Source organism: Cupressus sempervirens, chromosome 3 (assembly GCF_028749045.1).
Source record: "Cupressus sempervirens isolate cs-2001-9-10 chromosome 3, ASM2874904v1, whole genome shotgun sequence".
NCBI classification, from domain to species: domain Eukaryota; kingdom Viridiplantae; phylum Streptophyta; class Pinopsida; order Cupressales; family Cupressaceae; genus Cupressus; species Cupressus sempervirens.
This window is the reverse complement of record NC_143120.1, coordinates 762157880-762229968: the sequence shown is the minus strand read 5'-3', so window position 1 is coordinate 762229968 and position 72089 is coordinate 762157880. Positions and strand designations below refer to the sequence as shown.

The following is a 72089-nucleotide window of genomic DNA, read 5'->3' as shown; positions in this document are numbered from 1 at the left end:
CCCAAATTTGGTTAAAATGTTCAAAGAGGACCCTTGCATGGAGTTCTAAATTCATTGTTTGAAGAGGACATGGAGGTTTTAGATTTAGTTGAGGATGAGTTTAATGGTGACACATTGTCATATTGCTGTAACAAATCAAATTGTTGTTCTTCTATATGTGACAGTAAATATTCTAATGATGTTGCATTTTGTAATCTTGATGATGAGGTGTTTGATGGAGTTGTCTTTGAAAATAAGCCAACACTTCATAGTAAGTTTAATAATGATTCATATGAGGTAAGAACTAGTTAGCATTTCAATTATGATTATGAGGGCGAGGTGTTAGATGAAGTGGTTATTGAAAATTTGCCTGCACCTTGCATGGAATTTTATGATGAATTCTTTAATATAACTAACCCATTTACTAATTGTGAAGAATCAATGAAGAGCCCTAGATTGGTTTCAGACATGGACAAGGATAGTATTGGTGAGTATAAATCTATATACTCATTTGAATGTCAACCGACTATACATAAAGATACACAATTTCAAAATCTATCTAATCTTTTCCCAAATTTAATAGCATGCATAATTCATCTGTTGAAGATAGTTATTAGTTTGATCTTGGTATAATTAAGCATGCTGACCCTTGTTTTCATAGTGAGCATTATGTTCAGGATGTCCCTAGTATGCACTATGGAAGCCAGGAAAGCTATTTTGTTTTACTAGCTGAGCTAATTGAAAAATTTTATGTGTTTGGTGAAAATGATGGAAAAAAAATTTCCAGCTTACCTCAGGGAGACATAAGTAAGAATCAAGTGTTTGATAGAGGTAAGAAGTTTTCAGAAGTTTGGGTAGCCCAAGGTCACCATCTTGTACAATTAGAATAGTTTCCTTGTTTTCAATTTTGTTTAGAGAAAGTTTTTGAAGTAGTCTACTTATTTTAGAGATCTGATTTCTTGCCATGCCCACAAGGGGCATGCATCCCTAGACAGAGCCACTATTGGCACTCAAAATTGCATTCCCATTTTGAGTGTCCATTCCAAGTTTTGAGTCCCTATTGGTGCATTTTCATGCTTGAGCACCTGGTTGTTGTATTAATGTCAAAGTGGTGTTTTATGTTTCTAACACCCTTCATTTAGCCTTTGCATGTGTTTTGTAATGATAAACTGATGTTCTGAACCATTCTGCAAAGTCCCATTTTGAGTAGTCTTTAGTTCTACATTTTCTACCTAAGTGTCAAATAGTGACAAAGGGCCCAGTTTTCCTTTGAATATCTTTTACCTGGTTATGTTTCATGACTCACCACTTTGATGATCTTTAATATGCATAACAAAGAACCTATGTTCCAAGTTTTAAGTCATTTTGACATATTTTGACTAGGTTTTGAATGTCTCAAAGCTGGTCGGTTGCCTTTGTTGTAAATTTGCATATTGTTCATAATCTTGGGTAGCCCTGTTTGACCTACCATAACTTTTGACCAGTTGACCCAAATAAGAAAATTCCTTTTTTATCATATTCTAGGGGTTAGAGAATTGCTATGTTCCTGATTTCAGCTTTTGAAAAATCTATTTGATCAGTTTTCAAATGTGATTCCATTTGCAATTTATAGAGTTTCACTAGTAATCAGAAATGCAAATTGATCGGGAACCCTTTTCGGGATGTTATATCTTTGAGTATGTGATTGGTAGAACCAAATGGATTGTACCACTATGTTCTATACTAAAAATACTACTAGTGTGCCAATTTTCAAGTCTTAACGAATCCCTTTGCATACTTTCCCAGGTCCTTTCGATTTAGAAAAATCATTATCCTGTCAGTGTCCCTAGTCATGCAAATCTAGATAGCTAACTTCAGACACTCGCAAAATTTTTCCAGTAATATATTATGAGCCCAAATTGGAGGTTTATACTCTCTATATTAGTGTCTACCAATGCCCCAGTTTTCAGAACCTCAAGTGCCCATTTGCCCAGTTTTCAAAGTCAATTTCAAATCCACTTTGTAGTTTTTTGACATGTTTATCTATAGGCAATTTTAAGTATGCATGTTCAGAGGTTGATATCTTTTGACCTTGATTTTTTCATGCGATACGATTTGGGAGGCCTTTTGAATGTGTTAGAGAGATGAGATATCTAGTGTTTCAGGGCCCAACTTGGTGTTTATGTCAGTTTTTAAAGCTGATTATTAGGCCTTCCTATCAGCGAATCACAGTTTAAATAATAGTGATAAAATGAGTTTTAAGTGATGATTCTGTGATTAAATTAGATTCCAGTAAATTCAAAAAAGTCGATGGATCAGTTTACTTATCAGTTTTTTGGAAAGGAAAAAAATTTAGTTAGACCCACTTTGGGGCCCAATTGATTCCATCAGGTTGATAAGTTGATAGGGAGTAGTTATTACTTTAAAGTTTTGAAGAGGATCATCCACATTCTTAATGATAAAATAAAGACTAAATGTCAATGATTATGTTTCAAATTTTGTTTTTAACAGTGACCATAGCTCCAACATACATCATCAAGACGGGTGGTTTCTAGGTGGAGTAAGCCTTGGCATGTTGCTAATCTATGCATTTAGATGGTGATCACTCAATTGAAATATTGAGATTGAGTTGATGAATTAAAGGTTTTGAACATGTGAGTGAAGTTCTATACTTAGAGTTACTAACCCTATAGCATGCCAAGCTCCACTTAGACATAGCAGGGGAGGTAGAGTGCACACCAAGCAAAAAAAAAATAGCAAGAGTAGGCTATTGCATGAGGGGGAAGGCCCACATTTACAATGATTAGAGAAACATGTCTTTAAAAAGACAAAAGTCACAGCTTGTGGATAAAATCCCCAGGAAGGAAGAATGACCATCTACATTTGGCAATAGGAGATGCCAAAAGGAGTTGGAACAACCCCACATATGTAAGAGGGTGACTTTATTTTCAATTTCAATGCTAGTAATAAAAAAATATCACATTGAAGCTGCCCATGCATAAAGGACACAACTTGTAGGGAGGAACATCCATGTCCAATGAGAAAATGCCCAAGTGAGAAAATCCACAAGTATCTATGCCAAAGGGAGAGAAGGTATACAAAATTGTGAAGCACAATCAATCATTACAATAGGTTCAAAGTCCACATGAGATGGCATAATGGTCACGACAGGGGAGGCTGACACATATTTGAAGAGGAGGCTCCACATTTAGCTAGGGATGACTTCAACATTAAACTGTAGCAAGCAATGAATTTCCCAGGAAAAATAACAGAACAGTCCATGTATGGGAGTGATCTCCCATTACATTGGAGGAAATAACTAAAGCAATCCATGCTTATGGATGATGTCAAGGCTTTAAGATGGTGGACCTGCAAACCATTATTTTGATCGAACTCCTTAGCAAGTTAAAAGCTGCTAGGTGGCACAACTTGAGAGGCAGTCATGTGATCAAGAATCAAATTTCAATGTGCTCTAATGTTATGAAATTGTCCAAGCTATGAGGTTGAAAATGAAACATTTAAGGTGTGCGATGTTACGGTGATTGAAATTGTTGAAGGATCAAAGATGCAAGTGTAGAGAGGTGCAATGCTATGATGTGTCGTAGGATCAGAGATATGGTTTGGAGATGAGTTTAAAAGGTTCTAGTATGTAACCCTTGGGTGAGGAATTTGGGAAAGTTAATTATGCCATAAGTGTTTGTAGATGTGGACTTGGTGATCAAATGCTACAATCTTGTTAATAAGTCATTCCATAGAAGGGATAGAAGCATACTGCCAATTGAGATAGAGAAGTTGAATGAAAATTTTAAGAATCATAAGAGTTTCTACATGGGTGGGAATATGACCAGGCACATTCCTTTGATAAAGAATAATGTGGGAGGTATTCCAAAAAAGAAAGATACTGAAAATATTATGCCCTTAGAATTATTCCAAAGATACGTTCAAGATACTATTTTTGGGATCGACAAATCCCTAGGTTTAGAGGAAACCATGAATGCTTCAGGAGCACATTATGTCATGGCTTTGAATATCTAAGACCCAAATCATAATATTGGGTATGATTTTGTGGAATATATTATTGATAGTATCCATAAGGAGGTCACTAGTACCCAAAAAGGAGAATTCAATGACTTTAAATTCTATCGTTATTCCCTAATCGTGCATCTAATCCTGTTTAAGAATGTTGATACATTTGATCAGAGCTTCTTCAAGTCTTTGATCTTGTTCAAGAATGGGGAGATAGGCTACTAGTACAAAGATGGAAAAGGGTATGGAAAATGTTCTACCTATATTCTAATGTCATTTCTTTTTATAATTATTTTGTTCATCTAGTTTTTAAAATGATATCATCGTTAATTCAAGGAATCCCTAGGAGTGTCAAAAAGGTTGTTAAACCTAAATGTGTTTTGATGTTGGAAAGCAATTGACACATGATTGGGGAAGTTTTTTCTTGTTCAAAGAGTATACTATTATAAGAATCTTTGGATGCCCTTAACCACCCCATATCCTACCCAAGTATATCCCTGAGAGGTTAGGGTTTATAGAAGTGTTTTGGCAACTGATTTCTTTAAATAGAGAATACTTGGGCAAAGTTGTCAAGAAAGGAACCTTTTTGTATAGATGCACTAAGGTGGGAGATTTTTAAATAGATAAAAATTCCATTAAGAAAACCAATGCATTTCTGAGAAATTTTAAGCTGCAAACTGGGCCAACTAGAACCTATGATCCATTCAATTTAGTCAGGCATGCCCTTAAGAACATGAGAGGGTACAATTTTCCTTCCACAAAACCTATGTGGGAAGAATATGTTATTGTTGATAGGTTGAATGAGGGTATATGTAGTTGTAAGTTTTGAATATGAAATGAAAAAAGCAAATCCATCATTTAAAGGCTTTTATCCTGATGAAGACTACTGGTCCAAATTGGATAAATCTGTGGACAATTTTGATGAGTTAGTGTCTCAAGTCCCTGAGTTAATCAAGAAAAAGATCAGTCTAAAGAGGATATTCCTAAGAGTTTTGAGTGGATAGAACAAAGAATGGTAGAATTGTTATAATTCTTTAGTATAACTACGAGGCGGGGGGGGGGGGGGGGGTGTGGGTGAATCAGTTATCCAAGGTCCAAATTCCCTAATAATACTTTTCTTACAAATCCTTAATGGCGCATAACTAAAATTATCATGCATGTAATTGAACATTAAACAATCATGAAAAGTAAACATGCATCACATCATAAAAATGAGAATTTGATAACCCAGAAACCCTCCAGGAATAAGAAGGTAAAATTGGAGCGGGGATTATACCCACAAAATAACTACGCAATTGATTTCAACCACTTCTGATGGTCTGCCCTGTTAAAGACCTGCCCTGTTAAAGGCTACAACACATTGGTAAATGTGACCTTGTTAGAGGATTTCACCATACTGTTAGGAATGGGCCTGGTTAAAGGACTTTGGAACATTCACTTGGAATGTCACCTTGTTAAAGGATTTACAACATGGCTATTAAACCAACCTAAGTCCATAGGATTTATTTTAACTGTTACAATTGCTAGAGAGTAACAATAATGGCTTTTGATCTGATACAACTTACAACATATCTTGCAGATTACAGATCACACTTCAGTTCAATCCTTTGCTTGTCTTTAATCATTGTAGCTTTGTAAGCTTGTCATCTCAAGCTTTGTCACCTTGAGTCTTCTTACTCATCATACCAATGCAATCATATCTATGGTCACCTATCGAAGCAGAGTATCTGTGCTCTCTTCCACCTTAGCACCTTCTTCAGCACTTCATGCTCATGCTTGACCATCTTCTCCTTTGCTTCATGACCTTATGACTCCTTAAATAGAAATCTAAATTACCTTTCCTATTCGATTCTCCCTCTCCAACTTTAGGGTATCAAATAGAATAGGTAGGTACAATGTATCTATCCCATATCTTGCTCTTATCTAGAAACTTCATCTAGAATCCAATTGAATTTGCCAAAAATGTTTTACATAGTGATCTGTGCCACCGGTTCATCATTCTTATCTTCTATCTGATTCACAGAATTCTAGATAACTACCATGTCAGCTCAGATCTAGTGAATCTTCGATTTTCAAAATAATGCAGCAACTCAACATTATTGATTTACTGATGCTCGGCTTCTTTGAAGTTACTTGGCACTTGTATCTTGCTCGGCACCAATTTCTTGCTCGGCACTTGATCTTTACTCGGCACTTGATCTTCACTCGGCACTAACTAGGATTTAGTTAATCCTTGCATCTTTGATATGTCTTGGTGTGTCCATCCTCTGTGTCTTAGAGTATGTCATCAATACACTATTTCATCAATGGCTTAGCTGATCCTTATACTTCATTACAACATCATAACTTCAACCTTTCTCTAGGTACTCTAGTTACATCTTTTTGATTGCCACCTCCTTGTCAATCAACCAATTGATAGTATTTGGATTACTAAAGCAATTGCCATTCCTGCAAGTAGAAAGTTTGACATCAATGACAAAACAATGATTGAAAACATTCTTTACCAATTCCATTACTCTTCATTCATGAGCTTTTCAATCATTTCCAACAAGAATTGCCAGAAAAAGCTTAGCAAAAGGCCCTACAGATTCTTCCAAGGGGTGGTAAATACTTTGATGACATTAGAAGGAGTTTCTTGATTTCTCAAGCATCAAAAGGTGAGCAAAGAATGAAGAAACTATAGCTAGAGGCTCAAATGGTTGATGATAGCATTATTGAAGCTCATGAGTTTATGAGTGATGATAATTTCATCAAATTTGATGAATTAAAATAATTCTTGTTTAAAATAAAGTAGAATGAACTAGCTCTACAAATGAAGCTTGGAGATTTTGATGAAGTAGTTGTTGGATTAGTGCAAAAATTGTAGGAATATGATCTTGGCAGTGAAACACTCACTATTGAAGAGGCAAGAGATTTGGTGACAAGAAGTGGTATGATTGTATTCCTAGGATGGGATATTAGCTCATCTTTTCTACTAGATCAAATGAGGAGACGTGAGAGATTAATTTCATTTGAAGATGAAAATCAATATGGAGAGATGAGAGGGTTAGGATATGACATAGATGCTCAAATGATGGCAATATGGAGTTTAGCTCTAGAGCATGATAAGCCCATCCTTATGGAATCAAAGAATCCCCTACGGGGAATGTCATTTTCTAGCATGCAAAATCTACCTCTAGTGATGAAATATATGGGATGCATACTTTAGTAGCATTAATGGGCAAGAATAAGATGAATACTCTTCAAACCCAGCTAGAAAGAAGATATGAAAGATTTATCAAGACAAGAAGAAGCTACAAAGAGGAAATGAAGAAAACATATGTCTTGCAACAAAAGACTATTAAACTAGAAATGGAAGTAACACCATTAAAGAAAACTATTAGAACTACTACAAAACTCCATGAAAAAGGAGTGCAGAGAGAAGGTCAAGCACCTAAAATAGGGGAGACATCAAGCCATGCAATGGAAGTTGATGAAAGAGAGTTAGAAGCAAGCAAGGATATAGAAATCAAAACAATGAAAAGCTTGTTGATTCATAAGATAAATGTGCTAAAGGCAATATCTCAAAATGTGCATAGCAGTTACCTTGCATTAGAGGGAGTAGAATATAGATGTTCAGAGGATATTGACCTATTATCTCAATTTTTTAGTACATGGGGCCCTTACATGAATTTTTTTGATAGTTTAGTACCTTTTCTACCTTAGAAGAAAGACTTGCCAAAAGTAACCATTGTAAACACCAAGAAGATGATCCATAAAATAAAAGATTTAAATGGTTTATTTGGTAGCAAGATGTAGCTGATCCAAAATAAGATGAAGTCAATATTTGTAGGTACACCTAATTTTGTACCCACAATTTTGGATAGTGAGGGTAAATGAAAGACTGGGTAGAATGGTCATCTTCTCTATATGAAATTCTTGATCAGCCTAGGTTTTTGTCTCATTGTAATAATGAAGCAAGTACTACAATAGTATATGATATGATTGATATACTTTACAAGATAAAAATAGAGATGTCTAAAGTAATTGTTGAAGTTAAAGCAATAAAAGATGCCAAGTGGACCAAATGCTTAGATGAATTGGAGGCAATCAGAGATGCCACTTTGCTAGATGTGGATATAGATATTACTATCTGGGAACTTATTGCAGACATCAAAGCCCTACCATGTAGTGATAGTGACTAGTGTAGCAAAAAGGTGTAGTTAGGATGCAATTAAAGGCATAAGGGACAAAGAGAAGGCATGAATGGTGACATGAGCTAAAGACATATTGAATTTGTTAAAGAGATATCTACTATCAAATGCCACCTACCATTTTTTGCAACTGCATCCAAAGTTTTGATCCAAGTACAAAGAATATTTTGTATTGTAATAGAATAGAAATATCTTTTTATTTATTTTTTAATAGTTTTTTCACAAGTTTCCTCTCATCTGAAGCTTGTTGCAAACCTTTCTATAAAAGGGTTCCCAAGATGTGGAGTTGAGGTCTGAAATCTATGTAATTTTAGTGTTATGCTAGTCTTGCATTTGATCTAGTTAGTCTTTAGTATTGATTTTTTGATGTATTCATCTACAAATTTGAGAATACAAGAACATATTGAATTAGGAGTTGTCATACCTTGAAGTATTTCTAAGTTTACATTAGTGTTGTATAATTTTCAAGGAGAATTAATACATAGGGAATGTTATACCATATTTTTTTCTCTAAATTTTGTCTCTATTTTATGTCCTAGTTATGTTGAGATTGTATGACCAAGGTTTATACAATTTAATGCAACTAGGATATGTTGTATATCAATTTGTTGTTGCTTTTAATCAAGGAATTAAGTAAATGCTTCAATAAAGTGATAGGATTTCTAGTCATATAAGAAGGATATTCATAGGAATGGGTTTAACTAATATAATTGATTGTAAGGCAATTAATTAGGTCAAAATTTTCTAAAGTAGACTCTAAATACTAATGGATAGGGAACTGATCATATATTCAGTCACATATTGAAAAGATCATAAGGTTGTAATGATTTATAAAATTCTAAATCAAATCAATTTCACTTTATTGTATGAAGAATTTAATTGTTGGTGAACACTTGTTTGCAATTAATCTCTTTGTGTTATAGTTAGTTGTTGTAACCAAGAATTATCTGGAAAACCAAGAAGAATTATGATTGTTATCTATTGTAAGGGATAAATATGAAAAAAGAATATCATTAAATGAGTGAAATATGAAGAAAATATCAAGTATCAAGCCTTTTTATCCCTAATGTACACCCTCCTAAGCCCTCCAAAGCTTGAAGAGTAGAGAATTCTTGAGATTTTGTTGAAGTTGGTCCATATCTAAAGAATTTTATTCTGAAAATAGGAGGTAGCTAACCCTTAGCCTTGTTTTTATATTTGGAAACCTAGTATCAAGCATTTGGTTGCCTAGTAGTTTTAAAACATCAACACACTGAATTTGAAATTAATGATGAAGAAGTTGTCTATGTTTCTATCAAAGAAGATTATAACGAAGATGAGAAAACTGCTTTAATTTCATAAGGGAACAAAAGTGACAAATGGATAATTAATAGTAGCTTCTCTAATCATATAACTAGTGATAGAAATAAATTTGAGGACATTGGACCATACAAAGGTGGGTGTGTTAAATTTGGTAATGATATTCCATGTGTTGTGAAAGGTAAAGGTACAATTCAATTGACTGAAAAAATGAAGTGTGACAATGTTTACTAGGTGGAAGGACTTAACTATAATCTATTGAGTGTTTCAAAATTAAAAAAATTTGGGTATAGAGTTGAATTCCATCACAGAAAGACCACGATATATGATGTTGATGCCAAGCTGATTAGAAGTTGTGATCTGACACTAGGTAACTTATTCTATCTAGATTTATCGAAAGAGACATGTTTGTTTGTAAAACAAGAAGATGTTTGGTTATGGCACAAAAGGTTATGTCATGCAAATCTTGACAATTTGGTGAACATTAGTAGAATGAAGAAATTAAAAGGATTGCTAAAACTAAAGAAGTCTGACAATACTGTGTGTAAACAATGTCAATTGGGGAAAATGATAAAGTCTAGTTTTAAGAGAAAAATGTACACATCTAGTTATATTTTGGAATTGGTTCATACTGATCTATGTGCACCTATTGATGTTCAAATTTGTTCTGGAGATAAGGTCTTTTTATTATTATTATTGATTATTACTGTAGGATGATGACTATGATGTTTATCAAAGCTAAATATGATGCCTTTCATTTATTTAAGTGGTATTTATCCTAAGTTGAAAAAGAAATAGGGGAGATTATAAGTGTCTGAGATCTGATAGAGGTGGTGAATTCATTTCCAATGAGTTCAACATATTCTATAATGATAGAGGAATTAAAAGACATATGTCAGCACTAAGGACCCCTCCTTAGAGTGGGACAGTTGAAAGGAGAAATAGATCAATAATGGATTGTGCTAGACCATTGATGATTGAGAAGAATGTATCACATAAATATTGGAGATAAGCTATCAGTACTATTGTATATACCTTAAATAGAGTACAAGTCAGAAAAGACACAAATGCTACACCTTTGGAACTATGGTATGGTTATGCTCATAATGTGAAATTTTAAAAAATCTTTGGAGGGAAATGCTACATATTTAAAGATAATAGAAATCGAAAACTTGATCCCAAGAGTGATGAAGGTATATTCTTAGGATATTACACTAAGAGTAAAGCTTACAAGTGTTTAAAATCTAACACTAACAAAGTAGTGGAAAGTGCAAATGTGAAAGTTGATGAATTTGCAAAAAGAAATGATGTTGAATGTAAGAAAGAACTTGAAGATTACAATATATTCATAGATGTCGATGATGGCATTCCCACCACTCCTACTAAACAAGAAAATAAAGTTACAATTTTTGAGTAGACAAGGAATGTCGAAGTGCAACAACAAGTTGTCGAGTAGCAGATAGTAGGTGTCGAGCAACAAGCAGATGATGCTGAGTCATAGAAAAATAATTTCGACCATCACAAGACAATGTCAAGCATGTAGAACTAGAACCAAAACTTGAACAAGAAAGAGATAATGAGCCTAAGATTATTTTTCACATTGAACCTATTGAAGAAAAGAGAAGGAGACCACTTGTGCTAGCTAAGTATGCAAGAAGACATCATAAACTTGAAAAAATAATTGGAGATGTGGAATCTAGTATTATGACAAGGAAGAGACTCATAAATGATACACACTTACTTTGTGAATTTAAGCCCAAACCAATGAAGGATGCTCCAGACAATGAAGATTGGATCTAGGAAATGAATGAAGAAATTAAACAGATTGAGAAGAACAAAACTTAAACCCTAGAGCCTAGACCAAAGGACAAAGATGTTATTGGAACAAAGTGGGTTTTTAGAAATAAGCTAAATGAAAAAGGTGAAGTTACAAGGAACCGGGCAAGATTGTGTTGAAAATAATTGATTAATTGTGTATTGTCTTTGATGTTACACAAAATTTCATATCATTACCAATTAGTGCATGTCAAGCTCACTTGGGTAATGAAGATAGTTTCCTATGAATTTCAACCATTCTAGAGTTTTCTAAGTTCAGATGATAGTGTCTATTGAGTTAACTCAGTCATCAAAAGAAAGGTTACAAAAGTTGAGTGTTAACCGAGCTCACTCTACTAATGAAGGAAATGTTGGATGGTACCAGTATTAACTGAGCTCACTTGGTTACTAAAGAAACTTTGTGAATATGCAGTGTTAATCAAGTTCACTTGGTTAACATAGGGAAAATCATTTTTGAGCTAGTGTAGACCAAGTAGGGTCAACTAATGAAGGGTTTTCTTGTTTTGGCATATTGAGTTTAATTGATTTAGTTGTTGGTTTTAGCTAATTAAAAAGATGATTATTAAGTATTCTAAGTTGTATTCAATTCTCAACTTGACCTTATATATATATATATATATATATATATATATATATCTTACACATTGTCAAGTCATCTTGAATACAAATTAGAATACTTAATAGTCATCTTTTCAGTTAGTTAGAATCAAAAACTAAATCAATTGAAATCAATATGCCAAGACAAGAAAATCCTTCCTTAGCCAACTCTTTTTGGTAGACACTAACTCAGAAATGATTTTAGTATGTTAACTAAGTGAAGTCAGTTGAGACTGTATATTCACAAAGTTCCTTTGGTAACCAAGTGATATTGATTAACACAGGTTCCATCCAACATTTCCTTTATTAATCAAGTGAGCTTGGTTAACACTCATCTTTTGTAAACTTTCCTTTGACGACCAAGTTAACTCAATAGACATTGTCTTCTGAACTTGGCAAACTCTGGAATGCTTGATAGAGATAGGAAATTGTCTTCATTTCTTGAGTGAGCTTGACATACACTAGCTGGAAATGATATGAAATTTTGTGTAATATCAAAGATAATACACAATTAATCAAATGTTTTCAACAATCTCCCTCTTTGGAATTGATTGCAACACAACATGTCATAATAAAATGAAAATTTTAGAGCAAGAATAAAGTAAGGAACATATCCTTAGTTTCATTCTAATTCTCATCCATGAGAACTCATTTTTCCTACAATTTCTCCCTCTATCAGCAAAACTATGACTTCAACATCTTCTTCTAATAGCAAACTTTTCTTCTTTGATATCAGAACAAGTTACTTCTCTTATATTTTCAACAATTGGTATCAGAGCTTTGATTTGTATTGAAATCTAAGGGATTTGGGATTTATTTTATAGTAATTGATTCACCCCTCCCCTCTTAGTTACTCCTCTTATATTTTCAACAATTGGTATCAGTTACTCCTCTTATGATAAAGGAGATAAAATGACACTTATCTCTCATGTTTTCAAAAATGATACATGGATTATTGATAGTGGTTGCTCACATGATCTGACTAGTGATAAAATAAAACTTGAACACATGGAACATTATGATGGTGGTAGTGTGAGATTTGGAAATAATGAACCTTGTTTCATAAAGGGAAAAGGTTGTATCTTACTAACCATTGAACTTAGATGTGACAATGCTTATTGGGTAGGAAGTGTTGATGATAGAAAAAAACACAATTGGTGGAGCATTTTTTCTTGGTAAAATACTAGTATCTTGGAAAAGCAAGAAGCATAATTGTATTTCTTAGCCCACAATGGAAGTAGAATATGTGGCAATATTAGTTAATTGTTCCAATGTTGTTTGGTTCAAGCAACTATTGGCAAGTATGAAGATAGTGATCAAGGATCTAGTGGTTATCTTCTGTGATAACACTAGTGCAATTAATATATTAAAGAATCCTATGATGCATACCAAAACAAAGCACATTTCTATAAAATATCATTTTCTGAGAGAATTGGTACAAGATAAAGAGGTAAGATTGGAATATGTGAATATTAAAGAAAAAATTGCAGATATATTCACTAAGCCATTACCTAAGGATGCATTTTTGTATCTAAGAGGTAAGTTAGGGGTTATTCCCCTATTTGAAGCTCAATAAATTTAGTTTAGTGATGCATCAACCAAAGCATGTTGAAGATCACATAGTTGATGCAATATTGACAAGGCACATTGCAAATGAACCAGTACATCAGGTACATTGGTATTCACTAAATATTGTCTTTGGCATGAGATGTCAAAGAGGGAGAAGTTTTCTATCATATCTCATAGAAATTTTATTACTTCTAGTGATGTCAAAGAAGAAGAACTTGGTTTGATATCTAAGAAGAAAAGTTTTCTATCAAAAGAAGATGTTGAAGTCAGAGTTTTGCTGATAGAGGGAGAAATTGAAGGAAGAGGGAGTTCACACTAATAGAGGGAGTTCTCATGGATGAGAATCAAAATGAAACTAAGGATATGTTCCTTACTTTATACTTTCTCTAAAAATTTCATTGTATTATGACATGTTGTGTTGCCATCAATCCCAAAGAGGGAGATTGTTGAAAATAATTGATTAATGACTAAAATTGTTTAGTACTATATTCAGTAGTGTTATAAATGACTGGATATTAACTAATATTAGTCACTTGACTAATTTAAATCACTGTTTTAAATCATTGATCTAGTCACACATTTAGTCACATAATTTGTAGTATATTTAATCACATATTTAGTCATAAATTTGAAAGTTGATTTGGTCATATATTTAGTTTTATATGTAGTGATCTATTTGGTCACATAATTAGTATATATAGTAGCATATTTAGTAGTATATCTAGTTGTACTAGGACATGATGGAATCAAACGACCATCCTCCTACTTTAAAAGCAAGTGCTCTTCCATTGAGCTAATACCATTTGAAGAATAATCATACAATGTGTGTAGCATTATATGAGTACATTTAGTAGCATATTTAGTAGTATATTTAGTTATAATAGGTTATGCATAGAATTAGGAGTTCCAGAGCTAGGTGGCTTGAAGTTTTTTTCAATCCTATCTTTCATTATATCAAGTATTACAAGGAGTACATTAGAATTTGTGCCTTTCTCAAATTGTTTAGTTTACAATATATACATAGTCAAGTGCTTGCATTTAGGTACAAGCATTGCTCTTCCACTTATGAGTTTAAGTATTTTCTTAAATTTTGATGTAACATCACCAAGGTCATGCATCAAACATGTAGTTGTAGCTTCTGATTCTACATCCACCCTTTGACCATGCAATTACACAAAATAAATACTTGTTTTTTAAGGCAAGAACATATGAAAAAATTTGATTATAAAGTATTTTTCATTTCAAAATAAAATGGTGACTACTAAGCGCACATGACATTGTGCACAAATAAGGCACAAAAGAGTTTATTTTTAGGAGTAATAGTAGCCAAAAGGAAGTAAGTGAAAATGTATCAAGAACACTAAAAAGATAATTACTTATATAGAAAAATTCAAAAATTTCCTTGAAGCCACATCAAAAAGCACAAATAAGCATGCAAAGTGTTCCATACACATGAAGTATATTTCTATTGTTAAAAAAAAAATCTTTAAAAGATGGATAACTAATTTCACCCACATTGTTTGGAGCTAACAACTTGTAAGATTCCATGTTAGAGAGGCTAAAGGGGTTTTATACGTTATTGAAAACTTGGTTTCTCTATTTTGTCAGTTAACACAAAGGTCCAAGTAAAAATTCATATCAAAGTTTTAAGTACCAAATTACTGTTATATTTTAGTATTCTGGTCCACATGGGACATCATATAAAAGGAAACTCATAGTTGATAATTAAAGTTGAACAAGTTACTGAGGTTTTTGTAGTTGAGGTTGATGTTGTTGTAGGGTTTGCTAAAGTTGTGATTGTTGTTATGCATTGGACTGCTGTATTTGAGGCTATTTTTGTTGTTGTTAGGGTTTAGGGTTGTAGCATTTGAATCTTTTGTTGTTGATGAGGTTGTTGTAGTTCTGGCCAATGATGTAGTGGTTTCTTTTGTTGCTCAATTTTTTTTAGCATGACTACTAGTTGCAAGATAACATAAATTGGCAACCATAAGAAACTGCATTGTATTTTTTTTTCAAATGATAGCATTTTTACTGAAAAGAGTGGCCTCTACTGATAAAGTTACATAATTTTAATGTCTGACATTAATCACAAAGTTTCAAGTGAAGCCAACAAGATTGAATAAAAAAATGTTACTTAAAACCTTGTTTTCACCTATCACACTATTATAATAATACTTGTATTCCTCTAGAAAAGTATGCCCTATCCAGACTCAAGTCAACAATGTAGAACTAGGGGCACTAACTGGTGTAAAAAGTGCATTAGTCTTGGTTTCAAAAGACACAAAAAGTGCACTGGCAGAGCTAGTTATTGCAATTCCTTACAACTATGTTAAGAATGTCCATGGATTTATCAACAACATATAACAATGTTAATATTATACCACAATAACAATCCTAAATAAATCAACAACTAAGTCATAGATGCATTACTAGCTTGTTGCAATCTAGCTTATTGTGTTGGAGCCACTTGATAATAACCCTGAAAAATGAAAATCATGAATAAGTATTCTTAAGATATTTCATATTCACTCAACTAGATTGAGTCATTACATTTATTAACAATGTTAATCTTGCACTTGCTTTTGTTGAGGGCACATCAAGAGTGGTTGTTGTTGGAATTGAGTTGAGGCCTATGTTAAAGGTGTTGGTACTAAAGGTGACTAGATCTACTATTGAAATAAAAGGTGTTGTTGGGGTTGAACATTATTCTATACAAAAAACACCTACTATTGTAATAGCTGACTAGAGGGTTGTTATTGTGATAGTTGTTGCATTGGTTGCTATTATAATAGCTAACTAGAGGGTTTCTATTGTGATAGTTGTTGCATTGGCTGCTATTATAATAGGTGAGTAAAGGGTTGCTATTGTGATAGTGTCTACACTAGCTACTATTGTGATAGTTGCTGATCTTGAGGAGGAATTTACTAAAGAGAGGAAGAAACATTTGCGTAGATTAGAGACTGAAAAACATGAAATTTCCCATATTTAGATGGTTGTTATGAAGCTGGTGCATGGCCAAATGGGGTTTGTTGAACATATTGTTGTGAAGATTTAAATTATTGACCATACTATTACAAAGACTGTTGGGCCTATAATTGTGAAGGAAATTGTGTGGGCTATTGGGCATGTGGTTGTGGGTGTTGTTGCACCTGTTGATAATATTTTTGTAAAGATGGTTGGGCCTAAATTTGTATTTGAGTTTGTGTTGGTTGTTGGCTATGTAGTTGAGAAGATTGCATATGTTGACCATATTATTGCAAATTCAATAATCGCCATGACTTTTACAATTGCGAATGAGATTGTGCGGATTGATGTTGATTTTGGAATGGTGGCTGCAATTGTTGTTGCATTTGGTGTGTTTGTTGTACTAGTGGTAACCAACCTTGAGCTTGAGTCTAATGCTACAAAGAAGATGAATTATAGCCCTGTCAAGGACAACATCCAACACATCACTAAATGTCATAAAAAAAATACTATCCAAACCATTTCTATAGGAAACCAAAAAATTAAATCCTTGTCAGAACTTATCAATTAAAATGTATCATATTAATTCTTTGATACAAAAAGCAAAACAAAAATCTAAAAGAGTACTTGCTATGGAGAAGGGGCGGTCACCTTTGTAGAGCCTCCTACTAGAGAAAACACATGAAGAGGCCCTTTAATAGGGCCATTTACTAAAATTTGGGGGCCACTAATACATCCAACCTATACATCACACTTGATGTCTATATTAAACAATGATACAACCCTCCTTAAAAAGATTACTGGAAACTCCCAAATGTTTATAATATATATAAATAATATAATCAACAAAGTAATACTCAAATGGCCTTACCAATGGTGAATGTCCTTCTACAAGTCCTGATCTTCCACTAGAGTTGATGGCCTACCATATGGATGTTATCCAACTTGTGGGGATAGTATTCTCATATTTCTTACACCAATGGGCCACCAATTTCTATGTGCACCTTGTCCTCCTATATGGCCTCCACCACTCATAGAAGGCCTACATGAGATACATAAATGATTCTACTAAATAAATTATTTGAAACCTCCAACTCAAACACATTAAATCAATGATGGCTTACCTAGATCCAATGGCCTCTGTTGTTCAATACCAAAGCCTAGTCCTCCAAACATAGAGCCATTTCTAGATAATATTAACACAAAAATTAACACTTGAAATAAGTCAGGAATACACTAGTCTTTCAAGATACATATTGATGTAAGATGTTTTAGGTGATAAGATAAAAAGAAGTTTGAACCTTGCATCTCCAACTTTGGGTCTTTTAGGCTCTACAAACTGTATAGTCAAAGGTTGATTGCATTCCTAAAACAATACATTTTCCTAAGGCTACAATGTAGTTTAAATTTGAGAATTATATCAAAAATAAGTACCCACTAAAGGAAATATTAGCAATTTAAAACACAATGTTTATCTTCATTGTGAAAGCTCCATGTAATCTATTAATAGCTATCACATCCATTTATCTAGTTAAAAAATGCACATCCTACACAGATAATTTAACAATTAACAAACCCTGCAATATTTTTATGAATCAAACTATTAAAAACAATAAATTTTACCCCACCTTTGTTATGTTTCCATTCATCTTTCATGATATCTATGTCATCAATAGGACTAAACTCAACAATGATCTATCTATCAAAAAAATAAAGGATTCTGTGAGCATTAACACTAAACTACCATGCCCAATATTTTAAAATTTCAATTACATTTCTTATTGACCAATGCATCTAGTACTTTTAAAAGACTTTATAAAGATTACCAATACCATATAGGGCTCAAGAATTAGAAAAGGAACCAGAATATTTCAACTGACCCACCCCATATATTTATTGATAGTAAAAGAGAAAGAAAACATTATGAATATGATATAAGACTTTAGGTTCCAAATAAAAGCTAATCATCTAAGATGAACCACTAATCACTTCTACTTATATAAAAGTACACATTTCACAAAATAATCAACTCCTCAATATCCTTTTCCAGTGCAAGTTTATTCAATGAGATAAAAAACTATTGACACTCAATTATCAACACCAATCTAGGTTACAACATTTTTCATACCAGATTAGTGAGGATCAAATTGGAAGAAACAAGGATCTAAAATCAGCAATAATAGAGTGTGAGTAATTAGGTCAAACATTCTACTATATTTTATAACAATTGTATTGGTAGAATGAAATCCTATGGAGATAGGTTGGTTTAATAACCATTGTATACATCCTTTACTAGGGTAGGATCTAACAATCCTTGTAAGCCTTTAATAGGGAAAACCTTTTACAAGGAAGATCATGAGAATGGTCAATATATGTAACCTTGTTGTAATATCTTATTGGAAAGAATTCTTTTGAGAGGAGGGGGGGGTTGTGAATCAAAAGTACTAGCTTTTGACCTATTTTAAATCCTTAATAACATATCTTTGAAATGAACATGCATGCATATAAACCTTAAGCAATCATGAGAAACAAATATGCATCACTACATAACACTTGAGATTTTGGTAACCCAGAAACCCTTCAGGAATAAGAAGGTAAAACTGGGGTGGGGATGATACCCAAAAATCACTGCAGTAATAATGTTTGACCACTTCTGATGATCTGCCCTGTTAAAGGCTTTACATTGTATCAATAGTGACCTGGTTAAAGGATTTACAAACACTTTACATGAAGTGATACCCTGTCAAAGGATTTAATCACCTATTTAAAAGATCTACAAAATAGCTGTTAAGCCAACCTATCATCATAGGATTTCCTTTCTAATACAATAGCTAAAGAGTATTAGGTATAATAAACCTGATAGCTTAAAATCCTTGATTGTTGAATACAAGCACTTGATCTACTTTCTTCTGACCTTGATCCTCTGAGATCTGATACTCATTTGTATCCCCTACTTTGTTCTGATTAACTGGATATTTTACTGCTGATCTCTTCCTTTAAGTCTTTTTATTCTTCACTCTAAACTCCACTAGAGTTTTCATTTTCTCCTTTATCCATCTACATGTTTCAATAATATTTCGTCTTCCTTATAAAGACATTTGAAGACTTAGTGTTAGACATGGATCTATGATCCATATTGAATCTATGATTCTCGCTCATTCCTTGCACTTTTATCATTGGTTGCATGCCTTCTCCATTTTTCTTATTGGCTGCATGTAGATTGCATAGGAAATATAAATGAATTGATTTTATCACTCAAATCCTTCGAGATTCATCATATGTCAGCCATGAAAATGGTTTACATATGAATTTGTGAAGTTACAAACTCATATGTTGATTTTGAGTTACTCGACACTTATTGCTTCCTGATGCTCGACACCTTCTGTAACTCGGCTCCTGTATTGGTCCTATCTTGCTCGACATTGTTTATGACTCAGCACCTGGATCATGCTCGACACTTTTAGTCACTCAAAATCTAAAGGCTACTTGGAACCTAAAGATCACTCGACACTTGATGGCTTTCCTGACTCGACACAACCTATGGCTTGGCATACATAGTGTACTCAGCTTTAATGTAGAAAGTGGTTAAGTGTGTTGGCACTCAAGTGTCAAAACCATACTTAGACTAACAATCTCCCCCTTTGACATGAGTTTCAAAAACACTTAACTAAGGATTATTTATCTTATCTTATGAGTATGTTCATTGATCTGCTTGGTATATATATAGAGGTTTAAAAAAATTTGATCAAAATGTTGTAACTTACAATATATAACTCAAAATTATTATAGCTCCCCCTAAGTTGATCATGCCTTGTCATGTCATTAATTCTGATGTCTTGTGCCATTATGCCTAATTTTCTCTTTAATATATCTTCACAATATTCACAATATTATCTCCCCCTTTAGAATATTATCTCCCCCTTTTAGATACGGATGTCAAAAGGTCCTAAATAGCAATGCCATGCTTGGCCAAAAATGTCTTATTTACCTCAAGGAGTATTTGGAGAGGTACATCCCAGTTATTTAAGGCAATATCCAATTACTTTTGTTGGATTGCAAGCTCTGCTGCTAGATCAACCAGTCCTTCATGTGTAGAAATATTTGGATCCTTCTTTAGAACTATTTGTGCACACATTTGCTCCTTGTGTAATACTTCCAAGTGAGGAGTGATGGAGGCTTGGATTTGCATTAGCTTTTCTTTGATAGTGGCCTCTTCTACTGATAATGCAGCTAATTCCCCTTGAGTGTGAAGTGTTTGAGCAAATTGCTTTTCACTCTATGTAGGATCTAAGGGTAGTTTCTTGCTGGAGAGCTTTAATTTACTCTCCAGGTTCAAAATTTTCAGATTTATTGCTTGTGTGAACCTGGAAAAATCACACAATTTTCTATAAAGGGAAAATATGTTCCCTAATACACTCTTTACATTTCCCAATTTCTTAGCTAGGTCAACCTATCCCAAAATTATGTTATTAGCTATTTTCTAGTTGACTTTACCTTCAAACTTCTTTTCTAACCATTCCATTAGTTTAACATTAGTATCATGGTCTTCATTATTCACTTGGTCAACTATATCAGATAGTTGTTCAAGTATTGGCCTGTTTGCATCTGGAGGTTGAAGGCTGAAAGCATCCATGAATATATCTTTTATCTCATTCATTGCCTACTTGTATTTTTAGTCTTGCCACAATGCCTCTTGCCTCCTTCTCTTATCCAATGCACTATATATTTCATTCATCTTTTCCTCATTTAGAGTGCTTAAATCATAATAGGGTATTTTAATTTCTTCATCAAGCTCAAGAATACCATAATGAATGGTCCTGGCTACCCTAGTAGAGCTTGAGCTTGGTGTACTAACATGTAAGGTCATCATTTTAATACTCAGCTTATGACTGGGTTTGGTGGGAGTTCCTATTTTTGGTAATTCAACCAAAGTTTGTATTGCAGAATCCTCTTTATCTTGTGTTTCTTCTTTGTCCTCTGCTTCTTGCTTGGCTTCTTCTTGTGTCACTGCTATTGGAGGTATACTTTTTGTTTGAACTGTTATCCTCATGACTACCTCTATTGTTGCACTTGGCTCCTGATGAGCTTGAATGGCTATTCTTGGTGGTGATGGAGGTGGTAGAATTGTAAGCCTAGTAGTTTGAATGATTTGAGGTGGTTCTCATGGTGACACATTGGCTTCTTTGAGTTTGTCTACTGACTTTTGGAGATTATCTACACTGACCAATATAGGACTTGTACACAATTGTGCTTGTAGAGTTGTTTGGTCAAGGATCTTAGTAAGATCCTCTGCAGTTAATGGATTGATGTTTTGACATGTGGTGTCAACAACATCCTTTATCTTTATGATCTCTGCAGGTGTGGTAGTAGAGTGAGGTAGGCTAGGAGATGAAAGTTGTCTGTCTTGCACACTTTTCTATTCATTAGTACCTTTGTCTTCATCTTTTCCTTCCTCCTCTCTTTCTTTCTTGTTTTCTTCTTCAACCTTTTTCTCTTCTCTCCTCTTCCTTCTTTCCTTAGGTTTAGTAGTAGCTTCCTCTTTGTATTCTTCTTCAAGGACATCTTCAGTTGTCTTGTACAAGTTTTTCCAAACTCTTGTAGTTCTCTGTAAAACTTCTTCAATTTTGTTTTGTAGGATGGAGAATGCCCTATATTTAGGTGTAAACCTTTTACTATGCTGTTTGACTGCTTGAGTTACCTATTCTTTTGTTAAATCAGACAGTAGGTTTGCTAGGGTTGATTCCCTCATCTCTTTCTCCATCATTAGACAGAAATGCCATCTATCTTCTATAGTTTTAGACAATTCCTTTGGCAATCGTCCATCTAGTTCAAGAGGTGTATACTTGAACTGTGCCATTAATGCATAGACTGATTCTTCTATGCTATTTTGTTCCTCTCTACTAAATTTATTGAAATCAATCTTTTTCATTTCACTTAAGTCTCCATTCCTAATCTTCTCACATAATATATCAACTGAAGATTTAGGAGGATGACTTACCCTTTCAGTCTGATCTTCTTCATCAGTATCAGGTTGGGCCACATATCTTTTCCTTTTCTTTGGCTCTTCCTATGCCTTTTTTACTATGTTCTTCTTCTTCTTGGCTTCCTCTTTGGCCTTTTGGGTGCAGGCCCTTGTTGTAGCTCTGGTTGTGGGCTTCTTAGGCATTTGCACAACAACTTTCTTTGGTGAAGGCTGAGAAGCAAGAGGTGTCTTTGTCTTCCTTTTGATGACTCTGCCTTTGATGGGTGCTTCCTTGGTTTTTTCTTCCTCGGCACTCTCATCTTTCTCTTCACCTTGGTCTTGTGATAACTCAAGTGGCCCTTATTCTGGCTTATCCTCATCTTTCTCTTCATCACCTTCTTCTTCTCCTTCACTAATCTTCTTTGCTTTGCCTTTTGCACTTGTTTCTTTGACACCAAATTTCTTCTTTATCTTCTTCAATAGCTTGTCCTTCTTCTTGACTACTATGGTTGTCTTGAGTTCTGTAACAACTCTTGATTTCATAGTGTCAAATATTCCAAATGTCTTGGAAAATTTGTCCATTTCCTCTGCAAGTAATGTTGTGATGGCTGCAGAAGCTTGGTCAACATCAAGCTCATATCCCAATGGTCTAAGCCATCTTGTTCTTGGAAGGACTGCTTGAATGTAAGTATAATCAATATCAACAAGAAAATATATGTCATTTACATGCTTTTCTACTAGTGAAACTGGTATTCTCATTCTTTTCTTCATTGCATTTTTTGAAATCATCAAAATAGATAGACATTTGATCATCAAAGCTATCTCCCATTTGTGCAATGAAATCATTAATTTGATCAACAATGGTTTTATTCTGACTCAAGTTAATTTTGCTAAATGAAGTGAATTCCTTCATTACATAGAAGAACATACAAACCAACACTAAACCAAATTTACACTATGCTCCCTTGGACTTTCTAATAGCTCCAATATTTTCATTGATCTGTTGCTACAAGAGCTCTGCAAGGTCATAGGTGTGGTCTTTCTTCACAAGCTTATATGCCACATCCACTGCTATGCAGGATACACTATTTAACCTACTGGATTGATAAAAATTATGTGATATGATCCTTATAACAAAGTCTAGAAGCAGATTAGTTATGGTGTCTATAGTCATGCCTCTATTGTTCCACTTTGCTCATGTGTTCTTCTCTATTGTTTCCTTCTTTTCACTTCTTAATGTCTCTGGCTTATCTAGGGTTGGAAAACCTGTAACCCTATGAACCATTTTTTTGGTAATCTTGATTGGTCCTTATTCTAACCAGAATGCTCCATCATGGATTCTGCTAAGTATTATGCGCACCCACTCATTTTTTAATATGATTGGAAAAACTAGGGCTTTGGTTAAACCCTTCTTTTCTATGACAGAAAACTCATCTTTCAGGATACCATTTTCATAGAGTTTATCATAGGCATTAAAGATTTCCAAATCTCCTATGGCTTCTATTTTACAATTATCTCACTTTCGCACATCCTGAACCATAACAACTTTTTCAGGGATGGCAGATAGGGCACCAGCGAGATCTCTTTTGTATGCAACTTCTGGTATCAGTCTAAACTCAGGTTGCTTAACCTCATTGCTGAAAAGTTGAATCTCATGGCTTACTATCCCCTGGGTCATCTTATAACTAGACACCATTTATAATTGAACTAGGGTTTAATGATTAAAGTGAACTTTACAAACTGTAAAACTCGGCACTAGAAAGAAATACCTGGATAAATGCTTAGATCACTTGAGTAGATGTTGAATCATTGGTTGAAAGCTTGAAAATTCCTCAGTTGTGCTCAAGGTAATTGTTCTTCATTTGAATGTCTCAAGAACGAATCAATTTTTACTTTTAAGCGACAAAAGAAACTTTGCATTTAATGCATTTTAGTACCTGCACCTGTCACTCGGCTTCCAAATGTTTTTCAAATCGACATCCACTTGGCAGCTATACTTACTCGGCATTTACTTATTTTGTTAATAACTTAGCATCCAAAGCAGTTTCACTTGACATCCAAAGACAACTCGGCATCATCTTTCAAGTTTAGTCTTAGCATCTTGTCTTATGCAAATTTATACTTTGTAGTGCTTCTTCATGGTTTAGAGCTGATGTGTGATACTTCCTTATCTATAAGCCCTATAGGCTTATCTTGTGATTAGTTAGATGAGAAATGATCACTTGACCTCATGGGTGAAGTGACCCTTTCATACAATGTACTTGATCCATCATTTTTCTGCCATGTCTTCTTCATGTTTGTTCTTATGTGTTCCACATCAATCTTTTCTTTGCCATTATTTACTTCAATCTTGGGTTCCTTGGCCTTTGTTGGACAATTTCTACTGAAATGTCCAGTTTTCAAGCAATTGAAGCATGTAGTCTAGTTCAACCATCTTTTATAGTTCCCCTTGAAATGTGTTATGCAATTCTGGGGTATATGTCCATACTCTTGACAATAGTGACAACTGTACCTGGTGTTATAATCCCAATGGTAGTGACCTTCATTCTCTTTTGTTGGTTGATTTGATGTCCTCATAGGCTTTGATCTACATTCAAATGCCCTATGTCCATATTTCTTGCAATTATGACAATGTCCATTAAATCTTTGTGTCCTTGGGACTTTGGATCTGCAATCTTGTGTCATATGTCCTTGCATGTTGCATTTGTGACAATAACTCTTGCTTTTGGATGTGTTTGCCTGATTGATCCTTCTACTCCTGCAAACATTAGCAATATGTCCCTTTTTATTACAATAATGACAAATGGGTTTAGAATCCTTACCTTTGTCACTTCTTTGCTCAACACTCTTTGATGATTCACCAACTTCAGTGTTGTTGTATCCAAGTCCTGATGTATCATGGGCGGATCTTGGGGATTTCAGCAACTGTTCAAAGTACTTTATGGCTTTGCTTGACTTGTTGAGATTCTTTGCTATCTCTTTTTCTTTGTTCAATTAATTTTGCAATTGTTCATTCTACATCCTCAAAGTAGAGATCTCAATATCTTTCATATTAAGTTCATGATGAAGGTTCATCATTTGAGCAAGTGTATCCATCTGCATATTTGAGATCCTTGTTAATTTAGTACATTTTTCTTCCAGTCTGTTTGCAAGATTTCTTTTTTCATCTTCCATCATGACTCTATGCTCAACTGCTCTTTTCTTTTGTTTAGTGATTTCACATAATATTATTTCCTGTGATTCATGTTCCATCTTGAGAGATCTTATCTCATTTGCTTGAGCTTTGTTTTTCTCCATTAGTTCTGCTATTGTTGCATCAAAATCTTTAGTGTCTCCATTGGAAAACACTTGTGTGGTATCAATCTTCTTGTAGTGTATATCATTTTCAGCTATGGCTATCTCCTTTCTTCTTTTCAAAGATTTTGTTAATTCCACTCTAGCTTCCTCTACTTTTTGTAGAGCGAGATGCACATCTATCACCTGGTGCTCAATGATCTTTCCAAGTTTGAAAACTTCCATCTTTAGATCTTTTCCTCCAAGTTGTTAGGCTCCTTCTTGAGAGAACAAGTGCTCTAATACCAATTTTTGTAATATCTTATTGGAAACAATGCTTCTAAGAGGGGGGGGGGGGGGGGGGGGGGGGGGTGCTGAATCAAAAGTACTAGCTTTTGACCTATTTTAAATCCTTAATAAGATATCTTTGAAATGAACATGCATGCATATAAACATTAAGAAATCATGAGAAACAAATATGCATCACCACATAACACTTTAGATTTTGGTAACCCAGAAACCCTCCACGAATAAGAAGGTAAAACTGGGGTGGGGATGATACTCACAAAATTACTGCAGTAATAATGTTTGACCACTTCTGATGATATGCCTTGTTAAAGGCCTGCCCTGTTAAAGGCTTTACACTGTATCAATAGTGACTTGGTTAAAGGATTTACAAACACTTTACTTGAAGTGTTACCCTGTCAAAAGATTTAATTACCTATTTAAAGGTTCTACAAAATAGCTGTTAAGCCAACCTATCATAATAGGATTTCCTTTCTAATACAATAGCTAAAGATTATTAGGTATAATAAACCTAATAGCTTACAATCCTTGATTGCTGAATATAGGCAATTGATTTGCTTTCTTTTGCCCTTGATCCTCTGAGATCTGATACTCGTTTGTATCCCCTACTTTGTTCTGATTAACTAGATATTTTACTGCTGATCTCTTCCTTTAAGTCTTTTTATTCTTCACTCTAAACTCCACTAGAGTTTTTTGTTTTCTCCTTATCCATCTACATGTTTCAATGAGATTTCATCTTCCTTATAAATAGATTCAAAGACTTAGGGTTAGACATGGATCTACGATCCATATTGAATCTATGATTCTCACTCATTCCTTGCACTTTTATCATTGGTTGCATGCCTTCTCCATTTTTCTTATTGGCTACATGTAGATTGCATAGGAAATATAAATGATTTGACCTTATCACTTAAATCCTTTGAGATTTGTCATATGTTGGCCATAAAAATGGTTTACATCTGAATTTGTGAAGTTACAAACTCATATGTTGATTTTGAGTTACTCAACACTTACTGCTTCCTGATGCTTGACACCTTCTGTAACTCGGCTCCTATATCGTTCCTATCTTGCTTGACATTGTTTATGACTTGGCACCTAGCTCATGCTTGACACCTATAGTCACTCAGCATATGAAGGTTGCTTGGCACCTGAAGATCACTCGACACCTGATGGCTTTCCTGACTCGGCACAACCTGTGGCTCCACATACATAGTGTACTCGGCTTTAATGTAGAAAGTGGTTAAGTGTGCTGGCACTCAAGTGTCAAAACCATTCTTAGACTAACAAATCTTAACAAAGGAACTTTATTGCTGCAGTTTTGAAGAGTTATGGGTGTCATCCCAACCCTAGTTTTACCTTCTCATTGGTGGGTTTTTGGGTAATCATATCTGCTGTTAAGTATGTATGTGAATGCATTTTCTTTACATGTTATTTCCATATTTTTATGCATGAAATGTTTTAAAGTTAAAATTTAGTACTTCTAATTCACCTCACGCGCCCCCCCCCCTCCCCCAGCCCTCTTAGAAGTATACTTCCCACTTGTAAATCCCAACAATTGGTATTAGAGCTAAGTTCTCATTAGGAGAAGCCTTACAACTTGGAGAAAAGATCTTGAGATGGAAGTCTACAAGTTGGGAAAGACCATTGAGAATCAAGAGATTGAGATACACCTCTTACTAAAACAATTGGATGAAGCCAAAAATGCTTTAACGAGTTCACTAAAGAGAAGGAAAGAGATTGCAGTAGCTACGAATGACACCCAATACAAGGAGATTGACACCACAAAGTTATTTGCAGATGGTAACTCATGTGAGTTTGAGGTAGTAATTGTAGATCTCATGGACAAGAATAGAGCACAAGTTGAAGATATTAGAAATCTCAAATTGGAGCAAGAATCATAAGCAATACTATTATGTGAAGTGATTGAAAAAAAAAGAAAGCTATAGAGGATAAGGCCATAATTGAAGAAGACAAAAGAATCTGGTCAAACAGATTGGAAGAGAAATTAGTAGAACTATGTAGGATCTCAAATATGCAACTAGACAACCTGAGCCAAATGATGAATGCCCATCATGAGTTGAATGTTAAGGACATTAAGATAACTACATTGAAGTTGCAAAATGAGCGACTATAGAATGACCTAAAAAGAGAGAAGGAATTTGTAGAAGGCTTCAACAAGCCAAATGCAACCACAAGAACTAAGCCTAGATTATCCAAATATGTCAAAAGGCACCATCCTACAGATCAAATCATTGGAGAAAAAGATGCAAGGCCAATGACAAGAAATAGATTGAGAGGTGAATCATGTTTGCTAAGCATGAAGGAACCTAAGATAGTGAGAGATGCATTGGAAGATGATGATTGGTACAAGGCTATGGAAGAAGAAATTCAACAAATAGAAAAGTACAAGACTTTGAGCCTAGTTCCTAGACCAGAGGAAAAGAATATGATTGGCACAAAATGGGTATTCAGGAACAAGTTAAATGAGAATGGTGAAGTAACAAGAAATAAAGTAAGACTAGTTTGCAAAGGATATGCACAAGAAGAAGGAATTGACTATGGTGAAACGTTTGCCCCTGTTGCAAGAATGGAAGGAGTAAGAATTTTCTTGCTTATGCTATATACAAAGGTTTCAAAGTTTACCAGATGGATGTCAAGTCTCCATTTTTGAATGGAGTATTAGAAGAGGAGGTCTACATAGAACAGCCAGAAGGATTTTTGGATTAAAACAATAAGAATATAGTACATAGACTACACAAAGCCCTATATGGATTGAAACAAGCACCAAGAGCATGGTATGAAAGACTTCATACTTATCTTGTTAAGATTGGATTTGAAAGAATAGATGATAACAACAATTTGTACATGAAAATAGACAAAGAATAAGGTATATTGTTGTCTAAAATATTTGTTGATGACATTATATTTGGAGGACAAGATGCTTTGTGCAAAGATTTTGCAAATCAAATGAAACAAGAGTTTGAAATGTCAATGTTTGATGAGATCAAATTCTTTGTGAGACTACAAGTATATCAAATGAAGTATGGTGTATATATTACTCAGTCAAAATATATTAAGGAGATATTGAAGACTTTTGGACTTGAGGACTCAAAACTAGTAAGTACACCTATGGTAATAGCACTCAAACTATCAAAGAATGATGAATCAATTGAGGTCAATCAAACATTATATGGATCCATGATTAAAAAATTGCAATATGTAGTACACAATAGACCTAATATTGCATTAGATATGGGGATAGTTGCTAGATTCTCTACTAATCCTAGAGAGAATCACTTGATGGTATTGAAAAGGATAATGAGATATTTGAAAGGAACATAAGAGTGTGGCTTATACTATAAGAAGAATGAAAAATTTGAGCTAAAAGCCTACACTAATGCTAATTGGGCTAGAAATATTGATGACAAGAAGAGCACCAGTAGAGGAACATTTTTCTTAGGTAGAAGACTTGTTACATGGACAAGCAAGAAGTAGAGTTGTACTTCTCAATCTATTACTGAAGTAGAGTATGTTGTTGTTGCTATCAATTGTACAAGCATTGTATGGATCAAACAACTGCTAAAAGAAATGAAGGAAGAACTCACTAAACCAGTGACACTTTATTGTGATAATACAAGTGCTATAAATATATCAAAGAATCATATAATGCATACAAATCAAAAGCACATTGCAATAAAGTATCATTATGTAAGGGAGTTGGTTCAAGACAAAGAGGTGAAGATGGAATATATCAACACAAAGGAGAAAATTGTTGATATCTTCAACAAAGCATTACCTAAGGATGTTTATGAGTATTTGAGAGGTAAATTAGTGGTGATACCCCTATGAAAGGAAATGTAAAAGACAGAGGGAGTACACTGCATCAAACAAGCTAACATTCATTTCATACAAATTGATGTAGTGGATCCTACTTTAGGAAGTTGCCTAAAGTAATCATAGAGCTGAAATTTCAAATTAGTCACAAGCAAGGTGATAGAGGGAGAAAATTGAAAAGCCTGAAAAAGTCTATGTTTTCATATTTTAAGATGTCAAGTATTGAAGTCCATGTCTTTGGCATTGTTGTCAAAGAGGGAGAAAGTACAGTGAATTGATCAAGTGCATATTGATCAAAGAGGGAGATGATCAAAGTAGAAAATCAAGTCAGAGGGAGAAAGTACATTATAAAAGAATAAAGTAAAAGTACATCATCAGAAGATCAGAAGACTCGAAGCAAGAAAGAGGGAGATATTATGATATTCTATTGATTAATGATAAAAGAGAATTAGATAAGTGAGACTTTGTAACCTAAGAAGGTTCTGCAAAAAGCAATAGATGACTTGACTAAGGATAAGATGGCAACACAAGAAACATCTTTTTTCATCCCTACAACTATAAGTGGACAACCTAAAGAGCAAGCTGCACAAGATACATTAGCTAAGGTTGACTCCACGGTTAAAATCACTACAACTACCAAGGAGCCAATAAAGGATCAAACAAAATAGATGGATACTTCTATTCCTACTACACAAGTACAAGGTGCACAACCATAGATAACTGTAATTGACCAAGAAGATCAGAGGAGGAGAAGGAGACCCCAAACAAAAAAGAGAAAGAAGAAATTCAAACTTTGGTTAATCTACCAACCATTGGGACTCCAACAAAAATGCCTCAAAAGCCAAGCATTGAAGTAATACCACTTCAAATTTCAGCACCAAGCTCGAGCTCCACAAAGGTTGCAAGGGTACTTCACTATGGAGATCCTACACTAGATGAAGAAATAGTTATTCCTAAGTATGACTATGCAACCATGAACATTGATTAGATAAATGAAGTGCAAGAGGCACTGGAGAGGAAGAAGAAGTAGAGATACTCATAAATGAGTATAAACAAAGGCAGACAGTAACTGAAATAAAGGACATCTTATTAGATGCATTTAGCTTGCAAACACCTGATGAAACAAAGCCTATTATGGAGAAACTTTCAAAAATAGTGGGCCAAGTGCAAAGTGAAGACCATGATACTAATGCAAAATTGATGGAATGGTTAGAAAAGAAGTTTTAGGAAAAGGTGAATGAAAGAATATCTAGTGAGATAGTACTTTCACAGGTAGAACTAGCTAAGAAAATAGATAAAGTGAAGGAAGTACTTGAGAATATTTTCTTATTATACTCAAAATTTTGTGATCCTTCCATCTTCACAAAGGAAACTAGCCAGAGAATAATGAGCTTGGAAAGCCACTTAAAGATATCAAGTATGCAACTGCCTAAAGATCCACATCAAAGTGAGAAGCACTTTATCACTATGCTTCACACATAGAAAGAACTAGTTGTACTAACAAGAGATGAGGCTAATACAAGAGCCAAATTAGTTCATATTCAATCCACCCTAAACCCTCACATGGAAATTTTACAAAAATAACTAGCCTATGCAAAAAATGTGATAAAGAAAGACCCAAATCTTTCTACATTAGATGGCTTAGTTCACCTTGTAGTAGAGATAGCTATACAAATCAAATCCCTAGAAGTTGCAATACAAAACTGGGATGCTGCTCTGAGAATTGTAATGGAAGTGAAAAAAACCTTCTTGGAAAAATATTCAGTCAGTGTATAGACCTTTTGACATAAGTGTCAACAAGGAGGAGAAATTAAAAGCAACGGGGGAGAAATTGAAAAGCTAGAAGGATACTTAATCTGCAAGGGGAGACATGTGAAAGGGGGAGCTAAAATGAAAGGGGGAATGATAAAATAAATAAAGAAAAGAAAGGAGAAGAGAACAACAAGAAATAGGGCATAAAAGGTTACAAAATAGGAAACAGGGCATAACAGGTTACATCAAATAAAGAGTATCATAATTTAGAATTTAGAATAAAGATAACAAGTATCATTAGAGGCAAATCAATCTACTCAGAGAGATTTTGGATACAAGTAAATGAAACATCAACTCAGGGGGAAATACAAAATTTTGAGGTATATAGTTCTTCACACAATTTTGAACAATTTTGAAGTTTTGTATATATGTGGAGTTATATTATACTCAAGGAGATTAGTTTCATCATGTATAGTTAAGTGTTTTTGACACTCATGTCAAAGGGAGAGATTGTTGATATCAGATTGGTTTTGACAATTGAGTGTAAACACACTTAAGAAATTTTCTAAGATGATGTCGAGTATGATATAGATGTCAAGTTACAATATGTGCTAAGTAAGAAATCAACAAGTGTCGAGTCATTCAGATGCCAAGTGAACAATAAATGTTGAGCAAGTTTCAAGTGTCGAGTGAACAATAGATGCCAAACAAGTTCAAGTGTTGAGCAAGATAGAATTTAGTATGTGTCGAGCATCAGTAATCAGCAAGTGCCAAGTCACACAGAATCAACATATGAGTTTCTACCTTCACAAACTCAGATGTAAATAATTTTTGAGCTAACATATGGATAGATCTCAAAGGATTAAAGATAAGATTGAATCTATTTGGATTCCCTATGCAATCAACATGCAACCAATTAGAAAAATGGAAAGATTTGAGCAAGAAAGATGAATCTCAATCGTAGATTCATACCTAACCCTAAGTCACAAAATCTTTTTAAGGAGATGAAGCCCCATACTTCACAGAGCATGTGAAAAGAGAATGCATGCGATGAGATATGCTGGCAAAGTTTGAAGGAAGTAAAAGGGGTGAATTGATCAAGTTAAAGGAGATTTAGAAGAAGGACAGAATTATAGAGTTAGTTAGTAGAGAAAAGGATAAAGGTTACAACATTTTTCATACTAGATCAGTGAGGATCAAATTGGATAGAACAAGGATCTAAAATAAGCAATAATAGAGTGCAAGTAATTAGGTCAAACATTTTACTATACTTTCTAACAATTATATTAGTAGAATGAAATCATGTCGAGATAGGTTGGTTTAACAACCATTGTATAAATCCTTTAACATGGTAGGATCTAACAATCCTTGTAAGCCTTTAACAGGGCAAGCCTTTCACAAGGCAGATCATGAGAATGGCCAAAATATGTAACCTTAACAAGTGAACTTTATTGCTGCAGTAGTGAAGAGTTGTGGGTGTCATCCCCACCCCAATTTTACCTTCTCATTGGTAGATTTTTGGGTAATTATATCTAGTGTTAAGTGTGTATGTGAATGCATTTTCTTTACATGTTATTTCCATATGTTTATACATAAAATGTTTTAAAGTTAACTATTGGTTAAATTTTAGTACTTCCAAATCACAACCACCCCCCCACTCTCAGAAGTATACTTCCCACTTATAAATCCCAACACAAACAATCTATGCTCCATTGTACTTCACAAAGACACATGCATTTCAAGTCAGTACAAGCAATGCTTATACCTTTCAAATATCTTAGACCACTACACCAAATTCAAGATGTGTATTTTGAGTAGAGAATTTATGGATGTCAATAGTGATTAAACTTTATTAACTATTCTAGATGATCTTCTTCCTTGCAATATTTTGTTTGAAATGTATAACTAAAGATTGATTAGCAGAGAAAAATAGACAACTTGCTCATTATTAGATCACAAAATCAAAATTTAGAGTATAATTAGAATTTGTGATGTCTTTTAGTCTTGATAATAAAATCTCCAAACAATGAGTACCCACAATATGTATAACCCCAAACAATCATGTAGAGATGTCTTTGGTATAAGTTACTATGTTCCTTTGGCTTTCATTACCTGTGAAGTTGGTTTTTCATCTTCCATTCCAAGGTTATTTTATTTTGACAATTCATTGGATGGGTCCACATGCTTGGTTGGTTTATGTTGTAGACTAGGATATGTATAACCATGTGTCATAGTGTTTTCGGCAACCTATGGTCCCAAACCCATGACTGTATTAAGCATTTATTTGCACTATTTCTAAACTCTTAATAGGAAGTCATCCAATCTGAAAAAATAATTCCTCCTATGATTGCCTAGTTTTGGATGTTACATTTCTTTTTCATTTCTTAGAATTATGTTCCAACCAATGCTTTTATGTCATGTCAAATTTTTGGTGTATAAAAACTCTTCTGAGCATTTTCCTTGTTGGGATCCACCAAGATTTCCTTTGATGATCAACTTTTTGATTCATAATCAAAAAGTTTCCTAATGGGATTGAGGTTGAAGGCATTAATATGAATTTCTTGAGAATTCTTTAAGGACTTTTGAAGGTTTTCTTTAATGAGAATATGGTTCAATGGATCACAAACTAGGGCATGCATTCACTTGGTCCACTTGCAGATTTATTGGTAGGAGTAGAGCTAGTATTGTTAACCATGGTAGTATTCACTCATTTTGTGCCTAAATAAATCTAAATTTTATGTGCATTATTCAAACTTGGTTGATGATATTAAATGCAGACATACCATCAAGTTGTTGTAGTTATAACTATTAAAATCGGTCTTGAGAAACTCCAAAACCTTAAAGAACTATTAGAAGATATTTTAATCCTGCTAACAATGAATATCAATATGCAACAAGCTAGAATCTAAATAATCCTTTGTCTAAATGATAAATCCACATAATCAAGGGCTTTTCAAGTTGAATTATTTAGTAAAAAGAGGATTTTGAGTTGAAAGTGAGATAATATTATACCTATGCACTATGGAGATGCATCTCTAGCCTTGAACTAGTGTCTTCATCTCTAGTAGTTTTTTTTGAGTGGTGGGATGGCAAAGGATGTCAGCTGACGATCCCCAATTTTGTCTAGAGCATAAGAATGTCCTCAAAATGGTAGAATAATCAAATGGAGCATGGAGAGAAATAATCAAAACTAAGTGTCTAAATTTAGTATGGAACATGGAGAGAAATAATCAAAACAAAGTGTCTAAATTTATCACATGGCATGGAGATTCTCTTGCAAAGAGACACAATACTAAAACTTCTTAAGAAATTGGGAAATCCAACATTCACCATATCATGCTCACTTAGTTAGAATGAATTATGTTGAAATAACATCTTGTTTGAAATAAAAGTTTAGTTATGGAATGCTTTGAAATAAATTTAATAGACATCAATCAAGCTTAATCACTAAATCATTTTTAACAAAATATCTCTTAGGAATTTATGCAAGGTGAGGAATCTAATGCTTTGAAATAAAGAACGAAAAAACTTAATATAAGGATAATATGAGAAACATCTTCCTAATATTGTTACATCTCCTTGAGGAGGATACATCCACTTAAAGGATGTTGCAAATGACTAGGCACCAAAAATAAAATTGGGTCTACTCAAGAAATGATCAATGAAGTTATAAATAATGAGAATTATTTTAGAGGCCCTCCCATGTCTGTGGTGATAAATAGTAGGGTTCTTGTGCCCCTCAACCTCCTCCACAATGGAGTCCACCACATCTACCTCCTATGTAGTAACTAGGGTATAGGTATCAATAATCAGCACCTTACTCTAGTCAACCTCAACAATTCATAGCTCATCCATATTATTGACCAATGCAATACCTTGGATGTTATGATTACTACGGATAACAAAGCCATTATAGTGTACATTTAGCTAAAAGAAATGATGGCTTTGGGTAGCCCTAGGTTGGTGGTTATGGGCAAGGAAGTACATATGACCAATAGGGGTATCTTAGACAAGGTTATGGGAACCAGGTCTATGGGAATCAGGTCACATCATAGTAGGGATATGGACAACTAGAATATGTACAACAAGGATATGATCAGTAAGCCTATAGTAATCAAGGTTATGACCTTCTAGAAATTGCACAACCTTCAGCTACTCAACAAGATGAATTTCCATTACAAGGATATGGACCACCCCAATTTTTTTCAAATTGAGGTACTACACACAAGGGAAGGGGCAACGAGTTACACCCTAGCAGGGTTATAGCCAACTAGCACCTACAATGTCTAGTTATCCTCAACAAGGAGCTTCATAGTTTGCATGTATTATGGAGTTAGCATATACTACTTCTAGAATGTAAGGAAGTAAGCAAGAAAAGATATGTCCAAGCAATGAACACATGTAGTGGTGAATCGGTCAAGAAAGGAAACAAAAGATAGACTATGGATAATATCATGGACTTTCAATAAGTAGTACATAACACAATTGCTTTGAAAAGAGGACTAAAGAGGACCAAGAAAAAATAAATAAAGAATTGTAAAAATAGTGGGAGCTTATATTAAAAATCTCTTGCAAACTCTCCAAACATAGCAAGGTTTTTAGATTTTCTAATACCCTTTTCAGAGTTACACAGTGGATGCATCTACACGTTGTTACATAGTGAAGAACAATAACTAATTATTGTTAAAAGAACAAATGATATTAAAAAAATTGAAAAGTCCCAATTGCATCTCAATAAAGCTACTAGACCATAATTTCACTCCTTTGACATGTCTTAGTTTCTAATTTGCAAATATCCAAAATTTTTGAGAAATAAGACAAACAACTACCAAGAAACTTAATTTCACTTGAACATAATAGAAAGAGAATATTGAGAAAAACTAGAACCAAGTGGTGAGAAATCCATAAATAAGCTTGGTTCTAGTTCTTCTGAATTATCTCTCTTCCTATTATGAACACCATCATCTTCATAAAATAAAGATAAGACTCATGCTCAAAAAATAATATAGATTCTTCTCTTTCATTTACTCCTAACAAATCTTATAATCAATCATAGTAGCAACATAGATGTTGATAACTAGAGATCCATTTCATAGCCCTCTGAAAACTTCTTGAATAGGGTTCTTTTGGGTTTGGTTATCATCTCCAATTGTCTCCTAAGTCCTCAACTAGAAATTGATGTATTAGCAGGGTCACTGGAGACAGTGGTGTGAATGACAACAAAGAGAACATTTATAGCAGTTTCAATAATAGATCTACAAAATTCACAAAGCAATGATTATGATGGGAAAATTTTCATCTAGACAAATGCAAAAAAATTAATATTTATCATTTGAATGGAGACATTTAATAGGTTGAATTTGTAATAAACTAATATGCCTTTGCTATGCTCTCTGGACTCCTCTACAAATTGGTGTCTCAAGCATCTTTGTTAAATTCAATGTATTTTAGAACATGTATTGGTATGGAATGATCAATAAGGATTTTAGATGATTTCATTGAAGCTTGATTTGAAAATTTTAACAAAACTTTTTATATATGAGAACTTGGTGCAAAAATAATTAAATAAACTATATAGGAAGTTCATAAAATTTCAATAACACCCTTGAAAGATATCTAACTAGAACATTCTTTTTAAAGCAATGGAAATGAGACTTTTCATAATGTTGTTACATCTTACAGAACATGCACACACACTAGACTAACAATATGATCATCGGGCTACATAAGAATGGTTATTACTGGCATATAAATGTTGGATTGCATAATAATGGTTATTACTAGTATAAAACCAATCACAACACTATTATTTCAGCAAAGATGGTGATTGAATGAATATCAAAGAATTTTCTCCAAGTAATGAAAATTTTTCCCCAAGTAATGCAGCGGCTGGAAAGGACAAAAACTTTGTCTACATCAAGAAAGAAAACAAAGAGGTCTCCACATATTTGAAAGCATATATTGCTAGAGAATGCATCCATATAGAAAAATATTACAACGCATTGCTCAATTATAAATTTTGAGGCTTATTGCAACTCAAATATTTGTTCATGAATCATATTTAAATGACAGATGGAAAAAAGAAATTGTTATAGTCTCTTGAAATGATCTTGCAAATATGATTTTAGAACTTAACAAGAAAATGGAGAACTTTGTTTACAATATTTCAGAAGATGGGCCATTCTAAGAATTGAACTCAAGAGCTTGCACCCTAAAATTTCCCCATAAATTTAATCAAAAACAATTATGGATAAAAAAACATTAAGATAGTAGACATTGACATATTACAATAATAGGTATATTACATCTAAAAATGATGCTTTTGTTTTAGGATGGGAGTTTTCACATTTGGAGGCTTAAGGTTTATGAATCGATAAGTTAAAGTTTAGAAACTGGAGGTCAATTTTGAAAACTAGAGATACCAGCACCTATTTGTCACTACAACCAATCGATGCTATGTGTCACCTATATTGACATTCCTCTAATGATATCTGACTAGGTGAGTTGGATTAGGGAGATGATTTCTAGCTGATCTCTATTGCCTAAAAACTTCCATTTTCAAACAGTAATAAGCTATCATTTAACCATGCTGTTGTTTTACTATTCTGAAGGGATACATGAAAAGTAAAGTGATTTTTTTCTAGCCTACATAACATAATTAAGTCTAGCTTCCTAGCATGGATGGCATTGTAGGAAAAACACAATTAAAGACTAATAGTGTCTCAGACAATAGAGATAAAAGTGGAAGTTTAATAACTTTCCAAATCTTAAATATTTGATTTTTAGCACTAGGCTCTATAAAAAAATGTTTCAAAGCTTAAAAGAAGGGACAACAATTGAATCCCATTGGATTTCCCAATAAGAAAAGATTGTTGTTTCTTATCCATATAAATATGGTTTAGTGATAAGCTAGAGAGAGCACTTACTATAATGATGATCTTGATAGTTGTCCCTATCATTATGGTTATCTATCTATTGATATGTCTTGAAGAAAATATCAAAGACATCCACATTGGATGAATCATAGACCCCAAATTAGTATCACAAATATGTCTTCTCTAATGACTATAAAAATGAGTCAATTTCATAAATGAGATAAAGTAGTATTATTATTTCATTTATATAAAGGTAAATGGAAAAATATTCCATAAGGGAGGTATCATACACCATATTGATGTTGCACATGGCTTGTACATGAAAAGAAACCATTGCCTTGCTTCATTTCTTACTAGTGATATTTTTCACATTTCACCATAATCTTGACACTAGAGATTGGCCACCAACCCAACTAGAAACATCTATTTGGGATTGAATTTCTAATTGCTTGAATTTTTCTTCCTTCTTGCAGCATATACTCTCTAAAACATTTTCCCAATCATCACACTCCCATAGCAAATAATAGTTATCTTTAGCTCTATTAGTTATCTGTAGTTCTATTATTTATCTTTAGTTCTACTCTCAATAAAAATGAGTCAATTTCATAAATGAGATAAAGTGGTATTATTATTTCATTTATATAAAGGTAAATGGAAAAATATTCCATAAGGGAGGTATCATACACCATATTGATGTTGTACATGGCTTGTACATGAAAATAAACCATTGCCTTGCTTCATTTCTCACTGGTGATATTTTTCACATTTCACCATAATCTTGACACTCGAGATTGGCCACCAACCCCACTAGAAACATCTATTTGGGATTGAATTTCTAATTGCTTGAATTTTTCTTCCTTCTTGCAGCATATACTCTCTAAAACATTTTCCCAATCATCACACTCCCATAGAAAATAATAGTTATCTTTAACTCTATTAGTTATCTATAGTTCTATTATTTATCTTTAGTTCTACTCTCAATCATATCATTATGAACAACTATAGACTATGGGAATATTGTACTGAAGCCTCAAGATACAATAATAATTTAAGCGTGTGTTTTCTTAGAAGTTAGAACACATTATTATAAGGATAATACTTAGGGAAAGCAACCAAATATGTACCTCTATAGATATTGAGCACACCAAATTGCATCATCAGTATAAAGTAATAAATATCATATTTTCAGCTAAATTCATCATATCTAAAACAAGTAGCAATAATATTGATCAAGTTTGGAAAATATCATCCATGCACTTATAATCATCTTGGATATCATTATAGTCCATCATTTTTAATAAGAATATTATGACTCAAGTTATCAAAAACTATTCATCCACAAGAGACATAATGTCAAGAGTCCCATAAGATAAGTAGTATTGATCAGATAAGAACACATAATTATATTGAGTAGTATCAATATTATTAGTATGAAATATTTTGTAGAAAGAAGTTCTCCCAATCAATTATTAGTGAATCACTAATCCCTAATTCATACCAAATTTTCTATTGGGGAGATTACAATATTAGAATCTCAAAGGTAAGATTTAAGTCATTTTGATTCAAGGAATAGCCTAGGTCAAATAGAGAAGTCACATTTAGCATTAGGAGTATTAGAACCTTTAGTGGTTACTAATTTATCAAAGCTTGCATAAAATGATTTGTCTTTGATGAGAAAAGAACCACTGTTAGGTTTGTCTAAGGATCATGACCAATTTTATTCAACACACCATGAGATTCTCATTTCAATACTGATATAGTAAGGTAGTACTAGGGAATGTCATCAACATAAAGATTTAGCACAGATTAGTCATGGATATCGATTCCTTGATCTTCAAATAGGCTAGTTGGAACTGCACAAGTTTCATCATCTCAACATGAGTCAATCTAGCCATAGATAAGCCTGTTGGAAAAGGAACCACCATCTAGGCATGTCTTAGGCCAACTTGAATATATATTTTTATCTCTCAAAAGGATTTGAAAGACATGAAAGCATCTTGCCTCTTTTAGAACATGCATCAGTAAAAAGAAAGACAAATGTTGAACTAGATTATCTAATGTCTTCATTTGCAGAGAAGGGTAGAGATAATGGAACTATCAAGTTGAGTTTGAAAATTTCCCCAAAATCAAGCAAAAGTAATGGGCCGCTAGTGTGTGGAAATGGTACATTCACTGGGGAGGGAATCACTTCCACATTTAGACTTTCTTCACAGACATCATCAGGCATTCTTTCTACTTCTAGAGTTCTAAATACAAGGCTTGAGAGTGCAACATCATCATGCATACTTTCCCATATGGTACCAATACTAGATGCCAAAATTTCAAGAGAATACTTGGTGAAAGTAGTAGACCTATTGTTTCAGTTTTCTCGAGAAGATACAATAGTCAAGCTTAGTATGTATATCCTAGGCTTGCTAGTTTGCCTTTTCCAAATGCTTAATAAGTTTGAACCTACTATTATTTTAAATATTTTGAAATGCATCAATTAGTTATCAATTGATCCAACTTGTTTAGACTATCTATAATGAGAAGATGCAATAAAGCATCTTATCCCTCACCTTGAGCATCGTGATGGAGAATTTGTTTCTCAAATACATGGTGAAGTACTCAATGCATTGTATATTCTTTTTAAGATAAATAAGAGAAGACAAAACACACAAAAGAAAATGGCTCAAATCCAACATAAGGACCCAAAGGATTCATTTGTCCTTCCATGGGATAATGTCATGGAATTGGAACAATAGGATATCTATAAGGTATGTGCATGTGGATTGGCATGGGCATCTACATTGGTTCCTCCCTATGATTTTAAAGAAATGTTGATCCACTACATTATGAGGAACTAGAGTAGATGTGAAGAGTTGATCAAAAGTGAAAATCCTTCATTAGAGAGCCCCTGCATCTTCTTAAGATACAGTCTATGCTTATGTAGATGACTGGCAACATTCTCTTTGGTTAACCCCTCCACATTTATTAGCTACATAATTATCTTTGGCACTACAATTTTATGCCCAAATGAGAAACCACATCAAAAAAATTCTTATAAAGATGGGGAAACCAAACCAACCTATGTCTCTTTAGGGTTCTTGTGGACTAGTCATTAGTTGAGTTCTCATAACGAAAAGATAAGGATTCTTTTCTCTTTATAGTTTCTTCACTCCTTTCCTTCTTAGCCCCAAAAATGTCATCACTAGTCTCTTCAAGGTTAGACATTGAAGAGACTTTAGGTTTACATTTAATTATCATAGTAGCCCTAGATGAGAGTTTTATTGGTTAACCTTCAAATGAAAATATCTTTCTTGGTACTGTAAGAAATTGAATGGTATAATACTAAAGAAGAAAAACAAATTGGACTTGGCCATCTTTTGTGTAATGAATTAATACAATTGTAGGTTTGCCTTTGATCTCCTATAAGTATTGTATGTTCATTTATCCAAACCTTTACTCTCCCTTTGTTCATGGATAGATTTTTCTTTTATTAGGTGTCCAATCTTCTCAAGGGGACTTTTGTATCATTTTACATAGAACTTTGTGTAAACACTGCCTTTCCACTTGAAAGAGTAGGGCTAGTTGACAACTTGGATATTTAGGTGTGCCATTCATTTGTTCTAACTTCTAACTATAAATGTGTGTTATTTTTTTTTAATAATTGAACAATGATTTCAAAAGAATGGTAACCCAACCAAAAAGAGTACTTCCATTGACTTATAATGAATTGTAAATAGGAAGGAATCATTGTTTGATGGTCATATTTGAGGATGTTAAAGTAGTGTTAGGAGACATTGTATGAAAAGTGTATTGAGTGATCTTGATATGATAGAGCTTTATTTACAAAAATAAATGCCTTTGATTTTGTTAGGAAGAGCATATCATGATGGTTGGGGATGGAAATGAATACTAGGTTACTTTGGAGTTGTCAGTGTTGGTTGTATTAATTTGTTCCTTCTTTCCCTTTTTCTATTTAATTTGTTTATTTTTTGCTGAGATGGAGTTCACATTATTTTTGGGTTCCAAATAATTTTAATGCTTTCTACATTTTTGCTTATATACTTCCTCTCCTCTTGGAACATAGGTGGTTGGTTGGTTTTGTAAATTTATGATATTTTTATCAGGATTCAACTATGTATTTTTTGAGTCAAACTCAATGACCCATGTTTCATGAGATGGGTTCTTGTGAACAACTACCCATGAGAATGAGAGATGGGTTCTTGTGAACTACTACTCATGAAACATGGTTCAATAAGTTTGACTAAAAAACTACACAGTTGAATCCTCATAGCAATATAACAAATTTTACTTACTTTGGAAAATATCCTTCTCATTAGTTGGATAAATTTGACAAAAACCATTTCCTTCTAATTGTAAATGTGCATAAACTTTTCTATTTTAATTGAAGAGTTTAGATGAACAAGAAGCCCTAGAGGAGGAAACAATTGGCATGAATTGTCATTTGACAAATCAATGCTCATATTTAAGTTTTTTACCTATGGGAAATGTCTAGATTAATTTTTTTAGTAAAGGCTTTATAACTAGATTTGGAAATCTATTTCTTTGCTTTTTTTTCTTGTTTCCTTTCAATGGTTCAACTCTATTGCAACTCTTTGAATAGGCATGTCTTATTTGGAATTTAATTTGCTATGAATATTTCATAATCCTTCATATCTAGCAACAGTTTGTGGTATCATCTATGACTTCTAGGAAACTCATTTTTTCTCTTTATGTGCATAACTATCAAATAAAACTATAGCTAAAGTTGATGTATCTAACTACTATATTTTATTCAAAACCTCAATCACCAACTACTCATGTTCATGTTATTTTATGCTCTTCTTTTCATTGTAGTTGATGCTTATAGGTATATTTTTATTAATTGTAATTGTACAATATTATAGTCATTCTTATTTATTACTTCTTGTAGATTGCCCCAAATGTGGCAATGCAACTCAGTGCACATTACATGCAACATAAACAACAAAAAAAACAACTAGCAGTTAGGGGGCTTTAGCTCAATCATATATAGCTAAGACATTTGTCTGACCTTTGATTAGTATATTTCCTATACACTATACACAATAGCTGCAACAGGAGCATCAACATCAGCAATAGTTATATCAACAACAATAGTAGTAGTTGCACCATCAGCATCAACAAGCTTTTCATACTCACTAGAGAATGAACTCTAGAGGAAATAATGGCTTGCAAATTCTATTCTATTAGTTAGGCCTTAGTGAATAAATTCAGCTAAATATCAAAAATAAAGATGTCCTAGTTTTTCCCTTTAAGTTGCACACTAACAATTGTGTACCACATCTGAATTATTTCACTCATAGGATGTCTAGCAAATTTAGCAATGGTATATCAAAAAATAATTTAAAAATCATTAATTTGTTATTATTTTAAAGTTAGATGTTGAAATTTTCTATAGCCATAATAAGCTTTAGTACAATGGGGATACAAATTCTTTTAAATAATTGGTTGTTTGTGTGGCATTTTTTATATGTAAAGTTTAATTGACGCTAAAAATAATTGTACGTCAATTAAATGGAACCTTTTTTTCTTGTTTCTTAAGTTGGTTGGAAGTGTATAATGAGGATGCAATGTGGTTTACAATATGCTTGTTGCAAACTTAAAGATAAGGAACTTTATTCTATTTGGGAGGAAGTTATGCTACCTATGACTCTATGGGTTTTCAAGAAAAAATATTGAGGATTTTATGCTTATGGTAAGTGGGAACATTACATTTGCTGCACAATTGTTTTATTTTGATTGCATTGTCAAGAAATACGAGTTATATTTACAAAAAACTTATTGACCAAATGCTAACTTTAAAGAAATGATTTAAATTACTGAATGATAAATTAAAGTGATTAATAGGTTATTTTTAGATGGTATATACCAATTTAGACTGAATTATAAGGTCTTGGTTGTTTGGTGACATCTATTTACACATGATCAACAGGTTTTGAGAAACCCTCTACTATTCAAAAAAGAGGTATTGTTCCTTTTTTCCAAGGTTTTGAAGTTTGTGAATTCTACAACAACTATTTGCAATCTCCAACATTTCTAGGCACTAGTTTTGGCACCAAATTGGGAACTGGCACAATAGATAGAAAAAGTTATGAGGGCACTTGGTGATTGTCTACAAGTAAAATTGCATGCTTGTATTGGAGGAAAAAGCATCTGGGAGGACCTACAAATTCTCTAGTCTAGTTTTCATGTTGTTACGTAGACATCTAGAAGGCATTATAGCATGATGCATCATTGTGCCCTATGCTATGATTACATTGAAATGTTTTTTCTTGATGAAGCAAATGAAATGTTGTCATGTAGATTCAAGGATCAGGTAATATTAGAGCTAAATTTCTAAATTATTAAATTGGTGTTGGATTTAGTCTTATTGAATTTTATTTCCTAAAATATTCATTTTGTTCTTTTCATTTGTTAATTCCTTTTTTATTAGATATATCATATTTTCTACTTGCTCCCTCAAAATCTCAAAGGTGGTGTTTTCTCAATTATAATGTCTCCTGAAGCCCTTAAGATCACAACTATGTTCATTAATAATCCAATCCAGATTGTTATAAAGAGGGATGAGCTTATTCTAGAAGTTATTAAATAGTTCTATGTGAATGTGAACAAGGAGGAGCATAAGCTTGACACTACCTATGATTTGTATAGAATCCCTTAACACATAGTGTGATTTTTATCAATACTAGGAGAAAGGTTAATCAAATCATAGACCAAATGAGATCTAGTGAACACAGAGTGTCTGCAACACATGGTGATATGGAACAGAACACTAGAGATGTCATTATGAAAGAGTTTAGATTTGGTTTGGCGCAAGGTATTGATGTGCAACAAGTTTCTCTTTTTATCAACTATGACATGCCCACACATGCAAAAGGTTATCTCTACCATATTGGTCATTGAATCATAGTGGAAAATTTGATAGGAAGGGTAAGGAAATAAAATGTGTCACATGGTATGACAAGAGAATGTACAAAAGAAATGGGCCTCACCAAATTTCTTAATGGACTCTTTTTGTGGATTAAGGTTCATTTTCCACCTCTTAAAAAAGAGGCCAAAATTAATCAAAAGGGATGATGCCCTTTAGTCAATACTGGTACAGTCTTAAAGAACCCATTTTCTTTAAGCCCATTCTCTAAATTTATCAACAACCGGTAAAAGTACAAATTTGTGTCACCTTTTAGGCTAACTTATCAGAACAATTGAATTTGAGTATTTCTATCTAAAAATCAAATTTTTTTAAACATATGATCTAGATAAATTCATTCTAGCTAAGTTATATATTGTCTCACACTTTTTCCAATTGGAAATGTCTATTCAGTGCATGTTTTATGCTAGCTTGTATTCAATTACTAAAGAAATAAAAATATTTAAGAAAAATGGTGTTTCAATAACTCTTACTATTGTTTATGATTTTTTTAATAACATATGAACACCATTTTATAAAGCTTAGAGTCAAGAATATTCTCATATAGAATTTATAGGTTTTTAATTAGATATGGTATATTGTAATTAAAAAATTCTACAAGCACATATTTTAACACTTGAAAAGATGTCAGTTTTGAGAAAAAAAAATTAAATCATATCAAAAAAATATAAAAAATATATGTCGTTCTAGAGGAGAGAGTCCTTGTCTAGAATGTATAACTTTTCTCCTAGTTAGAATAGATTTTTTTTTAAAAATGTGGTGGGAGATGAAAACTATAGATTTCAAGTGAGTTGAAATTTCAATCATTATAATAGAGAAAATATAGTTCTAAAGCTGATTTTTATTTTTGATTGTTCTAGATATATATGTTATCTATAACATAGTTTGAGATCAAAGGAAAATAGGTTTATTTCCATATATTTTTGTGGTGGGAACTAGACCCCTAATTTTCAGCATTTTTCAGCATCTAAAAGATTATCTATGAAAATTAGGAAAATATATCAATTCTTATTCCAAATAATTATTAAAAATTATAATCCTAAAATTCATCCATTTCTACACATTTCATTAGTTTACTTCATTTTCAAGCTCAAAATAATAATACCAATTTTATGTCATTGAAAATGAACAATTATACTTTTGTTAGTCTTTTCCTTTACAAAAGGGTGACACAAGTTTGTGCTTTTACCCCCTAGAAAAAAAATTAACAATCCAACATTGGGTCGTGACCCTAAGAATTTGTGCATCAATACATTCTTCAGAATGAATGAAGATTTTTTCATTATGAAATCAAGGAGTCTAAGTGGCAGATCACTACCCTTTTCAAACAAAATCAAAGGGACAATAGAGGAGTACCTAGATGGTTTGGGTAGTCATCCAACAACATATAATCTTTGAAGTTTGGATGAAACATTAGTTGCACACTCTTGCTATCTAACAATATGAGAGCCACAAACATCTTTCACAACTGCACATTGTGCAAATAAATTCAAAGCATTTCTCCATTTGAAGTTATGGCCTGAAGAACATTGTATCTAAGATAAGGTTTGGACCAAAAATGCGTCAAAATCAACAAAGGCATGTGAAATTTTTATTTTCCTCCATTCTTCTATCTTGACTGCCTAGTGTTACTTTTTTATTTTTTTTTGATTGGGTAATTATTAATCAAATAAAAAAATTGCATCTCAATAGATGCATATAGATTCCTACCGTGGAACTAAAAATTAATAATTTTTAATGTAAGGTTGTGGAAATTTTAAGGTCAAATTGAAGAAATTGTAATGGGTATATTCATACAATTGTTAGACTAGTTTTATTTAAAATATTGTAAATAAGAAAAATTAGAGTAGTATTTTTGTATAGAAAATTCAATCTTTAATAAAAAATATTATTAAAATTTCAAAATTTTGATGTATTTTTATTTTAATTGGGTAATTAAATTTGAGAATGTGTGAAAGTTAATTTTAATGAATTATTATAACATCTTAATTATATAGCTTCTAAGGAACTAATATAGAGGGTAATGGCTCTTCGACTTTTTGTAATCAATATGAAAAAAGAACCAAAGGATACAATGAAATGACAAAAAAGTAAATAATCTAGTTGAACTTTCAAAAAAGAATAATTAAGGATTTCAAAGGGATGAGATTTTAATATAGGATTTTTTCCCAAAATAGTACATTAAATTGGGATTGGATTTGACACTACAAACATTAAAGCTAGATACAAATAGATGAATTGTTAAATGATGAAAGGTGTCAATTAAGTTGAATAAGGTAAAAAATAAAACTAAAGAATATATACTCAAAAAATTGGTGATGGTACTTCAAAAGAGATCCAAAAAGATATAAATAATTAAAACTTGAAATATAATAAACACTTGTAAAATAACATATATTAACTTCATTTTTTTGAGTTTCTCTTTTATTTTTATTTTTAACTTACAAATTTTCTTCTTCTTTTTTAATATTTTATTTTCTTATTTGTCTGTGGATGTATATATATATACAAAAAAATACAACAAATATGCAAAATTAAATCATTTGATAATATGATCCTTGATCATCATTGATCAAGATAAATATTAAAAGTTAACTGATAGTTCACAAATATTCAAATAAACTATATCATGTATGTCTATGTTAGCAAATCTAATGATTAAGTTAATAATAATAGAATAATAAATATAATGTTAAAATAATTACATAATTAAATATTCATGAACAATATAATATAAGTTAATATGAATATAATAATATAATATTAAAAATACTAAATAATTAATAATAATAATATAATTAGATTAATATCCTTTCTATGTTTATATGAATTACCACTAGAATATAAAATCATTTGAATGGTGATATAACTATAGGATCTAATCACTTATTTAGTCATTTATTTGGTAGTTTTCATAGTTGTTTACATTTTGGTGACTAATAATTAGTGACTAATTATTCAATCACTTCTTTAGTAGTTTATTTAATCACTTCTATTTTGTTCATCTTATGGTTTTACCTAGTTACCAAATTAGTCACTTATTTAGTCACCTAGAACTGTAAATTGCAAAGAAATAGTGGAAAGTGGTTAGTTTTAGTCACCTAACTAAAAGTTTTAGATATGTGACTAAAAGTTTTAGTCACATAGTCACATATTTTCCAAAATGTACTAGTGGAAAAATCCACCTTCTCCCTAGTCTGGTTTGATAACGAACCTATTATGCAAACCTAGATTGGGAGTAAGTGGGTTGAATGTGTTGTCATGTTAAATATGTTTGTGTTTCGGTCAGTTTCGTTATTGCTATGGTTACCTTGTTATAGAGCTAAGCAGGAATTCAGAGTTGATGTTTCAATTCAAATATGTTGGGAGATTTCTCCTTGGGATAGTGATCCTGTTGTAAACTTCATTGTGAAACTTATGTCAAAATGACCATGATGTCGAGTTTTCTTCCCTGGTTCTTTCCTGATGGAGAATTAGATTGTTAATAAAAAAGATAGTTCCTTACATAAGAGAAGTTCCATTGTATTATTAAAATGTGTTTTCAATAAGTTCTTCCATTTTAATTCTAATCTCAAATTGAAGATAGAACACATGGCTGTTTAAAATGTTGCTTTACATTATAGTGAAAATTTTAATCCCTTATAAAAATGATGAAGGAATGGAAGGATTTGATCTTAAGTATGTTTGTGTGAATTTTTCTACATTAGTTCAGGTGCAAATTAATTCAGGAATATAGTCCTTGGATTAATCTACATTAGATATGATAAAATTTCTTAGTGTCCTACCTTAATTATTTATTTAATAGATTTAATGGATATGCTATTAGTTTTGTAAGCTATATAGAAGATTGGGAATATAGCCCCTAGGTAATATTATCATCTTGCTTAGTATTTAAAAATATGCCACCACTTAGATAAAATAAATCCACCTTAAAAGTCATCTCAAAAAAACAAAAAAAAAACATATGCTTTCAAAAGAGAAAGAAAAAATAATATAGTTTTCAAAAAAAACTCTCAATGAACACCTACAAGATGCTAGAAATGCATGGAGAAAGGATACAATTCAGAAAAAACAAACATATATAACAGTAGTTATTATATTCAATTATATTGCAAATATCTTCCAAAACGTAATAGGTAAATTTAAAATATATACATATAAACTAAATATCTATCCTAAGTCGCCAACTAAACTTTTGACATAATTACCCATCCCCCTAAAGACTCATCTACTCTCCCAACTTGAAACATACCCTATTACCTAGGCATGGAAAAGAGAAAAGAGCCATCATGACATGGCTAAGGTCGCTCTCCCTTAACTCTTCATTTTGGGCAATGCATGTTTTGGGAAGGTAAAAATTAAGTCAAAGTAAGCATTAAAGTTGCCTTGTTTGCTTTTAAAATCAAAATCCTATCTCTCTTCTTGCTGGCATACTTACCTTTTTAACCACCCTTGGTTCACATGAAGATTTGGAGGAGAATAAAGTTAGGAATGTTTAATTAGAATTAAGGGTTGTTATGAGTTTAGGTAGAGTTAAGTGTTAGTAAAGTTAGTATTAAGTATGTGTTAATAATTAGTTTTAATTGTGTTAAGTTATTTTTTTATTAGTATGTTTTTAGAGGTAATTGTTAGTTAGTTAAAGTTAGTATTGAATTATGTTATTTTTTAAGAAGTTGTTTTTTTTTTAAAAGAGCATTAGGATTTAGTAAGTAGTGTTTAGTCACTAATAAAGTTAGTGGGTGGTTAGTTTTTATCTTGTATTAATTTATTTATAGGGATATTTAAGGATAGTTTAAATTGTGTTAGGAATTAGTTAAGTTTGATTTTTTTTTAATATATAGATATTAAAATAAGAAATGTGAAATTAGTTAGATTTAGATTTGTTAATTTTTTACTAAAGTAATTTAAGTTTGTTGATTAATTAGTGTCTTGTTTAATTAATATTACATTGGTTAAGTTAATATTATTTTTAATTAGTTTTAGTTTTAATTTATGTTGGTTAGTTTGTAAATTTAGCATATGGTTATTTAACGTATGTAAAATTTTAAAGATAAGTAAAATTAATATTTTTTTAGATTAATTTAAATTTAATTTAAAATATATATTTTTTTGCCATGAAAGATTTAATTAATATTAGTGACTTTTTAAAAGTGATTGACAACATTAATATTATTAATGTTATTATAATGAAAATTAAGATTGATTTTAAAAAGGTGAGTTAGTATGTTTAAATCGTATATGATTTGAAAGTATAATGCTTGGACCTTTTAATTAATTGTATTGGGTTTCTTATTTTAAATAATAAATTAAATAACGAATGTTTAAATATAATGATTTATTCCTATACGTTGGTTATAACTAGAATGGAATGTTAAGGTATTAATCAATCTTATTAGATTTCCACAATCCATTAGACATATGATTTTTTCTTTTGGATTTGATTGTGTTTGTTTTTTTAGCATCAAAATTTCAAATCACACTCTGTGATCCATCATCAGGATGAGAGAATGCAAGAATGGAATAGTATGTAGATTAGGCCAGACCAAGGGGGATTCAAGGAGAAAAGGGTGGATCACAGAGTGTCAACACCCTTTTCTCCTTTAATCCCCCTTGGTCTGGCCTGATCTACATACTATTTCATTCTTGCATTCTCTCATCCTAATGATGGATCACAGAGTGTAATATGAAATGTTGATGTTAAAAAAAACAAACACAATCAAATCTAGAAGCAAAAATCATATGTTAAGGTATTGTTAGGGAAACCTAGATCTGTCTTTCAACATACCTATACTTCAACTTGTGAAACAAAATTTATCGATTATATCAAAACCTAATGCAACTTATGTATGTCTTTAGTCAACTGGTATTAACATAGTAGATTTAATTAAGTTTTTAAAAAAAAATTGTTTTTGCCCCATATTTTGGGCATGACAGTCATCTCATATCAAACATTTCCAATCCACAATGACAACATCCACACCTTAAGATGACACCATGATGTCATTTGTTGTCACCCCCAATTTTTATTTTTTAGAAAATACATTAAAAAATAGAGAGGTTTATTTTATTTTTAGCTCAATTGGACTTCAACACAAGCTCACTTTAGATATATTACTTGAAAATCCAATTTAATTCCAAACTACCAAAAAAGTCTATTTGCATTTCATGATCACATGCAACATCTCCCACCTTATGACCTATTTGTTTAGGATACCTTTAATTCATCTTCAGCACCCTTTAATACTATGAAATTTGTAACATATTCAAAAGAGGTGTGTGAGGCTTACCTATGCCTAAATTATTGTTATAGGAGTCAAATATTGACATTTCCAATCTAGGTCTAGCATTCTTCTTAACCTTTCCCTGCAAACCTCATGTCATTACTTATAAGTCCATCGAGTTGACCTTTTGTTCATGATTTTCAAATGAAAATTTTTTATAAGAAAAATTAATGTCACTAATCAATTTTGTATGAGTTCCCCTTCCAATTGTTGAGGCTACTAATTTCCATGATTGTTTAGGATGCCTGTATGCTTCCTTCTAGGATATCACTTGTATTTACCCTAAGAGATTTATTTTTTATTTTTATAGGCACAAGAACGTAAATTAACATAGAGCAAAAGAAAGAAAATTATTTCATATAGGCAATGTTTTATTTTAATGAAAAGGAAGCAATATTTTATAGTTTTACTATTTGAGTTTGATTCAAATATGTAACTAAGTTATTTTAATTTCAATATAGATTTCACAATGTAGAATCATCCTTGTTTGAATGTTTATATCAAAACTATGTTTGTTTATGGACTTGTCTACACTTATTTGGCCAATGAGATAATTGTAAAAACCTTACAAATATTTTGCATGGTGTCTTTTCACAAATAATAAAAAAAGGTGTGAGTTTTTCTATGATTTGGTAAGCATGATCTTCTTTAATATTTTACAAACTTGTTTATTTAATTAAATGCATTTATAGATCATAGTTTTCTTATGCATTTACATGATTATAGACTTAGATGGAATCTTAATTAAGGTTTCCCTTTAAAATTATAATTGGATGCATCTTTGAATGAGTTCACAACTCTAATACCCCATTTGAATACACATCAATATACTACAAACTTCTCTTCACATCTTGCCAACATGAAAATAATTGATTAAAATCATTTTCTTTCCATTATGATTTGATATTCTCCCTCAAATTTTAGGTATAAAGGGAAACTAGCATCGGATTTATATTTTTCCATTTCATTAAACTTTATGCTTGATAAGTTTTCTACTGTAAAAGGTGTGTGAAATTGATTGTCAAACCAATACAACAATAAACTAAGATATCAATATTGGGATACACTATGTAAAAGGTAGAGATTGTGCAAGGTAAGTATTCAAAATCACATTGTTATCATATAACTCAACAATCGAAGTAAACCTCTATTGATCTTACATAACAAAAAGTGAAGTTCTTACATAGTTCAACAATTGGTTCTTAGTTTCATAACCTAAATATAGGTTATGGGACACTCTTCCTAGGTCTGGCACCCTTGGCAATTGGGGAACTATCCTGCCTTATAGATGTATGACCAACTTATCACAACCATAGAGTAAAGAAGAAAAATAGTAGTATAGATGGAACAATAGCTATCATGAAATATATTGCACATTCAAGCAATTCAAATATGATGGAGCTTTAGGTCCTATAAATTGTTAATGATTTAAGTCTTAGAGTCACAACTAATTAAGAAGAGAATACTTACTTGATGACAACCCACCTAGCACGAACAAAAAATTTGTTTTACATCTATACCATATAAAAAATAAACAAGTGCCACATAGTGGCATGTACTTGTTGTACATGTATTATAATAGAAATAGTTACTCAATATTAGTATTATAATTAATCAATATAGTAGATGAAAGATTTAGAAATAAATAAATCATTCTTTTTTATTATGTAGTATAGTATTATAAAATATATTCTAAAATAAAATAATACAAGTAAATGTTAGTTGATTTCGAGGATTGTTTTGTTAACGAATATATCTTAATATTTTTAACCATGCACTATTTATAGTAAAATATTAAGCAAAATATAATATATAGCATGTTATTTAATCAACAAAGAAATTAAGAAAAAATTAATAAAAAATAAATTTGAAATAGTAATGTTATATATGATTTTGAAATGAAGGAAAGTAATATCAACTAATAAAAGGGTAGATAAAATTAAATATCAAAAACTTATAAATAATTTCATGAGAATAATAAATTAGGTGAAAATATAACAAACAAACAAAATAAAGCAAAAGTATAGCCGAAAATAAAGCAACATGCTAAGACCTCCGCAAAAAGGGGTCTTATAAGACAAAATCAAATGAACCAATCATGATTGAGGGAAATAATTTCAATAATAAAGTATATTAATAAATTGTTATTGAACTTTATGAATATTTGATCAATCAAAAAATAATTCACAATGATTGGTGCATAGTTCTTAAACTGAGTAAAAGTGCAGAATACAATAGTACTAGCCTATGGCAAGTACAATTACAATAATGAGTTTCATCTTTACTGCAAAGTAGGATGATATGATTTGTTGCCTAACTTGATTTTCTTTTACGTATTGAAGTTATAGTAAATAAAAAATAAGTTATATAAATATTTCCATTTTACTTGAAATTTTTTTTATACCCATTAATTATTTTTTTTAAATCCTCTAGAGCATCCACTTAGTAAAATTAAAGACAAACTTTAAAAACAACTTTTCAATATGAAATGATAACAATATTTTTTACACCATTAAAATGAACCCATAATAAATAAATAATTAAAAAATCTACGTTTACTTCTCTATGTATAATTCAATTAGACAAACATATCACAAAATAATCAAAAAAGAAGAGGAAATGTTTGTGTGTGCAAGAAGATGAGGCCGGGTAAACTACTTACTTTAGGAAGACCTCCAGTTCTAAATATGAAATGAATTTTAGTTGAAACGGCATGGAATCTTATCTTTAGGGTGTATTGCACAAACTAAAATATATTAAATTGTAAATACACGACTCATTTGTTATTGTTTTTATTTTTATTAATATCCATTTACTAAATAAATAATGTTAAGGGAAAAATTAGAAAAGGAAGCCTCCACAACGTAAACACAAGAAAAATAGCATTGTGGGACCCTCTTATATGGAAGAAAATGAGAGGAAATGATTATTCATAAAAGTGGGAAGGGAAAGGGACCATCCCTAAAAACGAACAAATTTACGCCATCATTTAATGATTGTATTGGCACACATATAACCCCAACTTTTGGATGTCAATTACATATAATTTTTATCATTCACAAACATTTATTTTTTATTGGCAATTTTTTTTTTTTAATATACATCTATTTTGTGTGTGTGGGGATTTATTGACTTTCAATTATTATTTGATTGGACTTTCATAATTTCATAGATCTTATATATAAATTAATATTGTGATCTTAAATGAAAAAATATTATTAAATTGTATTAATATGAATATGAACAATTAGAGAGTGCATTTTCTTGTGCTTTGCTAAATTATTTTGCAGTAGTAACAAAAGTAGTAAGATCTAATAGAGAAAATTAATACTTTTAGCAACTATTTTGAGAAGCTTTAATTTAACTAATATCATATTATTTAGCATTACAAATGAGGAGATCGATATCATGATGTGAGCCTTGTTCACTTTTTAGGTCTTTACCTTCATAATTGACATTTCATTCCTCATTTTTTGTAAGTGTCTATCATTGAGAGCTTGAGTTGAGAGATCTTTGTTAAAGTTTTTTACCCATCGCTTACATGTCTTGAAAAATGATGCACATGATATTGGCCTAAAGAGGTCTTATTACACCATGGTATTTTAGTTTGAATAAATTTAGTAGGTTATAGTGTTATAGTGTTCCGACATATTCACCATGAAGTCGAGGATTTAAGTTCAAATGGACATTTTTCATTTATCATTTCTTAAGAGACTTATTTGTTAATTGATAGGGAGGTCTTCTCCCTGAGTCATTTTACCACTTGGACTCTCACTTAGGCCTTCTTTCTAGCCTTCCTAGGGTTCACAATCCAACCACCAACCCTAAAGAGTAATCTCTCTAACTCCTTTATTCCTCAAGACCACTCTACCAAGTCAAAACTTCACTATACCTCCTTGAACTCAAAAAGGTAAGTTCACTCCAAAACTCTCCATGACCTTGGTCAACTTCAAGATGGATGGATGAGATTTTAAACCACCTAGAGAAACCATTTCTAGCATCATTTTACTCAATCTTGCAAGAGTGCCACTACCAATCTCATGAATCCCTTTATTTTAGGGCTAGTAGTCATTTAGGTCTAATTAGACATCAAATTAGGTTTTTGCCTAATTATGCTAAAACTTACCGAAGGAGCTAAAAAAATTCTTGATCTAGATACCCTTTTAGAAGGACTCCCATATTTTTAGGGGTTTGGTCCCCCAAAGTGTTTGTACACCACTACTCACAAACAAGCCTATTTGCTTAAAGGCTTGAACTATTTCTTGTTTCTTGGTTGATGTCTGGACCAAATGAACTCACCTTTATTTTTCAAGGTTTCTAGAGGTTCTTACACACTCAAAAAACACTATGAAAGTCTTTGATCACACTGTCCAATCCATCCATTCTCTCATTTTTTATCTGTGATCGTTCTTACTCCTAGCTGGGTACCTGTTGTCTCACTTAAGGAAAGCCACTAAAAATAGAAAAATTCTTCATATCCACCCAAAATTGAATATTTACACTATAAAATGAGTCCTCTTTCATGTCCCAAAGATTCTTGATGGTTCCATAGCAAGATTTCAAGAAAGTGTCATTATTTGGCTTCAAACCCTCACAGGGCCAGTAAACTAGAAATAGGGGGGATGATTTTTATTTAACTGACCAAAACTACTTATCTACTCCTACCAACACATAGAGAAATAAAATAATGTAATCTAACTACATGCAGTGGAAAATAAGTTCATTCAATCCATTTAGTGTTAGATGCTTGAGTTGTAAGTAATATTGTGACAAAATTGCAGAGGATCTGACCTTCTTTACTATTTGCAGTTTTGCTCAATACATTAACCAACCTCCTTCCAAGGTTGGGAATAGTCTTATATCTCCTTACATGACATGCCCCAACTATTATGTTTGACCAATACTTGATTGTTAAAGTTTTCCAATTTCTTGCTCAAATTTTGTCATGACAATATTGCAATGTTGTAATGTTGTCAATGGCAACTTTGCAACTCTTTGTATTTTGACACTCCTCAATACTCTAATACCCCTGAATATTGTAGAATGGTTATTTAGTCACTTTTAGACTTATATAACTTCATTCCTATGCATTCCAAGCCATTGGGGGCTATTTTACATGTCATGCCCAAATATGCCAACTAGGGAATTTCTTGTCCACATTGAAACCTTTTTGCCACCTCTTGGAAAATTTTGTCCAAAAATTCAAACTACCACCTAATCAACACTACCACACCCAATAGACCCTTCTGGAATCCTTATTCATTAATGACCTAGCTAGGATAATTTACAAGCCAAAAGAGTTAGGGTTTCAGCCTAAAACCTAGGTTCTCCTATGATGAAGGGTGCTCCCCTTAATAACACAAACACATAACAGAAACAAAGAAATAATGACAATTTGTGAGAACAAAATATAGGCTTCTTATTATTGTCACAAATGCAAAATTAAATAGTTTTGAAACATAATATGCAAACCCACATGGACACCTTCCTTACAATAATTTGCAAGACAGAGCTACAAAGTATCACCCAAAGTTTTCCTAGACAATCTATTAGCCTTCCTTATATAGGAAATTTTACACTACCTAGGAAATTTCTAAACATCAAACCCTAACCCTTGAGGCTAACCAACCCTAAAACTACATATAGAGTTGGCTCAAATTAATTATGATTTTGGGTTGGCTCAACTTTGGAAGACCATAACTTGCAAATCATTGCACCAATTGGCAATTATAACCCCATTCCAGAATCCTTAGCTTCTAATCTATAGGGCCTAATTAGAACAAGTTATCATTGAACACACTCTAGATCCCATCTGAGGCCTCTAAGGCCTTCTGATGAAGGTACGCTCTGATACCACTGATGAAGGTACGCTCTGATACCATTGATGAAGGGCCACACCACCCTTACCAACTCATAACCAAGAATGCAACAATATGAAGATAAAGAGAGAATAAATGCTTCCCAAGAAATTTTATTAAATTTGAAAAATCCTTAGCAATTACAATAACATTTCTACAAGATCTCTCAAGATCCAATCCAAACCCAAGCTAGCCCAAATCCACACTCTGGTAGAAACCTCTGAGATCTCAACTTGTGCTTGCAAGCCACCAAGAAACCTCCTTGTTTCTAAACCATAGTCACTAGCTCTTCTCCAACTTTATCCAAGATCGAAGCGTAAACTGTCTCACATTCGGCGCTCTATCTACACTCACAACTCCACCATAATCCTGCTATAAACTGCCTCACATTTGGCACTCTATCCACAGACTTAGGAAAACTCACTCTTCACTTCCTCCTTCTCTTTCACACTTTGAAGCCTTCCAAGCTTTCCTTCCAAAGCTTTCACCTTTCCAAGCTTCCACTTCTCGAGCTTCTCCTTCTCAAGCTTCTCCTTCTCGAGCTTTCACCTTCTTCTCGAGCTTGATTAGAAATTCTCATATGCCTTGCTTAAATAGGCACTTACCACCCCATGCATGGCTTATCCACAACCTTCTAGAATTCCTCCTAAACAATATCCACAACCTTCTACAACTTCCATAACCTTCTACAATATCTACAACTTTCTACAATATTCATAACTTTCTAGAATTCTACCCACATACCTCGATAAATGGAATGACAACCATTTATTTTTTATTTTTTTCTATTATGCCACCTATGCACCTCAAAAATAGAAATCTCCTTTTCCTTTCTTTTCTCATTTTTCCCCTTTTTTATATTTTTATTATTTCTCCTCTAATTTTCGTCACTTTCTCTCTCCTCCAATTTTTATTTTTTTTTTTCAATAATTTTCCCATGCAAGATGCTCCTACATCAAACTCCCCCAGTAGATAGAAAAGTGTGTCCCACACTTTGACGCCAAAAAAGAAAGATCTACAATCATCTTCATCTTCACCAAAGGCTTCCACCTCAATAGGGACAAGAAAACCGCCATGCAAATCTTCCACATCTGCATTACTCTATCAAACACTAGAATCTCAACCATCCAATCAGCATGCTCACTCCCAAGAACAAACTGAACATAATGCTTCAACAGAAAACTCTCATCCACACCAGCAACTAGTGAATTCACACCCATAGCAACAAACCCCACATCAACAGCCACATGTAGATCTCCATCAACACATGCCAAACTCTCAACACCAGCAACCTCATTGCTCACAACAAGATGCTATGCAAGATACAAGTCACCACCAACAACTGGATCATCCATGACCGAGTGCTCCACAATCTCCATGTCAAACTCAACCAACTGATCATGAGAACCAATCTCCATTCCAACATCAATAAAGTTAGGAATATCTTTAGCAACAACCTCTAGTTGCTTTGCAGGTTCTACATTAGGCTCCACAAACTGATCAGCAAAACCAACCTCTTCCACCTTGACCTTCTTAGCTTGATCAGCCAATCTAGCATCCAATCGAGCAAACATCTTAGAAAAATTCTTCTCCACTATATCATGGATTTTCACAATCATCTTAGGGTCCAATCCTCTTGGAACCATCTCCCAAGATCTTTGTAAACCCTCTGCAACAAATCCTTCCCATGCTCCTTGTGACAACCAAATTGTTTGCAAGTCAGATCGCAACTTGCCACCTCGCACAAACAATCAGGACCCACATCACAAGTCTAGGACAATAGATCTGCAATCCACAAACTCTCTACAATCATTCTTCAACAAGTTTAGTCATCCATCGATCAATTTGCATGTCCTCCCAAGGTCTTGGTGCAAACTGCCTCAGCTTTGACGATCTGTCTACACACTCAAGAACTCCCACTCTAATAAACTTCACCCAACCAAGGTCCTAGTACAAACTGCCTCACACTTCGGTGATCTTCTTGTACACTCAGGAACTCCTTCTCTGATACCATTGATGAAGGTACGCTCTGATACCACTGATGAAGGTACGCTCTGATACCATTGACGAAGGGCCACACCACCCTTACCAACTCATAACCAAGAATGCAACAATATGAAGATAAAGAGAGAATAAATGCTTCCCAAGAAATTTTATTAAATTTGAAAATCCTTAGCCATTACAATAACATTTCTACAAGATCTCTCAAGATCCAATCCAAACCCAAGCTAGCCCAGATCCACACTCTGGTAGAAACCTCTAAGATCTCAACTTGTGCTCGCAAGCCACCAAGCAACCTCCTTGTTTCTAAACCACAGTCACTAGCTCTTCTCCAACTTTATCCAAGATCTAAGTGTAAACTGCCTCACATTCGGCGCTCTGTCCACAGACTCACAACTCCACCATAATCCTATTGTAAACTGCCTCACATTCGGCACTCTGTCCACAAACTCAGGAAAACTCACTCTTCACTTCCTCCTTCTCTTTCACACCTTGAAGCCTTCCAAGCTTTCCTTCCAAAGCTTTCACCTTTCCAAGCTTCCACTTCTCGACCTTCTCCTTCTCAAGCTTCTCCTTCTCAAGCTTTCACCTTCTTCTTGAACTTGATTAGAAATGCTCATATGCCTTGCTTAAATAGGCACTTACCACCCCATGCATGGCTTATCCACAACCTTCTAGAATTCCTCCTACACAATATCCACAACCTTCTACAACTTCCATAACCTTCTACAATATCTACAACTTTCTACAATATTCATAACTTTCTAGAATTCTACCCACACACCTCAATAAATGGAATGACAACCATTTATTTTTTATTTTTTTCTATTATGCCACCTATGCACCTCGAAAATAGAAATCCTCTTTTCCTTTCTTTTCTTCTTTTTCTCCTTTTTTAATTTTTTTATTATTTCTCCTCTAATTTTCGTCGCTTTCTCTCTCCTCCAGATTTTTTTTTTTTAAATTTTTTTTTTCAATAATTTTCCCATGCAAGATGCTCCTACATCACCTTCAAAACTAAGCTTGAAGTTTTTCTATCAAAATTACACACCAAAAATCCATAATAACTTCAAAAATACTCATGATATGGTACTGAACCTCAACTCGGAAGCTAATATTGTAGACACTTAAAATTGTCCTAAGCACTATATTAATTCATTTAATATTTCCTTTGACATTAGAGTTAATTATTTACTAATTAATTATATTTTTCATATTCTTCTACTTATTTAATTAAATAGGTTCACTTTCCTAATGTATTTAAATTTAATTTAAATACACCCCCCCCTTAATGTATTAAATTTATTTAATGCATAGTGCTCCATAAATCCCCTTTTAAATAAATCATATTTATTTAATTCCCTCCATTCCATTAAATTCTCTAAACCTATGATTAAATTAAATCCTATCCTAAAATCTAGTTTGCAACCATCACTCTCATCCTTCTAAGCCTACCCACTACTTAATCCCACTTATTTATCTTAAACACCTTGCAAAACCTCTTTTAGTTCCTAAGTGTGTGCTCACACATGTGTGAGGAACCCCTCACACCTTTCACACCTTCCACACTTCTTACACCATTGTCCCCCACTCCTTCCTTCAAGTTTTCTCACAAATGTGTGAGAAAACTTTGAATGTTGACCTTTTCATGACTTGTCTCCATGTCTCCCTTGTGGCACCTATGTGGATGCTACATATATGCCACCTCTCCAAGGCCTCTCTCAAGCCTGTGAAATGAGCCCTTCTCTCAAGCATTTTCCATCTCCCTCATTTGCATTGTTATCATACTAGTGTGATTCTAAAGCTTTTTAGAGATTTTCATGCTTAGAACTAACCCTTGGTAGTTTTTTCATTACTTTGATTTCTAGCTTGCATTTAGCTTTCATGGTAGTATGATGTTATAGGTTTCTTTCTTGCATTGCACTTCCATCTCATATCCTAGAATCCTTTGAGGATTGGCTCACTCATAGCCATTTCTTGAACGAGTTCTCCGCTCATTTACTCTTAGATTCATTCATCTCACATTGCATTTTTATCAAGAGATTCAATAGTTGTGTTTTGGGAGAGCACACCTACATCCCTCCAATCTAAACCACACCAACAAGGCCTCTCATGGGTGCCTTTGTTGAGTTTCTTTGAGGTTGCATGAAGATTTTTCTTTTTGGTTGCATTGAGTTGTAAAACTCAAGCATAGTGTTGGTTGTATTTTGTTTTGTTTTAAATATTTGATACACGTATGCAACTAATCTTTTCTTCTTTACGCGTGCTCCCGATAGGTTAGGTTGTGTGTATAGATATATGCAAGATAAACCTCCCCCTCTAAATTTAGGACATTCCTAGCTCATATGATTGACTTACTAAGTATAAATCTTCTAGAAAAAAATTCTACATTGAGACAACCCTTATTGAAGAAACATAAAGGAAATATTTTTGGGTGATGTAAGATTGCTCTTATACCTTGGATGCTCCTGCATCAAACACCCAGGGTAATTTGAGAAGTGCCCCATCACATCTCTAGTAATTAGAGTAAAACCAAGATGATCAACCACCTTGCTTACTATCCATGATGAATCCTCCATTGCCCTCACTTTCAATTTGATGAGATACTCCTTGTATGTTCTATTCCTTGTGCTTCTTCCAACATGATTGTCCAATATCTCCTCAATCTCCTTTGTAGCTGAAGTAGCTACTAGAATAATCCATTGTGCTTTTGCAAATTCATCTCCATCACCTCATTCATAATATTTTGTCAAATCTAAAATGTTAAATACTAGTAAAGTATTCAGTTCAATAAGAAACTCTACCTCATAGACATTTCTAGAATCATGTCTTTTTAGTATTTTGAATGATCCAAACTTCTTAATTTTCAACTTAGTATATGTACCCACTAGAAATCTTCCTTCCTCAAATGAACCATGACTTCATCTCAAATATGAAATTCCTTATACCTACTTTTCACATATGCTTTAGTATGGTACTATGTATTCATCTTTGCAATGTGTTTCCTTACCTCCTCATGGATGTTCTTCAAATGTTCAGCAAAATTTTCCACTTCAACACTACTTATCTATCTTTTATCCAACTGCCTCAATTCAAAAGCATTTTTAGGACTGCTACCATGTACAATATAGAATGATGATTTACCAATGCTCCTATTGACAGAATTATTATATGCAAACTCTTCCTACGATAAATCAAATCCCATCATTTTGCCTTATCTCCATTTAAGAATCTCAAGAAGTTTCCCAAACTATGATTCAAAACTTCTATTTTTCCATAAGTATGTGGATGATGTGATGAGATGAACCTTGAATTTGTCTTGAACTTCTTCCAAATTGTACACTAGAAACACCTAACAAACTTGGTATCCTAATCTGAAACTATACTCTTTGGGAGACCATGTAGTGTTACCACCTCTTTGAAAAACAACTCTGCCACATGAACATCATCACTAGTATTCTTATAGGGAATAAAATGTGTCATCTTTGAAAACTTGTCAACCAATACAAATAGAGAATCATGCCCTTGATGTGTCCTTGGTAAACCAATAGAAAAGTCCATACTGACATCCTCCCATGACTTCTCTGGTATAGTCAATGGCTGATACAACCCCATATTCTACTTCACTCATTTTTCCATCTGACATACTCTGCAACTCTATACAAACTTCTTGACATCTTGCTACAATTGTGGCTAGTAATAATTCTTAGCAAACAAAGAAATGGTTTTTATCTCTACCAAAGTATTCATCGAATCTCCCACTATGCTTCTCCTTGATAAGGTTCTCTCTCATAGAACTTATTGGAGTCCACAACTAACTTCCTTTGAATGATATTTCATCCTAGATTATGAAATCCAACCACGTCATCCAGTCAAGTGTAATAGGTTATGTACAAGCTTTCCAAGATTCACCAAAATCAGATCCTTTGGATACAAATTCTTGAGTTCCTTGAACCCAAACACCTCAATTTGCATCTTTTTCAAGAAAAAGTGTCTCGTACTAAAAGTATATACAACTCTATTAGACTTACTACTCCTATGTTTCAAAAAAAATGTATCACTCTACAACAAATCAACCCATTTTATATGTGTTTAGTTCAATTTTTCTTGACTATTTAAATATTGTAAAGCTTGATGATCAGTATACAAAACAAACTCCTTAGGAAGAAGATAATGTCTCCACTTCTTCAATGCTTGAATTATAGCATAAAATTCCTTGTCATTAACATAATACGTTCTTTTGGCATCATTCAACTTCTCACTAAAATAAGAAACAAGTCTATCTTCTTGGCTCAAAAAATCTCCTATTGCATTACTACTAGCATCACAATCTATTTAAAACACCTTGTTAAAATCTGGAAGTACTAGAATAGGCTACTTTGTAACTTTTTTTCATTAAACTAAAATTATTATCTTCTCCTACATCCCACTTAAATTTTTTCCTATACCCTCCCATTGTTTCAATCAAGGATCCACAAATACTATTAAATCCTTTGATAAACTATCTGTTAAAACTAGCCAATTCATGAAAATATCCTACCTCAATTGCACTCCTTGTTGTAGGTCATTCAAGAATAGCCTTCACTTTCTTAGAGTCTATTTTTAGACTTTCTAGTGAAATTACAAATCCTAGGTACACAATCTTCTTCACAAAACTACACTTCTTCTATTGTGATTTGGAGCCTAATCAGACTCTGAGGTTTATTTAGTACAATTTCCCTTCTTATTATTTCTATGGGGGTTTGGGGGCAGTGTCCCAAGTGCATTCCCTATCACAGTACAAGGTGCCCCTACAGGGGTTTCAAGGGCAGCACCCTCGAAGCCAAAAATGACCTTATATTGTTAAAGGTGTTGGCTACTATTTTTCTATTATTCTAGCCCTAATTTTGTAAGCATCAAAAAGCTTGTATAAAAAGGCTTAGGGTTAGGATTTTCATAATGTGAGATGCAAAAATTGGTTCTTGTGATGGTATTGAGCTGTAAGGGATTAAAGATTATAATCAGGTTATAATCACTAGATAATAATAATATTGGACTTGTTCTTGCTAGATGTAGCCCAAGGATTGGGTGAACCACATTAAATCTTGGTGTCTTGTGTTCTCTTATGTGTGATCTATTAATAATTTTTTGACATTGGTTATATTTGCATGTAACTATTATTTTTGTCTAAGGTTAATCCTAACATCTTCAAAATTTTCAACAACTTTTCTTCCCTCAACATATCAAACACCTTATGAATGTGCATCAAATGCTCTTCCAATGCCTTACCATAGTTCAAAATATCATATAGGTAAACAGTGAAAAAATTATCTAGAAACTCCTTCAGTGCCTCATTTATGAGTCAAATGAAAGTTCCTTGTGCATTGGTTGGTCCAAAAGGCATGACTAACCATTCATATGTTCCTTACCTTGTTTTGAAGGCAGTCTTCCATTCATGTCCATATTTGATCCGAAACTTATGGTACCTACTCTTCATATCTATCTTTGTAAAATACACAGCTTCGCTCAAACAGTCCATAATATCGTCCATCTTTGGTAATGGGAATCTATACTTGATTGTGATTTTGTTGATAACTCAAGAATATGTATACATCCTCCATTCTCCATTTTTATTTGGTACCAATATTAGTGGTACAACAAATGGACTCGGACTCTCTCAAATCAACCCTTTTGCGACAACTCATGCACTTGGTTGTTCAAATCCTCACTTTCTACTTGTGTCACTCTATGTGCTGCCTTATTTGGAAAACTATCTCCTTGAATCAAATCCATCTGATGACTAATCTTCCTTATTGGCTATAATCCATCAAGTACATTATCAGATATAATATCTAGAAGTTCTTCTAATAAATCTATAACTTTTACAGGTACCTCTTCTATCTCTTCTTTACCATATTTAGGAATTATAGGAAAACACATATGATCATGCCTCATACCCTCTAAGAACTTATTTCCATCAATAAATCTAGTCAAGGAGCACTGCATACCTCTTTCATTTGTATTCTTTAATGACTTCAACTTATGTTGCGCTCCATCCTTTGTTAGAGTGCAGGTATTTGCATGCCCATCATGTACAACATGTTTGTCAAACTACCATAACCTACCTAGAAAGATATGATATATGTCCATAGGTATGATATCACACAAAACCTCATCCTAGTAGCTTCCAATCTTGAACTTCACTAGGCATTGTTCATTAAGCATGGCCTATGGTCATCTTCCACCTAGGCAATTCAGTATGGACATAGGTATTTTTGCCTCTTGAGATTTAGCTTTGTGACCATTTTTATGACACCATATTGTTTTTATTACCTCCATAAATGATAAAAAAAAACTCTTATCTTCACATTTTCATCTTGTGCAAAATAGGCCCCTCCCTTGATCAAGTTTATTCTCATCACTCAACATGACTCTTATGTTAACTAGGACTTCTCCTCTTTCAACATATTCAAAATTGATGATTTGGCATCTTCATCAACATGCTCAACTTTGGCCTAGCCTTCAATTCTCCCATCCATCCTTCCTTGGAATCGAGACACTCAAATTCCCTATGTCCCTATTCTCCCTTGTGAAAATGTATTCCACATAAACCTCCTCTAACGAATCCTTGCCCTCTTCCTCTTCATCTCTAATCTCTATTATTATAATCATGGAAATGATTAGAATTATTTTCCCTCTGGTTCTATCTATTATTGTTGGCCTCATCCTTCTTCTTCTTTTTTATCATCATTTTGGCCTCTGTAAGACCATTCACCAAATCTTCCACTGTGACCTCTTCCACTATTCTTGTTATCAAATTTATTATTCATCTTTTCCTCAACTCTTAGGGAAAATTGGTATGCCTCTTCAATAATTTTCATTCAAACCAGAATTAGTTCATCTTGAATACTTGGCCTTAACCCATTAATGTAATAGAAAAATTTCTTCTCGATAGCTTCTACATGGCCTATTCTAAAGAGATCTTAGTAGAACCCCTCTCTATAGTCCTGAACAGACCTTCCTTCTTGCTTCAACCCTTACATTTTCTTCAATAGATCAAGCTCATAATCCATGTGAATGAATTATTGCTTCATTTAACTATCATTCGATCCCATATTTTGATTTTGTCCTTCCCTCTTCTGTTTCTCTCCAACTATATCTCCTTCCACCAAATCTTTGCATAACCCTTTAGTTTGGCCTTTGCAAACTTGACCCTATTAGGATCCTCAATATCTACATACTCAAAGTATTCCTCCAGTTCATTGATCTTGTAAATTTGGGTAAGAGGAGAATATAGAGATACTATGAGGTTGTCATTCATGACAATAGATATGCTATATTCTATGAGAATATTTTGGATTTATGTTTTAGAGGAGATAACTTACAAAATTGTCCGTGTGTTTTAGAGGATAACAATTAGTAGAGGCACCTTTTTGAATGGTGAGGTTCACAACAAGTGAATTAGTATGTGCACACTTAAGGGAAGATAGTAAAGAGTATGAGGATTCTATATCTTAGAGTGCAAGTCATAATGAGCTATATGGACATAAGTATTAGTGATTTACCAATTATAGTCATGTATAAGCAGAAAAGAGTAGAGGAAAGAAAATGGTAAATTGTCTTAAGGAATTATTTTGGCTCCCCAAAATAATTACTTAAATATTATGGGATGACATCCTAGATGTTAACCCTAACTTAGCAAAAGTCAAGTTTGTGATTTGGGACACAAGTGAAGACTTCAATGCTGCCAGGAAAAAATAGAAGGGTATAAATAAAAGATTTCTATATGCGAAGTTATGTGATGACTATGTAATTGAAATACAATTATTATATGATACACACTTTGTAAAGTAGAGAAAAGGAAGTATTTGTAAAGTCTTGTAAAGAGAGCTACAAAGGGAAAATTAGATATTGAAGATATCAACATTGGCAAGAGGTTTTTTTATCCATACCTTTTGTGTACTTAAATGTGTCATTGTATATGCATGTTTGAGCAGTGGGATCATCTTGCTACTTTTGTAATTTTAATACCAACTCCTAATAGTGTTGAGGCTTCTAACAAGGCCTCGTCCTCTAACAAGGACATAGACAATATACAAATGTAATAGACTCCTAACAGGGTCAATATATTCCACAATATACTTTTTATCAGTGGATCATTTTGTGGGTACCATCCCCATCGAGGTTTTACCCCACCCATGGTTTCCCTAGTTAACAAATAATGGTGTCATGAGTTGCATTATGTTACTATTATGTTTATTTTTCAGTTTGATTACATGTGCATGTTTAAAGATTGTTAAAGATATCCATAGTTGGACAAAAATTTGTGAGATACTAGTTCACCCCCAACCCCCCCACCCTCCCGCTTTAGTATTTCCTATTTCTAACAATTGGTATCAAAACTTAGTTACTCAGAGGAGGCCTAACAACTTGAGTTAGATCACTATGGATATTGATCAGTTACAAAAGAGCCTATAAGAAGCTCTTGAGGAACTTGATGTAATTAAAGAAGAAAGAGATAACCTAAAGAACAAATATAAAGAGGTAAAATATTACATTCAAAAGTTGAAAGATAAGATATAATCTAACAAATCTCAAAAAGAGTCAAATGATCAAATCAAGGATGGTGATGCAGTTTCTAAGATTAAGAAGGTGAATGAGATTCTAAACCATGAACTTGAAATTACCAATCTTAAGATGAGTTTGATGGAAGATGAGAAGAAAAGTCTATCTAATTTTCGATACAAGAATGCAAATTTGAAATCCAAACTTACCAAGGTGACATCTAAATTTGAATCTACAAAGTTACAATTTATAGAACTTGAGAAGTATAATGCTATTGTGAAAGGAGAACTTACACAAACAAAGACAAATATTGAGAATTTTTACTCTAGTATTGAAAAGTTTAATGAGAAGATCATGACACAAAGACCTAAAGGTGATATGATTGGTATGGAAAAATATCAATAGAAAACAAGATTATAGTTGAATTGATTCATGAAGTAGCTAACTTAAGTAATCAAGGATCAATTCCACTTAATGAGAAGACAATTAAGAAATCTATGATAAAAATCACCAAAACAACCTACAATGGCAGAGGGATGGTAATCAGTTAGATTAAACATGATGATGTAAGATTATTTCCACTAAGTTATGTTCTAGTTCAAGGGATGATGAGTTATCAAATGGATTGAGAGAGCTCAAATTTTTTTTGTCAAATCCCGAGAGTTCAACTGATAAAACAAATTGGAAAGGGTAAATAAAAGAAGGAATGCACAATTCAAATTTCAGTCATTAACCACATATGTGTTTTTCCATCTATTGAAGATATTTCCATTCATGCCTATATCTAATCGGACCAATGAGAAGTGTAAAATGGAAAAGATTATAGATTTGTATAGGAGGCATCCTATTGGCAAGATTGACAACATTACAACAATTATTGTAAAAACCTTTTAGTCAAAGATGAAGCAAAGATTAAAAATTCCAAAATCTATGATTGAAAAGTATAGGGATGAAGTATGTTTCATGGTAGATACCAATTTTACCATCATGGAGGCAATTACTCCTAGAGTGATGTATGTAGACCCATTTGGATATGAAGTCATGAAGAAGAAATTGAAGGTTATGTGAAAAGGATTCTAAATTCTGATTTTGATCCTAACAGTCCAAGATTTGGAACTTGTATAGAGAACATGAAGATGACTTATCAGATCAAACTTGAAAAGTCTACAAAGAGAAAAGTTGATAGTGAAATGAAGAAGATTTTAAATGAAACTGAGATGACACAAAAAAGTGTTTGTTGATGTTAATAAAACTATGTGTGTTTATTGGTGTTAATAAAACTATATCTAAGATGAGGCAGATTGGACAGAAGGACATTCTAGTAGTTCTCCCTTTTCCAATAATGGTAGGCCCATGACCACCCACACCATCAACACCTACACCTACAAATTGTTTGACTACCACCAAAACCATTAGTTATATTTGATCATCCTATGATAGAAGATGGTAGTATAATTCATGTTCAATAATCTACACATGCTAGTACAAGGAGATCAACCATGTTAGTTGAGGTAAAGCAAGAACAAGAAGAAGCATCAAAACCCAAGAGAGTAAAAAAGATGGCTACTAGACCATGGAAAAGACAAAAAGTAATAACTACTTATGAGGGAAGTAAGATGAGAGGACATCTTACTCCACCTAACATTCAAATGCAATAACCACAAAAACAAGAGGAAGGAGAGGGTAAAAACAAAAAGAAAATAAGTTGGAAGCCCAAGATAGAAAACATGGATGACTTAATCTTGAATGAAGATAATACATGTGCCAATAACCTCGGAGATTAGTTCCTCCATGATAGTAATTTTCCTCCCATGGAAATAAAGAGCATCTTCAATCCAGTTCTTATGAAATAATTAGGTGATAATAAGGTTTCCCTTGTAAAGATGTTCCATGAATTCTTCAAGCCTCCATCTTTCAATATATCTCAGACCTTCTTTCTCGTTCTGCACTTCTCATATCTAGGAGGCTCCCTTTATCTCCTTTTCCCACCCATACTAAAGAAATGTTCTTCAGACACGAGATAAACAATATAGTAGTAGACCAATGAATTAAACAAACATTGATTATCATAGAGACTTAAAAAAACACCAATCAAACTAACACACAAAATGTGTGAATAAAGGAAGAAATGAGTATAGTGCCTATCATTAAAGGCTCATAATATGCCTCATAATCACAAAAAAATTACTTTGAATTACCATTGAAATCATGTTTAATTACTCCTTATTTACCACTTATAATGTCATAATTAATACATGATATGACTAGGACAAGGAGAAACACATCACCTTGCCAACTCATCTTCTGGTTGAGCTCCACTACCATGTTAGTAAGAGAGTCGACAACCATATTGAACGAGTTTATAATAAGCATGAGTAATAAAATGGTTCTCCAAAGTACTTAAGGTATTTCTAGCTTCATGAATATTGCTTTCAATAGTCCACGAAGGTCTAGATAACCCCTTTAGGGAATTAGTTATATTTTTAGAATCACCCTCTAGCCAAAGGTTAGACATACCCATGTCCTTAGCCAATTTAATAACTTGAAGGGTCATCATTTCCTCCACAAAGTGGTTAGTCTTCTTTCCCAAGGGAAGCGCCACAACAACAAGGAATTGGCTTAAATGTTTCCTTAACATTCCCCCACACTTAACTAGCCCAGGGTTTCCCTTAGCCACCCCATCAAATTTAGCTTTGTGCCAATCATAAGGAGGAAAATACCATCTTCTATCCCTTCTCCTATTAAAAATATAAGTATGAGGGGGTTGTCCTAAACTAGACAACATGTCCAAAGTAAAAGAATTAGTATAAGAGAAATTGAAAATTTCAAAAATAGCCCTCTCAATTTTGAAAAATAATAGCAACCTTAGGGGAAAAAGAATTTTCTCTAAAGATCTTGTTTTTATGTTCTTTTCAAATACCCCAAAATATTTTTGGACGAGAAAAGGACTAGAGCCATTTGCAATATTTAGAAAGGTGGATAGGGGGAAACCATTGAATAAAAAAATTAAACAAGTTAGAGGAGAAAATCCAGGGTAAGTTAAGTCTACCTAAGAAAAGAGACAAAATATCCATGAAAAAAATAATAAACAAAGAGGTGATTAAACGTCACCTTATTCTTATAGCATAACACATGCCTATTTGAGAGATAAAATCCCCTCTTGCATAAGTTGTCCATAGTAAGGATTTTGTTTTGAAGGAAGATCCATTAAAAAATATATTAACTTTGGGTAATAGATCAAAAATTGAAGCCTTATCCCAATAGAAAATGAACTAGAGAATGAGGCTTCCTAAAACAATACATACAGTTTGTTAACAAGGAAAATTGATGAGAGAATATACATCAATGGTGCATAACAAGGAGATAGTACTCAAATCCACCCAATTAGTTCCCTATTTATAATATTAGCAAAAAAAGGCACCAAAAATTTCATCACAAACCTCCTCTAATGAATTAAAATCCTCAAGATTATCCAACCTCCCAATAGGGAGCCACTCATCATCCTAGAATTTAATCAAATTGCCACTCCCAGTCTTCCACTTGATACCTCTAGTAACAATATCTCTATCTTTAAGAATATTTTTCCATATGGTTGAATCTTTCAGGATGTTACTGGAGGAAATAAACTCATGAAATGTAATATTATTTAAGAAATATAATAAAATATGTCTCTCTATTCCTCGATTTTATTAAATATTATCCACACCTTCTTGGTCAGTAAAGTCTGATTAAATATTCTCAACTTTATAATAGCCAAACCACCTCTAGCCATTAAGAGGAAAACCTTATCCCAAGAAATCAAAGGAAATTCTTTTGTGGTCTTCATACCTTGACCAAAGAAATTGCTTCTGAATTCTTTGTATTACCTCAGAAAAATTGGAGGCAATAGAGAATAGGATGAGAGCATAAATATGTCGATTGTGAAGGGTAGACTTTAGGAGTTAAAATTTCCCACTTGACTAACAAGCACACCTTTCCAACAAGACAACTTTCTATTGAATTTGTC

The 72089-nt window shown here is 32.9% G+C and overlaps 3 pseudogenes; 1 reads left to right on the top strand and 2 right to left on the bottom strand.

Moving 5' to 3' along the window:
* Positions 1 to 15888: 15888 nt before the first annotated feature.
* Positions 15889 to 40671, bottom strand: LOC149569043 (uncharacterized; annotated as a pseudogene).
* Positions 40672 to 41072: 401 nt separating this feature from the next.
* LOC149569042 (uncharacterized) lies at positions 41073 to 41657 on the bottom strand (annotated as a pseudogene).
* Positions 41658 to 44562: 2905 nt separating this feature from the next.
* On the top strand, positions 44563 to 45475 carry LOC149569041 (eukaryotic initiation factor 4A-1-like; annotated as a pseudogene).
* The last annotated feature ends 26614 nt before the right edge of the window (positions 45476 to 72089 follow it).